General features: G+C 50.4%; 2 protein-coding genes across 2 annotated transcripts in view; both read right to left on the bottom strand.

Moving 5' to 3' along the window:
- NUDCD3 (NudC domain containing 3) overlaps nucleotides 1-29,197 on the bottom strand; it is a 32,571-nt gene extending 3,374 nt beyond the window's left edge. The window contains exons 1-4 of the mRNA XM_084274018.1: nucleotides 28,975-29,197; nucleotides 25,678-25,964; nucleotides 8,618-8,750; nucleotides 4,020-4,163 (exon numbers count right to left, since the gene is read on the bottom strand). Of these exons, the coding sequence (XP_084130144.1) occupies nucleotides 4,020-4,163; nucleotides 8,618-8,750; nucleotides 25,678-25,964; nucleotides 28,975-29,172 (762 nt within the window). The 5' untranslated portion in view covers nucleotides 29,173-29,197. The remainder of the gene's footprint in view (nucleotides 1-4,019; nucleotides 4,164-8,617; nucleotides 8,751-25,677; nucleotides 25,965-28,974) is intronic.
- Nucleotides 29,198-35,997: 6,800 nt separating this feature from the next.
- SLC23A2 (solute carrier family 23 member 2) lies at nucleotides 35,998-65,803 on the bottom strand (the record flags this gene model as incomplete). Its single annotated transcript, XM_084273834.1, has 15 exons — nucleotides 35,998-36,737; nucleotides 37,277-37,372; nucleotides 39,333-39,470; nucleotides 39,605-39,734; nucleotides 42,921-43,026; nucleotides 43,589-43,736; nucleotides 45,243-45,399; nucleotides 46,123-46,243; nucleotides 49,301-49,482; nucleotides 50,629-50,699; nucleotides 52,196-52,284; nucleotides 56,795-56,952; nucleotides 59,065-59,181; nucleotides 64,678-64,776; nucleotides 65,672-65,803. The coding sequence occupies 15 exons, from the start codon at nucleotides 65,801-65,803 to the stop codon at nucleotides 36,505-36,507; spliced, it is 1,977 nt and encodes a 658-aa protein (XP_084129960.1). The 3' UTR covers nucleotides 35,998-36,504.
- Between the last annotated feature and the right edge of the window lie 5,205 nt (nucleotides 65,804-71,008).

Genomic DNA, 71,008 nt, shown 5'->3' with positions numbered 1-71,008 from the left:
CTCTGCCTCAGGGAGCGCTCTGCAAACCCGAGGGGCTGCAGGGAGGGAGCAGGGCTGAGATTGGGCTGAGATTTCCACAAGGACAGATCTTGACCTGGTTACGCTGCTCGCTTCGAGACCAGACAAAAGCTCTGCCTGCCCTGGAGCCTCCTGTTCCAAGTCTCCCAGCTGACAGCTCAGCCCAACGTCCCAGAAACACCAACGGCCACTTGCCCCAGGCCAGGCTGAGTCCCTGCAGCGTGCCCAGGCGCTGGGGCAGACTCTGGCTCTGCTTCCCAGGCTGGTGGATCCCAATGGGCTGTGGGGAGATCCTCAGCCTGCAGCCTGCAAGCCCACTGGAGGCTTTTGGGGTAGGAAGAGCAAGGATGGCCTGAGGAGAGGGGAGCCTGCACGGGGACACCCTCTGTGTCCTCATGTTGCAGCGCTGATGTTCCCAAAGCCGTTGGTGGCCGAGACATGAGCTGTCAGCCCTGAGGAGAAGGGGCTGTTCCCACACCCACAGCCCTGTGTGAGGCTGGATCACAAGGAGTATCACTGCAGGCAGAGCTGGGCAGCACGCTGCAGCCAGGAGGGATCCTCTCCCACTGTACAAAGAGGGTGACAGGCATCACCAGCACGGACACAGCATCACAGAGACGGCATCACGTCACCGATCCACACCCTGCTGGGAAGGTCACAGCCCTCTGGTGCTGGTGCTGGGCTTCTGTCATAGCATGAGGTTTCTTCCCTGATCCTAAATACCTGCTCAGAGCTGGAGAGATGCTGCAGAGGGGTATAAGTAGGTCTTGGAAAAACAACTTCTTGCCACCTGCTCTTCCTCAACAGCTGTCGCCCCAAAAGCCAGAGGGAGATGTTTAGGGGGGCACGGAGCAGGCAGCTGGTGAAGCTCCAGCAGCACAGTGGGGTGCATAGTCTGTGGTGGGAGGGCACCACAGATTATGATTAATTTGGCCTCACAGCTCAGGAGATGACAAACCCAAGGCTGTAAGAGCGGTTCAAGGCAGGACTTGGGTGACAAAAGCTGGAATGTGGTTAAAAAATGCTGGAGAGGAGGAGAAAAAGAGAGGGAATGGGGTGGGGTGGGGTAGGGGGTGGGGGAAAAAATCCTCAACAACGAAAATAATCCCAAAACGTGTTGTGCACAACACCCAGAGGAGCTGTCTAAAAACAGCTCGTGCAAAGTTATTTTAATCTCACTTTTGACAAGTGAGCGGGTGTGACGGGGAAGGGAGAGCACAGGGATTATTCCCAGGGCTTTGGCACGGTGCCACATCCAGGGACACGAGCCTGGGACACTGCCCTGAGCTGGTGGAGGTGTGGACAGAGCACCCTGCTTTGAAATGACCCCCATGGGGTTTGTGCTGTTGTACAAACCACCAGCGTGGCAAGGAACAGGATGGGAAAGGTGGTGCTGAGCCCAGGAGAACCCCCCAGAGCGGGAAGGGGGATAAAGGGATAAGACCCCCCCCCAACAGGATGGGGAATGTGGAGCTGGAAGGGATTCTAAGGGAAATTAACCTTCTGTGGGTGGGAGCTGGGGGAGGAGGGGGGGTTAGTGAGGGTCTGTGATGGCTGAGCCAAAGGGAGCTGGGCAGGGGTGAAGCTGAGGATGTGGAAGTTGGCTGGGATGGCAGCCCGGGAGTGCAGGGATCTCCATGATCCTGATGGATCCTGTCAGAGCACAACAGGGCTCAACAGCCCCTCCACAGAGCCAGGGAGTGCAGGGATCTCCATGATCCTGATGGATCCTGCCAGAGCACAACGGGGCTCAACAGCCCCTCCACAGAGCCAGGGAGTGCAGGGATCTCCATGATCCTGATGGATCCTGCCAGAACACAACAGGGCTCAACAGCCCCTCCACAGAGCCAGGGAGTGCAGGGATCTCCATGATCCTGATGGATCCTGCCAGAACACAACAGGGCTCAACAGCCCCTCCACAGAGCCAGGGCTCTGAGACCCAGCAGAAGAGGTGTCACCTCCTGGGCATACGGATGGATCCTGCACTCCCAGGCCAGGAAAAGAGGTGTCAGCAGAGGTTTCCCTCCAGAGAGAACCATGAGGTGCCTGGGTAGTGACCAGTGGAGCAGTTTAACTGCTGGGTGTCTCCTGATGAACGAACTGGGAGAAGCTGCAAACAGCTCCTGGTTACTGTGCGCAGGGAAGAAGGAGCAGCTCTGGGCTGAGAGTTCCTCACTCTGCTCCAGTTACCCCCCAGCTCTTGGAGCAGGATTTCATCCCACCCTCGGTGTGTCAGCAGCCAGCTGGAGATCCCAGCAACCCCCCCACCCACCCTAATTCGGGGCAAGACCCAGCTCTAGGGTTGGGGGTGACGGGGCCGCTCCCCACGCTGCCTGCAGCCGCTCCAGAAGGCCCCAAGTCTCGCTCCACCCGCGCAATCCTTCCCCTCCTCCTTGGGTGCATCCCCTGCTGATCCCGGGAACACCCACCAGGGACTCCCATCCCTGTGGAGAAGCCACCAGTTGGGCCACCTCCTCTTGAAGGGGGTTACTCCTTCCTGAGGTTGTTTCTCTCCCCAGATCAGCTTTTAGGAACGTTTAAGACGTGCAGGTGAACGATGTCACCGCCTCCTTTGTCACATCCTTTCCATGGAGAAGCTCCTCTCTCTCTGGCAGGGACCTCACCCTTCTGGCAGCAGGTCCATCACCTGGGGTAGGTCCATACGGATCCACAGCAGCCAGGCAGTGCCTGAACAGGCTCCCCACACACTGCCCTGCTTCTGGCAGCACATTCCCACTCCATTTCCCACTGCAGGGGCTTGGCTTTTGGTGCCCCTTTGCTGCCACCCCTGTGACCTGGACAGAAGCCCACTCCCTGCTGTGCAGGGATGCTGCTGCCTGCACAGGTCAGGAACCACCAAGCTGAGCCAGGCAGCCAGCATCCCCTCCTGGGGCTCACACCAGCCCCAAGCCCTCCTGAACCACATCTGGGAAAGGCTTCAGGTGGAAAAGGAGAGGTCAAAGGTGGCCACAGGTGGCAAACCCCCACTCCCAGCACAATCCTGGCCCCAGTATACGCACATGAGTTTGGCAACTGTTTGAACCTTCAAGATGCCAGGCTGACAGGGAGCAACACAACTCCAGGGACAGTGTCAGCTGAGGACACAGCCCCGGGGCAGCACAACTCCCACCCCCAGCCCAGACATCTGGAGCACAGCAGAAAGGAGCCACAAGGCTGGGAACCCACTGGTATGGCTCTGCCAGGCAGCAGCACCCCCCTAAACCACCTCAGCAGGGAGGATTTGCAGTGCTGGGGTGGCAGGCACACAGCAAGCCATGGGGCCTGCTGAAGTCCCAGGGAGAAATTACCCACAGCAACGGCTCCAAACAGGACAGATAAGGAACACGAGGCAGGACAGGGATGAGTGGCAGGGAACAGGCATCTGCCAGCACCCTGGGGTAGGATGGGGGCCAGGTGAGTCAGGGGGTAAAGCCAGCAAGGAGGGTGCACAGCACCAGCACCGTGGCACAGCGTCACGGCCTCTCCCAGCTGGCAGACCCCACGTGCTGGGATCAGGGGGTAGCGACCACCTCTACACAACAGGCGTGCTCACACCACTGCCAGCTGGAGCTTGGGGTCCTCCTCACCCACCCTGAGGGACACATTGCTCTGGCAGCACCCCACTGCTGCTCATCCAGAGGGGCAGCTCGGGAGATGGAGGCACAGCATGGCACAGCATGGCATGGCATGGCACAGCATGGCATGGCACGGTGTGGCACAGCATGGCATGGTGTGGCACAGCATGGCACAGCATGGCACGGCATGGCACGGTGTGGCACAGCATGGCATGGCACAGCATGGCACAGCATGGCATGGCATGGCACAGCATGGCATGGCATGGCACGGTGTGGCACAGCATGGCACACAGGCCAGGCAGCAAGAGCTGGACAGTAGGTGGGCACAGCCAGACACAGACTTCCAGCTGCTCTGGTTGCCCAGGTGAAGCCCCACAGAGCTGCAAACCGAGGTGTGGAGGAATGGCTGGCGTGGGTCACCCTTACCAAAATGCACTTCCCTGGCTCCAGGCTCCAGAGGGAACTCTCTGTGTTGATCTTGTGGGTGAGTTTCCCTTCCATGAGGACGCGCTGGCTGCTCCCCTCCAGCACCGCCACACGGATCGCGCCGCTGCTGATATCCACAGACACCTGGAAACACAGAGAGATAGAAGATAATCAGGAAGGTTCCTGCTTGCCCTTTTGCTGTGCTAGTTGGGGCGTGGGGTCAAGAGCACTCGCTGGGGATGAGAGAGAGAGAAGAGCTTTCAGACCTGCCTATAGCAGGAGGGTGGGAATCCCGCTGTCAGCTCAGAGCAAACCGCAACAGCTCAGAGGAGAGAGGAAACCCTTCCAGGGCCTGGCACATGGAGCCCTAGAAGGATCTGAGGAAGCTGATTCTGCCACCATGACTGCCCCGTGCCTCAGTTTCCCCACAGAGAGAACCAGTGATGCTACAGACCTCCTCCATACAGGGCTCAAAGGTTGGACGCCCACTCGCTGTGACTGAGCTGTTAGGAGCACAGTGGGTGCCTGGCTGTCACCGTGATGAGCTGGGCAGGCAGCGTGTCTTCCCGGGGGCTGAGCGCTTCCCTACTGAGTGGGAGAATTCAGGGATGTCTACACTGGGAAGGGCTGCAGTGGCCTGGGCTGCACCACACTGAAAGCACGCTCCTTGGCTCTGCTTCTGCACCCCAGCCAGTGCTGGGCTCAGCCCAGGCCTCCTGTTGAGCGTGCGAGGCAGGGCTGCGCGCGGGAGGGACGCTGCGGCACGGCTCGCTCCCCTTCTCCCCACTCTGAGGGGACAAGGTGGCTCCATCCCCAGGAATGGGGCCAGCTCCTGCCTGCAGCAGCCATATGGGGAGCCCTGCTCCGACCTGCCGAGGAGGTGACATGGCTCTCCCCAGGGAGACAGGGGCAGACTGCACGGCACGCTGTACCCTCAGTCTCCGGAGAGACCATATGCTCGCTCTCCCTTCCCCTTCAGCCCTGAGCTGCCTCTGGGAAGAGAGCCCAAGCCAGGCCAGGGGACCAGGGAGGACCTGTCTGGGAAGGGGCAGGTTTGTAGCCCCCCATCTCTGGCCTGAGAGGAGGAGACTGCGGTGAGATTTGCCTGCATTCTCTCCCAGAGTTCCCCCAGATCTTCCTCCCGCTCTGCAGATCTCATTTGAAATGTTATTACATTATCCATTACCTAGGAGATTTCCAGCAGCTCACTAGCTCCACGCAGGCAAGGCACAGGCAGAGCTGCTCCAGCCGGGGAGGGCACCACGCAGCATCCAACTATTGCTGCCCACACAAAGCCCCAAGCCTGCTGTGGGTGGCAGGGAGCTGCCAGGGCTCTCACCAGAGCAGGGGTGGCCTGGCACACATGGCACAGGGTGACCCCAGGACCGAGCTCCAATCCCCATGGCTGGGAGCAGGGCTGTGGCCGCAGGGGACTGGGGAAGGGACACAAGCTTCGCTCTGTCAGATGGGAGAGGACATCTGGCTTTCAGCTGGCACGTGGCTGCAGGCAGCCTCTGGGAAAGCAGCTCCTCCCAGATGGGAAACATCTCCGGAGTGGCTGCAGCATGGAGCAGCTTCCTCCAGCCCAGGGCCGAGGTGTGGGGCTACAGCTCTGCTCTCTGCCACCACCCACCACCCTGGTACCTGGGTGCAAGGGTGGTGTTGGTGATGCCGGGCTCTCAGCGTGGCACAGGGCCTGTACAGAAAGGGGAAGAAGGCAACATGACCCCCAAGTTCCCTTCTGGAGGAGGAAGGGGTTGCTTTGGGGTGTGGAGGGCCAGGGAGGCTGGATACAGAATCCCTGGGATCCACAGGGACCGGAGCAATCCAATGTGAGAGGGGTTTGATTCCAAGGTGGCTGCACAGGACAGCTGGTGGGACAGAGGGACATCTCTGAGGTGGCTCTGGAGCAAGTAGGGCGTTAGGGGAGGGAGTGAAGAAACCCAAATGGAGGAAGAGATCCAAACTGGGCAGCCTTAACCCAGCCACTTCGCTGGGCAGCCAGTGCAGGCAGCGATGGCAACACCCACATCTACCTGCAGCCAGCAAGAGTGGCTCGGTGGCAGCAGTGATGGGGGACAGGAGCAAAGCACTCACTGCTGGAGAGCCCAGAGACCCCCAGAGAGCCTGGACCCCCCAGAAAGCCCAGACCCCCCATGCGTGGAGAGGAATGTCCGGGAGGACTCCCACATGCCCGTGGTGGTGCCTGGCGAGCGTGGGGTTTGGCACACGTGGGCAGTGGCTCCTTCTCAGATGCCCCAGTGGAAAACTGCCCCTGCTCAGCATCCCCACTGAGGGAGGGAGGGTGGCTGTGCTCTCTGAGGGGCTGCCCTTCCTCCCCCCACCCCCTGACCCATCCGGCTGTGCTGCGCTCAGGGCACACACAGCCGCGGGGCACGGACAGCCCACACCAGACCCCAAGGGCAATCCTGTGGGGAACAGGCTGTTCCAGCAGCGCAGCCATGAGCAGGGGACACCCTGGATGCTCTGAGGCTGCCTGTCCCACACCATGCACTCCCCTCTGCCCCTTCTAAAAGACACCCAAGCTTCCCCAGTGCTCGTGAGGAGCCGCAGCTCCCGGCTCTCAGCTTTCCACCGCAGCAATCCCTGCGCACACCGCACGCCCACTCCCGCCCCCGCAAATCAAACAGGCAAACACAAACCCAGGGAGGGATCTGGCTCGTCTGCTCCAAGCCAGGCAAAGAGAGAGGCTCCTTCTCATTATCTCTATTTAAGTGCTGGGGAAGTGCTCGGATCCACAGGCCCCTGTTGCGCCTCTAAGTAGATCAAGAGAGGTGGAGACCGCAGAGGAAGAGGCTCCCACCTACCCCATTGCCCATTCCTGCTCCGTGGACATTTTTTGGGAGCTCCATACAAGGAAACCTTAAGCTCACTGGAGTGAAAATGTGCCATAGCAACAGCCTGAATCCAAAAAAGTGTCATAAGGAAGATTTTTGAGCAGCATTAGAGCCGGGCGCGCGCTGAGCCCGGGGACCAAACGGGGGAGATTTTTAATCTTGCCTTGGCAGGCAGGAGCCAAAAACCTGATAATTTAAAGAAAGAAAAAAAAAAGATGAAGCTGTGTGGTGAGAGCAGAGGAATGCTTCTCTGCTGCAGGGACCCATCAACAACGTGCCTGAAGCCCATCGAGCTTTAAACCGGCTCTGAACCATCCTTGCTTTGGCCTCAGCACATCTACTTCCAGTCCCCTGAGGCTGGAGGAGATGTGAGGAACCACAGCTGCCAAGAGAAGCCCCAGAAGGGATGTAAGGACCAAACACCAGGAGAGGCCTCGTGAGGATAAGGAAAATATCCAACATCTGAACAATAAGTGATTGCCCTGAGAGGGCAGCACAGGCAGAGACTGGGGCCAGGGCAGGCAGAGCCAGGGCCCCAGCAACAGCAAGAGAAGGGGCCACCCCGATGATCACCCCCACTGATAGAGAAGAGGGGCTCTCCCACAGTCTCCAGGAGAGCTCCTCCCAGCACGGCTGGGTGGCAAAGGATGAGGTAGAGAAAGCCTGATGGTTGGTTGGTTGGCTTTTCTGGCAAGGCCACAACTTCCCTGGCACACAGGGCACTTCCCAGGGCAGGAAGAGGCATCGTGACCACAGTCTGGTGCAGAGGGGATGGAACATCCGTCTGGATGTCCCCGAATCCTTCCAAGAAACAGCCTGGGTTTGTTTGAGACACCCACTGGGAGAGATGCATCTCCCAGTGTCCCTGCTGTCCCCGTGGCAGCCGTTTGCTCCCTCACCCCTCTGGCCCAGGTTGCTGCTGGCAGTGAGGCTCCTTTGGCATGCTGAGGAGCTGTGTAGGCTGGAGCCGGTGAACAAACCCAAGCGTGCTCGTTTCAGCCGCCCTGGAACGGGAGGTGGGGGAGCACAGAGCTCCCAAATGGAAAAATACAGCAGCAGCCCTGGGGAAGGCAGCGCTCAGGGAAGACAGGAGAGTTGGAACTTGTGGGTCTGACTGACCCCAGCCCTGGGCATGCCTCTCTCCAGTCACTGGCTGGGAGGAAACTGGATCGCAGGGAAACCGATCCTGATCGCTCACGGCCCCAAGCAGATGAGGGAAGCCCCTGCCTGAGACCTTCCTACCCACACAGCCAGCCTGGGAGAGGGTCAGGCTGCTCAGTGAGTCCCAGCTCCCTTCTGCTCTGAGCAGGACAAAGGCTGCACCTGCTCCAGTTCCCCAGAGCCAGAGGAGCTGTTCCAGCAGCTCCCACTGGCAGGCGAAAGGCAGGAGGAGACACCCCAAGCCAGAGGGAGCGCCCAGGGAGGGAGTGTCCGTCCCAGCCAGGCTCAGGAACCCATGTGCAAGTTTGCAGGCTGTGGGAAACAAGAGAAAATGCACACCAAGTGCCATGTGGTGCCAGGGAACCTCACTGGGGCCAAAGCAGGAGCCCTCTGAGGGACAGCAGGAACGTGGCCAGGCTGGGAGCAGCAATCCCCACCAGAAAAAGGGCACAACTGCTTCCCGCTCCCCTTCAGTAGGAAGGATGAGGAGCCTTCCTGCTCCAAGCACGGCTTCCCAGAAGAGCTGGACTCCCCTGGGAAAGGGAAATGCCAACAGACACCCCATTAGCACCACCTCACCTGTTTGCCTTTCACGATGTGCTTGGGCACGGGCACTTTAATCTCCAGGTCGCTGTAGTCTTGGGACCAGGCGTAATTCTCTCTCACGGCTCCGTTGTAGCTGTCGGGGTTGGTCTGGAACTGCTCCTGTTTCCTGGGGGGAAAGAAAGGGGAGACATGCTCAGTGTCAGCCAGATGGGAGCTTGGAGATGGCAGGGTAGGAGAAGCAGAGGGCAGAGCCTCTGCTCGGCCATCCTGTGGCATCCCCAATGCCCCAGGCTGATGCTCAGCCTCTGCCTTGCTGCTGGTCCTGTCTGGGAAGGGAGAAGGTTCAGGCTGGCAGTCCCAGGGCATGGAGAGACCCCGGCCACCCTGCCCACTGCAGGACCCTGGCACAGCTCCCCCTGCCCAGTGTGCTGCAACAGAAGCCAGGCTGCTAATGGGACAACTGGTGAGACTCGTGGTAATTTGGCTGCCCAAAAGGTGCAGAGCTGGGTCCTTCCTGGCTTGAAGCACCTTCCCAGCTAACTCTGCTCAAGCACTGAGCTCCTCATGTCCCCCCAGCCTTGTGTCCATCCCTGCTGCACCCATTGCACCCACTGCACCCAAGAGCAAGGCACACTGGCACATGGCATGGAAAGACAGCTGGGTGCTGGGCTCCCAGCTGCAGTGTGCTTGGGGAAACAACCACTGCCATGAGCAGGGCAGCAGCTGGCAGCAAGGTGATGGAGCTGTGGAGTAGAACACCTCAAGAGCCAGCCCAGCACCGCACTGGAAAGGTGCAACTGGGCAAGTGGATCCTGAGCAACGCCCCGAGCCAAAGCACAGCCCCTTCCAGCTGTGGGAATCCCAAGAGAAGGGCGGGGAGGAGTTGTGAGGGTAGGATGGGGTTTATCAGATCCATAAGCAACGATCAATACAGCGTTTCCAGCTGCCAAAGGAGATCTCCATCACACCCCATGCCCCTTGAAACTGCTGGCAGGATCTATCCCACTGAAACCTCCCGGAGAGGAGGGCAAGAAAAACCTCTTCTAAAGATAGCTGTGGTGCTAACAAAAGGCAGAGTTATTTTAAAATGTTTTGATACGCACCTAGTCCTCAATCTGGAGCTGTATAAACACAGGGCTGCAGGGACTTACATAAGGGGGGGGCCAGTGATGAGCGGCCCGGGGGGCAGCCAGCCCCAGGGGAGGGGTTGGGGGGGGGGGCTGTGCCTCCCCACACACCCCCACACCCAGAGCCCCTCACCAGCATGGGGCGGGGGTGGCTTCCAGCAGCACAGCGCCCTGAGGATTATGTAAGATCCATGGATTCTAATTAAATTAGGCTCTAAGGCGGTCGGAGGGCGCTGTGGAAGGGGGCTGTGTGTACAGACACACACCCTGCTTTGGGGGTTCATCACAGGGTGTTACCCACCCCCAGCACAGCCACCTGCACCCCCAGGGATGGCTTCGACCCCGGGGTGGCACCGCGGACAAGGCAGCGGCCGTGGGGTCCCCACCTCAGGCTGGTGATTTTGGGGGGACCACACCACTTCTTTTTGGGGCATCTTTGGCCTTGCCTGGCGGTCGCCCATTGGGTGCCCATTGCCATGGAAACGGGGTTGGCATGGCAGCGCCGAACCGGCGCTGGCGCGGGTTGGCTCCAGCTGTCGGTTTCCCAACCGCCCCCGGATTGTAGGAGTCAAACAGGCTGGAGGGCGAGAGGGGGGAACTGTGCGGGTGACCAGGGGGGTCTGCAGGGTCCTGCTCTCACCCTGTGGGGTGCAAACATCCCTGAGCATCATCCTGTGTCCCCCCCAGGCCCTCACCCAGAGCCCACCCAGCGCTGGCACCCAGCACAGCTGTCCCACAGCCCATCGGGCACGCCGACGGGGTTTCTCTCCCTGGGATGGATCCATGTGCTGCCCGGGCCAGGCTGGCTGGCTGAGTGTGGGTACACAGATCCAGGAGGCTCCCACCCTCCAACCCCAACTCCCCCAGGCTGGGGCAAGCACACAGACGGCTGGAGGGTGATCCAGGGCACTAACACAACCCGGCTTTACAATCTGCTGTGGGTTTTTCCCTCCTAAATGAGCGTTTCCTTCTCACCACCGCGGAGCTAAGCTGCGAGGCACTGCTCACCCTGCTCCTCCCAAACCCCCCAGCCAGGCACTGGAGGGATGGAGAGCTGGGAATTGCCATCCCAAGTGTCACCAGCTCCCTGAGAGTGAGCAAAGAACCAGGCAACAACCAGGAGATGGCTGTTTGCTTCCAGGCTCTTCCTCCCCTGGCTTTTCCTGGGAGAAGCTCAAAGGTGGAGGCAGCAAGCCCACACTCAGGCCAAGGCTCAGCAGGGCAGATGCAGAGCCTCAGAGACGTGGGGAAACCCACCAATGCACAGCCACAGCATGGATAAATACCATCCTGCCACCAGAGCCACCAGCTCTGTCCTTGATGTGTCTCCTCTTCCTCAGGAGGGAAGTTCTGGGGCTGAGCAGACCCCAGCCAGGCGCATCCAGGACGCTGAACCCCCCCGTGACAGCTCGCTGAGCATGACTTCAGAGCGCCTTCAAGGCAGCCCTGGGAGACATCACTGTTAACTGGGTTACCCTCACAGGGAAACTGAGGCAGGACTCGCTCTGCAATGACTCATGTCAGACTCCTCTCTGCACAGCACCACTACTGAACAGCGAAAGCAGTTTGCCAGCCCTGGCTGTGCCCCGTGGGAGGGCTCTGTCCTCGCTCCCCCCATGCTGTAACTAGAGCAGTGCTCCAGGTGATGGAGGGATGTCTCACGGTCTGCCTCACACACAGCTTACTGGGGTGAGCCCTGCCCCACTGCCTCATCCTCACAGCCCTCCTGGGCTGCCAAAACATCCCCCTGCTCAGTGGGGACCTGCTGCCCCTGTGCCTATGCTCGCCCCAGGGTTGTGTGGCCTCGCACCATCGCTTCTCCACTCCTCCCAACAGCCTGCCCCAACCCCCAGCCCTTCCCACCAGTCGCCACCAGTGCTCTCTGCTCCAGCTCTGCTCCCAACCTTCAAAATCTTTGGATGTGAAGCTAATAAAGCGACTTTGTGCCCCAGAACAGGGTCACAGGGTGAACTCACAAGGGGTCTTGGTAAATTCCCCTGCGAGTTTAATTGCTGGGTCTTGAGCAAAGGAGAATTCAGGGCGGTGAACGCAGGGCCTCAGCCTTGTTAGGCACCTCTGACAAATGGCTTGACAGCTCTACCATCTCCTGGAGCAACTCTTCCTTTCCTGGAGGTTTTCCAGCCAGATCTTTGCCTGGTCCAACTGTGCTTAGCACACTGCACGCTGGCAGCACTCAAGAAATTGGACCCAAGCTCCTTGGTTGGGAAGCAGCTTCCTTTCCTGCCTGCAGGAGACAGCCCCAGCTCGCCGCACGCCGGAGGGGCCTCTCCCAGCCAGAGCCGTCTCCTCGCGGCGCTCCAATGGCACCAGAAGAGAGTTTCCCACACAAACACCACCAGCAGGAGACATCCCCATCCCTGGAGCCATCAGGTGAAGCTGGAGGCTGGATGATGGGAAGCAGGGTGCAGGTTGGCTGGCAATCCTCCCCGCAGCCAGGCAGCTCCCGGTGCGACGGGTCAGCTCGCCGGGGTGCCGGGCTGGGTCAGGTGGTGACAGGGCTGAGGAGAGGGAGGGTGAAGACGGATTTCAACCCCAAGGGTTTGGCACTGCGTTGCACTTGGCTGCCGGGTGGTGGGGATGGTGTGGGTGGGTCTGTGTGTTCTGTCTTGTTCTATTTTTGCTCGCAATGTGTCATTTTGGGGGAGGTGAAACCTTTAACAATGCACCGGCAAGAAGCTGCCGATCTGTTTTCCGCTCCCAGCAGTGTCACTGGGAGCAGAGCTGCTCCCCTCAGCCAGGGTCAGAGCCCCCCCATGGCAGCAAAGAGGAGGCCAGGACCTGAAGGGAGGTGGTGGTGGCACCGTGAGGCAGAGCTGGCCCCGGCGTACAGGCTGGATGCTGGATGATGTTGAAGGGTGAAGCTTCACGCTGGGTTCCAGACACAGATTTCTGGGCATTCCTTTTCCCAGGGTGTCCAGCTGGTCAGGTTGGTGGTGCAGCAGGAGGTGAGCAGTGCAGGGACAGCGACAGAGCCTGCCTCTGCTCCATGGACACTTGGCTCAGCACATCTCCATCCTCAGAGGGTAACAGCTCAAGCACCAGCTCAGTTAAAGCAGCGCTGGACACGAGCAGAAACCAAATGCTGAAGGATTTGGGGTGATGTTTTACAGGATGGGAAGTAGGGCAGCTCACCAAGTTCCTCTTTAACGAGGATTTTTGGTGCAAGAAGGAAAAAGTTGAGTCTGTCAGCCCCATGAGGGGCTGTGGGGGGAGTGCCAAGCATCAAGAAAAGGAGTTACCAGGGGCCTAATCCCAATGGACACCATCCTTCTTCAGGACAAGAAGAAAAGCAAATAACAAAACCCCAAAAGCCCACAGATTTTCCAAACTACTTAAGGAAACTGATCCTCTCAGCCTGAAGCATCTCAGCCCCCCAGTGCAGGATCCCCCCCCTCCTGGGCAGTGCAGGATACCTGGGCTTTGCAGAGTCAGGCTTGCTGGGTGGCTCAGCGCCTGCACCTCGCCGGGAGGGCTGGTACAGCGGGTACCTTCCAGTCACTTGGCATTCATGGGCAGTTTCCTCAGGGGCTGCTGTTTGCTCTTAGTCAAGGTGAATTATTTAGGCAGCTTTAAGGAAAACGTGTCAAGGCGGTTAAGTGATGCAGCTGTGGAGGCGGGTGGAGAAGAGAAACAACCTCCACACAGCTGAAGCTGGTCAAGGCTGAAGAATCACAGAATCACAGGGGTTGGAAGGGACCTCCAGAGCTCATCAGGTCCAACCCCCTGCCAAAGCAGCTCTCTAGGACAGGTCACACAGGTTGGTGTCCAGATGGGGCTGGAATCTCTCCAGAGAAGGAGACTCCACACCCCCTGGGCAGCCTGTCCCAGGGCTCCCTCACTGTGTGAAAGTTCTTCCACATGTTGGTGTGGAACTCCCTGTGCTCCAACTTGCAGCCATTGCCCCTTGTCCTGTCCCCACAGACACTGAAAAGGGGCTGCCCATGTTCCCTGCATCCCATCCTTCAGATATTGATAAACATTAATAAGGTCCCCCCTTAGTCTTCTCTTCTCAAGGCTGAACAGCCCCAGCTCACTCAGCCTTTCCTCACAGGGGAGATGCTCCAGGCCCTTCATCATCTTTGTAGCCCTCCTCACATCATGAGGATGATGTGGGGAGGAAGCTGGGCTGGCACAGCAAAGGAACCCATCCTGCCTCTGCAGAAACAGAGATGGAGCGCTGCACCCTTCTGTAGAGCCACTCCCAGAGGAGGTATCTGTTAAAGCCCCACGCTCCCTGTGCCCTGACATCAGGACCCACAAGCACACCCCAACCACAAAAGGAAGCTCTCCCCTCCTGTGGGAGAAAACAGAGGGGAATGGTGCTCTGTGGAGTCACCCTGCCAGCGAAGAGCAGAGAAAACCCACCCTGACTCTGTGTTTTAACCACTGTCAGCGGCCCCGTGCGATGCACGAAACCTTCCTCAAGCTCCAGAGGGTGCCAAGAATGGAAAGATCTCATTAAGAAATAATGAAGTTCCAAGTAAGTAGGAAAAGAGAAAATCAGGCACAACACACGTCCGTGGGCCTAACCCAAATAAGCAAGCAGGGCCTTCCAGGGAGAGGCACTGCACCCCCCCAGCCCAGGCAGCATTCACTGCAAGGATCAGATGCTGGGATGAAGGCTGCTGCTCCCTGACAGCAGCCTAGAGCCAGTGGCGTCCATCAAGATAATTAATCCCACGTCCCTGGGACTGAGATGACTCCAGGCAGCGCTGGCACACACAGGAGGAGAAGCTGCTGCTGACATGCAAGTGCCTGGGGCGGGCTGCGTGCTGCAAGGCACCCAGCAAGGCACCCAGCACCCCAGCGAGCCTGCAGCCAAGGGCTTCTCCCCTCTCACCTGCTCAGAAACACCTGCCCCAGGGTGGGTTCCTCCGAGCCAGACCCCTCTGTGGCAGTCCCCAGACATGCAGTGGAAGGGCCCTGCCTCCCACATCCCATGGCCCTGAGGTCTCTGCCTTGCCCAAGGCAGTGGAGTGCAGATTGTCCTGTAGCTTGTGACCAGGATTGCCTGGCTCACAGCATCTCACTGGGCTGTCTGGAAAGCAGGGAGGATGTAGAGGAGGAGGAGGAGGTGGAGGAGGGGAGTGTTGGCTCTCTGTCCCCCTGAAGCCACCCCAAGATGCTCAGCTCTGCACGCTGGGAACCAGCGTGGTGTCAGCAGCCACCGTCCTGCTCCAGCAATGACCCCATCACCCACCCCAGGCTCCTTCTCCTCTCAGACCTCTGGCAGCCTCCAGGTCCTCCCACAATCACAAATCCCTTCTCTCTCCTGGGGAAGCACCCTGGACCAGCCCACCCCATCAAAGCATCCAGCTTTCCCAGTGCTAACGGGGCTGCAGGCAGCCCAGGGTGTGGAAATCCCCGTGGATGAGGGCTGGCTGAGCTGGGCAGGGCAGCAGAGCTCTCTCTGCATCACCACATAACAGCCACGCTCACCCAACAGCACCAACACACACACTGGAATACAGATTCCATCCCTCCCAGCCTGCCAGCACAGCCAGATGAAAACCCAGAGCCAGGTCTGTGCAGCCTCTGTCAAGCCCCAGCTCGAGCTGGACTGCAGCCAGGGGGGGGGAAAAGCCACCACTTTCCTGAGGAGATGAATACTAAGAGGGTCAAATGTCTCTCCTGCTCCTTGGGGTGCCAGCACCCATGCTGGAGCAGCTGAGAAGCAGGTGGAGAAGGCAAATGTTTAGCCTCTTTGGAAAGCTGTATTTCCAAAGCTGCAGGGATTACGTGTGTGGAAAATACCAGGTTTGTGCTCCTTCTGCAAGCAAGTGTGAAGGAGCCTCCCCCCCAGCCTCCAGATTTAACACCTTTTGGCATCAAAACATCAGGACTGTGGTGCTTGTGTCTCTCCTGGCTTTGCCCAGGAAGCAACAAGGCAGGAGGAGCTCTGGGGCAGGAGGAGCACTGGGGCAGGAGGAGCACTGGGGCAGGAGGAGCACTGGGGAAGGAGGAACACTGAGGCAGGAGGAGCACTGGGGCAGGAGGAACACTGGGGCAGGAGGAGCACTGGGCCAGGAGGAGCACTGGGCCAGGAGGAGCACTGGGGCAGGAGGAACACTGGGACAGGAGGAGCACTGGGGCAGGAGGAACACTGGGGCAGGAGGAGCACTGGGGCAGGAGGAACACTGGGGCAGGAGGAGCACTGGGGCAGGAGGAGCACTGGGGCAGGAGGAACACTGGGGCAGGAGGAGCACTGGGCCAGGAGGAGCACTGGGCCAGGAGGAGCACTGGGGCAGGAGGAACACTGGGGCAGGAGGAGCATTGGGGCAGGAGGAACACTGGGGCAGGAGGAGCACTGGGGCAGGAGGAACACTGGGGCAGGAGGAGCACTGGGGCAGGAGGAGCACTGGGGCAGGAGGAACACTGGGGCAGGAGGAGCACTGGGACAGGAGGAGCACTGGGGCAGGAGGAGCACTGGGACAGGAGGAGCACTGGGGCAGGAGGAGCACTGGGGCAGGAGGAACACTGGGGCAGGAGGAGCACTGGGCCAGGAGGAGCACTGGGACAGGAGGAGCACTGGGGCAGGAGGAATACTAGGGCAGGAGGAACACTGGGGCAGGAGGAGCACTTGCTGTGGGCTCTCAGTGCCTTCACCCAGTGTTTCCTGAAGGCTCCCTTTGTACACAGCACTTCAGTTAATCAGGTCTCAGGCAAAGCATTGAGCCAGCTGAACACCAACCCCTTCCCTCTGACAGCTCCATTCACACCCACAGTCAACCAGATTCCAACCCACTCCCATCCTTCCCAGTGCTCTCCAGCTCTTGAGCTCCAGCCCTGAGGGCAGCAGTGAAGGGGTGCAGGTCCCAGGGTTCTCCTGACCCCTTGGGGTTTCCTCCAGCCCAGCTGTGTTTGGGCTGCTGGGGGAGAACACCACTAATCCAGTTTCAGAAGCTCTCCTTCACCCCTCAGGTGGACAGGAGTTCATCAGCAGGTCCCCAGCTGCCCTCTACCTTGGCCTCAGGGCTCCCAAACATACTCCTCCAAGGCTCCAAGCTGGTTCTGCTCTCAAAAAGGCAGCTGAAAAATGAAAGCCAACACCTTTCCCCCAACTCAGGCACACCCTGGCCCAGCCATGCAGCCCAGGCTCCAGCCTGTGGCGCCCACCATTAGCTCTGCAGGTCTCCTCACCTTTGGGAAGCCTCACATCTCCAACTCACCACCCAGATGGGACCAACAACCAAAACCAGAGTGCATCAAGACCCATTCCCCTGTATCACTGTGTATCATCGAGCACAGATGCTGTGGGGAGCAGAGGCCAAGCCCCCCTGCACAAGGATGCCCTCACTGCCTGGCCCAGCAGCCCATCCATGAACCCGCTGGAGTCCCACCAGTCCCACCACCCAGGACCAAGTCCTTCAACCAGGTGAGATTCTTGCTCTCTTCCAAGCCCGTGCTCCTCAGCAGAGCTTTTAGCCTTCCCTTTCAGCTCCAGAGTTTATTTACAGAGCTGTTTGGACACAGCCAGCTTACTGACATTAGGAGAGTTGAAATGCCACCGCCAGCTCGCAGGAGAGCTTCAGAGTGTTGTCACCAGAGAGAGAGGTTCTACTACTGCTGGGATATTTAGGTCAAGGACAGCAGGACATGGCACCATTTGGAGAAGTCCCCTGGGATCTTTATTGTTTGCACAGAGCTTATACAACCTGGGGTTTCACAGGTCTCCTCCAAGAGACCGACGTGCAGCCAGAGCGAGCTGGATTCCATTACAGCCCCCTTGGAAAAAGGGGATAAGGCCAAGGAAATTCAATCACAGTATCACAGAATCCCAGCCTGGGCTGGGTTGGAACGGACCCCAAAGATCACAGAGCTCCAACCCCCCTGCCACAGGCAGGGACACCAACCTCCAGGCCTGGAGCTACACAAGGTTGCCCAGGGCCCCAGCCAACCTGGCCTTGAACACCCACAGGGATGGGGCACCCACCCCCTCTCTGGGCAGCCTGTTCCAGCCCCTCACCACTCTCTCTGCAAAGAACTTCCCCCTAATATCTCATCTCACCCTTCCCTCCTCCAGCTTCACTCCATCCCCCTTGTCCTGCCAGTCTCTGCCCTTTAACAAGCTGATTCCCCTCCTGTTTCTCTGCTCCCTTCAGGGACTGGGAGGCTGCAATGAGGTCCCCCCACAGCCTTCTCTTCTCCAGGCTGACCCAGCCCAGCTCCCTCAGCCTCTCTCCATAGGGGAGCTGCTCCAGCCCTCTGAGCATCTCCGTGGCTCCTCTGACCCCTCTCCAACAGCCCCACATCTCTCTTGTGTTGGGCCCCAGCTCTGGACACAGGACTCCAGCTGGGGAGGGCAGAGCAGAGAGGGACAATCCCCTCCCTGTCCCTGCTGCCACCCCTCTGCTGATGGAGCCCAGGATCCCATCACCCTTTGGAGCTGCAAGAGCCACTGCTGGCTCAGGGGAAGTTTCTCATCTACCAGAACCCCCAAGTCCTCCTCAGGGGGATCAAACTGTGGGAGAAGGTGGCCTCTCAGACCACCAACACGACCTGATTCCATCTCTCTCCCAACAGCACCACCAGAGCCCTGCCAGACTCACATGCTTGAGGTAGTTTTCCACCTCAGGTGGCTCCTTTTGGTGAACAAGGCAGCATTAACCCAAGCAAACAGCTCTTGCTTTATTTAAATAAGAATCAGGCACACGTTGTCCCTCGGCCTCCAGCCCTGGGATTTTTCTGCTTGTTAAGAGAAAAAAAAAAAATTTATAGGTTTTAATTTAGTTATTTTTGGTCCAGGGACCTAATTTTGGAGCTCGGTGCCTTGGTAGGGCAACCAAAGCCCTAAGCGATGGAGTGTGTGACAGGGGACCTGGCACACCACTGCTGATCTCAGCAGCCCCACTGGAGGAGCCTGATTCCCCCAGAAAGCACTGGAAAAAAAGAATGAACCCCCCACTGATCCCTCTTCTGCTGAGAAAGGGTCGGTCCAGCCCTGAGCTGCACCAGGCAGGGCTGGGAGGAACGACTCATCCTTGGCTCAAGCATTCCAGGCCTCTGAAAAAGACACTTCCCAAGCAGTTCCCAGCACTATGGCAGAAGGCTGATGTATTAAAATAACTCTCCCAGCAGGAAGCTGCTGCCTCTCCTGTCACAAGAAGACAGAGACTCTGCTTGGCAGGGTGGACTTGAGCTCAAGTCTGCTCTGCCCTCCCCAGCTGGAGTCCTGTGGCCAGAGCTGGGGCCCAACACAAGGAAGATGTGGGGCTGTTGGAGAGGGGTCAGAGGAGCCATGGGGATGCTCAGAGGGCTGGAGCAGCTCCCCTATGGAGAGAGGCTGAGGGAGCTGGGCTGGGTCAGCCTGGAGAAGAGAAGGCTGTGGGGGGACCTCATTGCAGCCTTCCAGTGCCTGAAGGGAGCAGAGGAACAGGAGGGGAATCAGCTTGTTAAAGGGCAGAGACTGGCAGGACAAGGGGGATGGAGTGAAGCTGAAGGAGGGAAGGGTTAGATTAGATATTGGGGGGAAGCTCTTTGCAGAGAGAGTGGTGAGGGGCTGGAACAGGCTGCCCAGAGAGGGGGTGGGTGCCCCATCCCTGGGGGTGTTCAAGGCCAGGTTGGCTGGGGCCCTGGGCAACCTTGTGTAGCTCCAGGCCTGGAGGTTGGTGTCCCTGCCTGTGGCAGGGGGTTGGAGCTCTGTGATCCTTGGGGTCCCTCCCAACCCAGCCCATTCTATGATTCTATGATTCTATGATAAAGAGAAGTTTCCCTGCTTCCCCCAGCAAAACCTGGACACCACACTCCCAGAACTGAAATGTGACAGTGTCCCCAGTCCAGCACTGCAGCTGCTGAGCACCAAACAGCCTCTGTGTTACACACCAAGCTGAGGACATGCTGCCTTTCCCCTCCTGGGCTCCTTGGAGGAGGGAGGTCTGGCCAGTGTGGAGCTCTGGGGAGATAAGGCTTTCATGAAGCTCATGTTCCCAGCTGGCATGGGCTGCAGGTCCCAGCTGGGAAGCTGGCTGCCAGCACTGGAAAGTGCTGGGAGGGGAGGAAAAGGGTTTCAGCAATGCCTGTTGACTGGGGGTGGGGAGTGTGTGGGTGGAAGAAGGTTTCTTGGCCTCACTGGGGCAGCCCCAGGAGCAAAGAAATGGGGTAGAAAGTGGAGGACCCTGATGAGTTCACAGGCACACAGAACATGAGGAAGGCCCTTGTCACCCCAGCACCAGCAAGGAACAGCAGAGGATTGTGTGTAGGACCAGGAGGAGCACAAGGATGCTCAAGTGAGAAGCAACCAAGCAAATGAGGGCACATCAGCCCAAAAAGCAGGCTGAAGCAAGGAGAGGAGGCGATGGGACAACCCCAGGCAGGGAGGAGAAGGGTGATGGGAAAGCACTTGGTGTCTCTCCACCTGCACAGAGGGCTTCAAAAGCCACCCACAGCAGCTGCAGGATGCTGCTGTGGAGACCCCACAGGCAATGAGGGATGGGATTCAGAGACAAAAGGGGGGAAAATCCACCAAGAAACAGGAAAGCCCAAACATCAGAGAGCTGCTGAGCTGCAGTTTGCTGATGGGGGGTGGGGGGAAGCATGAAGGAAGTGTCCCTGCACACTCATTCTGTTCTTCTCCTCTTCCCCCAGTGTCTGTGCTGCTGGAGACAGGATCTGGGGCCAGATGGAGCTGGGCTGTCCCAGCTCAGGCTGCTCTCTGCAGGGCTGGCTGGCTCCTGCTCCTGAGGGGCCCTGGGGAACTCCCCACGGGCAGCCCCTCTGCACAGCTCACACACAGGGACAGGAACCAGGACAGCCCCTCCTGTAATATGGACCAGGATCAGCTCCATCTCTCCAGGGCAGGCTGGAAGAACAGCAGGGACCCTGTGTTGAGCTCACTGGGAAATCCAGTAGGGACATGAAGGAAGGAAACCAGTTTAACTGGCTTCTGGTCAGAGCAGGAGCATCCCTGAGCTCCACTCCCTTCCCCTGCCTGTTCTCCTGGAAAAGGCTTGAGAGGAGAAAACTCCACTCCCTGCCTGTTCTCCTGGAAAAGGCTTGAGAGGAGAAAACTTGGGATAAAGCTGCCCCAGAGTTGAACAAAACCAGCCTCAGAGCCAGCAGCATGCAGCAGTACCTCTCCTCCACAGCCCTGCTCCTCTGCTGAGGGTGACCAGCAGTGAAATTCCCCTCCCAGGCACCCTGAGGAGAAGGAAGCCAGGCCAGGAAGCCCATCCTGCAAGCCCATCCTCACAACCACACCACCACCAAACATCCATCTGGGCTTCCAGCAAAGCCAAGCCGTTGCTAAGTCGAATTAGACTCACACAGGAGCCTCATGGAAATTTCCCAGAGCGCTGCTGTGTCATCTCCAGGACGTTCCCCAGCCTGCCCCTCAAAGGGTTAACCCCAAGGCCAGGCTTGAGGAATGGAAGCAGCAGCTCCTGGGAGAGAGCTGGAGCCTCAGAGGAGTCAGCTCACCAGGTGAACACATCTCAGTTCAATTCTGTGCTGCCTCTGGCTGGGGACAGAGAGCTGGAGAGCACACCAGTGGTTTTTGTAGGTCAGTGCCAAGCCTCTCCACCCACCCCTGGGGACAGCAGCACAGCCAGCCCCGAGCCAGAGCTCACCTGGACAGGCTGGCCAGGGTGAGAGATGGGGTGCAGGGTCATTCCCAACCCTGGCATGGCCAGGGAGCCTCTTCAGAGGACCCACAAAGTCTCTTCCAAGGCCTGAGCAGGGTGGCAGTGGAGCTGCAAGCAGCCCCTTGCTCACCACAGCCCCCAGCTCACCACAGCCCCCTGCTCACCACAGCCCCCTGCTCACCACAGCCCCCTGCTCACCAGTCCCCTGCTCACCACAGCCCCCTGCTCACCACAGCCCCCTGCTCACCACAGCCCCCTGCTCACCACAGCCCCTTCCTCACCACAGCCCCCTGCTCACCAGTCCCCTGCTCACCATAGTCCCTGTTCACCACAGCCCCCTGCTCACCACAGCCCCTGCTCACCAGCCCCCAGCTCACCACAGCCCCCTGCTCACCACAGCCCCCTGCTCACCACAGCCCCCTGCTCACCACAGCCCCCTGCTCACCACAGCCCCTTCCTCACCACAGCCCCCTCTTCTTCCCTCTCCATGCTGAAGGAGATGAACAGTTGGGCCATGGAGGCCCCAGGGTTTCCATCTGCTCTAGCAGTCACCATGCCAGGTCCCCTGGGCAGCAGCCACGAACCTTCCTCAGGGATGAGGTGCCTCACATCCTCCTCAGCCCACCCAGTGCTCCCCAGTGCCTCACTGGTCCAGTTTCAACCCCAGCAAGGCCACCCAGCTGTGTGGGTGTGATGGCTCCACACCAGCCTCTGCCAGCCCAAGTGCTGGCACTACAGGGGCAGCAGCACAGAGGGACCAGCAGCTCCCCCAGCTCCCCAGGCTGGAGTCATGGCAGAGGAACCATCAGCTGTCTGTCCTACAGAGGCTTTTCCAGGAGACCCCCTTGGCCTGACAAGCTTCTCTTTCCAGTGGGCCACCCTCCTGAGATCCACGCTGGTCTCTGAGGGAGCACCCCAAACAGCCCAGTGCTGAGCACCTGGGAGAGATGCAAAGACTGGATGGAGAAGCAGACAAAGGTGAGGTGTTCACCATCACACAGAGGCTTCCAGAGCTGCTCCTCCCAACCTCCTGCCCACAGGCAGAGCAACCCCTGGAACAGCACACACGGGATGGGGAGGAGAGCTTCCCCCTGCCTGCAGGCAGAGGAGGAGCAGAGGGGAGCTGGGAAGCACAGGCCAGGCTGTGCAGTGCCACACGTGGGCTGCTGGGCTCTATTTTAAATGCTGTGTGGCAAATATATGCAGGATGGAATCCAAGCTGGGGGAAGGGGAGGGTGCTGGGTGGTGGAGGTGTTCAAAATTAGGAGCTGAGCTCAGGCAGGGATGGCTTCTGGGAGCAGATGGGGGAAAGAGCCAGAGCCTGCCTGAGATGTGTGGCTGCAAGGCCAGCCCCAGCCATGCACTGCTGGGAGGCACTGCCCCATGGAGGGGTGCAAAGGGGGGGCTCAGCCCCCTCTGCCCTCTCAGCAAGGTGGGCAGAGCATGAGAGCCATGGTGGCTAGGGAAGGGTGGCAAGGGTGCCCAGGGCAGCTGGGAGCCAGGCTGAGGAGCTGGCACAAAGGACACCTCCAGTCCAGCACCTCAGCACAGCACCTGACACATGGGTCACCCCAACAACACCCCAGCTCTCAGCTGGTTCACAGGGCAGCCACCCCAGCAAGGAAGAGCCACATCACCCACACTTCACAGGCAGTGAAGCCAAGGGATGCAGGGAGACTTAGGCAAGCCCTGGAGCCCTGCTGCCCTCCTCCTCTATGGTGGGCAAGCCTCTGCACCCACAAAGCCAGCTCAGCTCTGCTCTCCCCTTCCAGACTGACCCCAAAAAAAGCTGCTGCCCCCTCACTGCTGCACCAAGAGGCTCAGGAACAGCACCCCAGCACCAGCACACACCCAGCCAGGCTCTGATGAGAGCTGGCAGATCTGGGATGGTACCTGCCCTACATTCATGGAGCAGTCAGGTTGACAGAATGAGAGAGGTTTTATATAGATTTTGGTGGCAGTGGTTTTCTTTACCAGCAGTGGGGGGAGGTGAGGTTTTGGGGGGGGGGGAAAGGGAGATGGAAAACAGTTTCCTTTCAGCTCTTTTTCCTGCATTCTTGCTGCTGGAGTCACACATTATTCATGTGCCCTTCATAAGCAGGCTGGTGGCTCTGGGTTTTGCTCAGAAGGGGCTGTGCAGAATTAAGCAGCCGGGTAAATTATTAATAGTCTGTCGGAGGGGAGGGGGGATGTGTGTGTGTGTGTGCCCAGCACTGCCTGCTCCAGGTTCTTGTTGCTTTTCGGGGGGCTCCAGTGCCCCCCAGAGGCACCGAAACCAACTACAGCTCATTGACAGACCTGTTGGCTGCTCTGCCCTACTTGGGAGCCCGCAGACACCCTGTTCTTCTGGGCTGGAAAGGTGCTCCAGCACCTCACAGCCAGGCTGGGCAGGTACCAGGGGGTTCCCCAGAGCTCCACTGTGCTGGGGCCTTTGGGGCAGCCCCAGCAGGTGAAGGAAGGAAGAGGAATGGGAGGAAACCCACCCAGGCAGGGCAGAAGCACCTGCATTCAGCTGAAGGCACCTTCTTTTCACAGCCAGAGCAGGGGGAGAGCTGCCACACAGGGCTCTGTGCTCCATGCCAAGTCTGGAGGCTGCAAAACAGCCTCCCAGCATCTCAGGTCTGCCAGGGGCTGCTCTCCAGCAGGGCCAGGATGGGTGCTCAAGGGCTGGAGGATGAGAGGGCCAGGCTCAGCCTACCTGCAGCACAAACTCTTCCCCAAAGGACACATCCTATCCCCACACCAGTCCTCAGCTTCCTCCCTAATGCCTCCACTTCCCTTCCCACAGCCCTCAGGCCTGTTCCCAGGCAGCTGAGCACCAAACAGCTGCTGAGCCCCACAACAAACAGCCTGAGTCCTAATTTCTCCTGACAGAACACGGACTGTGGAGGGGCACGAGCAGCCAGAGCCCCAGCCAGCTCCAGCCTCTCCCTCTCCTTCCTGTTTAGGATAAAACCAGGCTGGAAAACCAACAGGGCAGAGCTGTGGCTGTGCAGCCCAGCCCCAGAGACCTGCCAGCTCTCACAGGGCTTTTTTTGGCTCCTTGATTTTGCAGTGGAAGAGGTGTCAGACTGCCAGTGCTGGGGACAGTCTCTCAGGACACAAGCAGCACAACGTGGCTTTTCAGGTGATTTCATTTTTGGCTTCTGGGTTATTTTTATCCATGGGGATGTGTGTCAGGTGGATTATCATGAGGCATTCTCTCTCCTTCACCCCACTGGATTGAGTTACTCACCAGGCACCCTGCCCCTTCCACCCAAGGGGCTGCCAAGCTCAGGACCCCTCTCTACTGCTGCCTGGAGCTGAGGCTCTGACCACACCACAGTCCCAACACCTGCAGTTCCACTGCCTCCAAGATTTTGGTCCTCAGACCTTCCCTTTCACACATCAAGGGGGTCAACAGCCCCCAAGCCTGGGCTCCAAAGCCTGCCAGCCCCTCAGGGGCATTGGCCACCCTGCTCCTTCCAGGACTCAGGGCTCTCCCAGCAGAGCCTGCTTCCCTCCAGTGACTCTCTCTCACCACTGATGTGTCTAAACCCAGCTCAGGACAGGGGCCACCAGCCCAAACCGTTCTCACCAGTGGGACAGCAGGGACTGGGAGAGCAGCAGCAAGTGGGACAGGGGGCAGGCACAGCCATCACGTGGGGCTCAGAGCAGGAGAGATGCCAGGGAAAGAAGGAGGAGCCTGATCACAGCGTCCCTCCCCGAGGCAAAGCACTGACTCAGGCAGCAGGGAGAGGCAGGAGAGTGAAGCTGGATGGTGTGTGGGGCCCTGAGCCAGGGCTGGGCAGCTCTGCCTCAGCCTGGGGCCTGGGCAAGGATGAGCAGCCCCACGCTCAGGTGAGTTGTTCATAAAGGCCACGCTGGCCCATGGAACTCAACTCCCACTGCCCAGCACTGAGACCCTGAAAGGACCTGGAAACAAGGACATCTTTGCCTGAGAGAGGCCCAGCCTGGCAGGGGGATGCAGAGGTGACAGCTCTTGGCAGCACTTGACTGATGTCAGGGCTGGGTCAGGGGCCTCTGGAGGTCCCTGAGCCCAGTTTTTGCTGTGTGTGTTTGATGCTGCACCAGGCCTCACTGCCTGCCCCTGTGGGTATCTGGACAAGCTCCTGCCAGGCTGCCTCACACCGAATTTCTGGGAGAAAAGGGTTACAGGGTGTTACAGGGTGTGCCAGGGTCTCTTGTTCCTGTGAGAGTCAGACAGAACCACCAGCCCAGCCATGCACGGACCGACCCAGCTCTGCAGGGCTGTGCACAGGGATGTGCCACCTTCCCTGCTCAGAGCAGAGACACCAAAGCACCCACAGCCCAAACCCCTGCCCTCCCACAGGGAAGGACCCCAAAGAAGGTGAGAGACCCTTACGTGGGCAGCTCTGCTGGCTGGGGCTCGGCCGGGGCAGCGGCTCCCGGGGGCTCTGCCGGCGCAGGGCTGGGGGTTGGGGCTGATTCCTGCCTGCCTGCTGCTCCCTCAGCATCTGGGGCTGGGACAACCTCTTCTGTTGTTTCCACTTCAACCTCCTGAGCTGCAGGACACAGCTTGACCCTCTCAGCAGCCTCCTCTTCCTCCTCCTTCTTCCTCAGCTTTGCCTCCAGCTCTCGGCGCCGCTTCTCATCATCCTGCCGGGCCATCCGCTCAAAGACTTTGAAAGCCTGGAAGGGAAAAGGAAAACCAGCAGGTAGCTGAGCTGCCCAGCTCTGCCCAAGAAGCCCAGAGGAGAAGGGGCATCACAGATTTGAAGCACTAATTACCACCTTTCCCTGGCTGGACACCACGTGCCCCCCACTCCCTACACCCAGTCGGTTCAATCTCCAGCGCCCGGAGCCTCGTCACACGTGTGGCTCAGCCTGATTTCCCCAGAGCTGGCTTAGAGAATCATGGAAAACCCTTTGCTGTTGGGAAAAGGGATGGTTATTCCAAGGGAAACCAATGAGTTCCAATTCCTGGCCAGGCAGGAGCTTTGAGGGAGCTCCTCCAGCCTCCCCTCACCCTGCGTTCCAGCACTCAAGAGGCTGTTGGGAAGCCCGAAGCTCAGAGCAAACTCCTGAGGTGCAAATGGGATGAAGCCCAGGAAAAGCTGGAGTTCAGCCCAGCTGGTGCTGCCTGAGCCCACAGGGACCTGAAGCTCTCTTAGCCCAGCCCAGAGAAGGAGCAGTGCAACCTCATGTGGGGTTTGAAGCCAGAAACAACTAATCCAGGCCCAAAACACTGCCCTTGCCCAGTGAAAAGCCATCACCCCTCACCCCCAGAGGTGTGGCAGGTGAGGGGGTCTCTGCCCAAGCCCAGAGGCAGCAGGAGCTGTGTAACCCTCACCCTGTGGTGTGCTTCTAGCTGTGCCCATCCAGCAGCTGTACACTCTCTTCTCCCCCTCAGTGGGATGGGGGAGAATCAGAAAGAAAAAGCTAAAACCCATGGGTGAAAGGTGCAGTTTAATAGGAGAGAAAAAGGAATGACAACAGGGCATAGAAAGGATGTACAGCACGATTTCCCACCACCAGGAACCCAAGCTCAGCTGGTTCCTGAGCTGCCCCCTCTCTGGTTACATTCAGAGTGTGACACAGAACACGCCTCTGGGTAGCTGGGCTCAGCTGGTTTGGGCTGTGCCCCCTCCCAGCTTCTTGAGCGCCCCCTGTGCCTTCCCCTCGGCGGGGCAGGATGAGGAGATGGGAAGTTCTGCAGCGCTTTGGCAGCCCCCAAAAACCTCCGTGTGACACTGACAGTGGCTCTTTCTCACCTACATCCCCAACCCAGCGCCACGGCAGCTGGTGGGCAGCAAGGGAACTGCAGCCTCCAGCCTGCCCGCCCTGCTTTCGGTTGGGATAAAGCTGGGGGGCAGCCAAGGGAGGACCAAGCCTGCTCCTTGGAGGATCAGCTGCTGGGGAGGAGCTCTGTGGAGAAGGACCTGGGGGTGCTGGTGGGTGACAGGGTGGCCATGAGCCAGCAGTGTGCCCTGAGGGCTGAGAGAGACAAGGGGATCCTGGGGGCATCAGGAGGAGTGTGGGCAGCAGGTCACAGGAGGGGATCCTCCCCCTCTGCTCTGCCCTGCTCAGGCCCCACCTGGAGTGTTGTGGCCAGTGCTGGGCTCCCTGGGATCAAACAGACAGGGATCTCCTGGAGAGAGTCCAGAGGAGGGACAGGGAGATGCTGAAGGGCCTGGAGCATCTCCCCTGTGAGGAAAGGCTGAGTGAGCTGGGGCTGTTCAGCCTGGAGAGAAGAAGACTAAGGGGGGACCTGATTAATGTTTATCAATATCTGAAGGATGGGATGCAGGGGAAATGGGCAGCCCCTTTTCAGTGTCTGTGGGGACAGGACAAGGGGCAATGGCTGCAAGTTGGAGCACAGGGAGTTCCACAGCAACATGGGGAAGAACTTTTCCCCAGTGAGGGTGAGGGAGCCCTGGGACAGGCTGCCCAGGGGGTGTGGAGTCTCCTTCTCTGGAGAGATTCCAGCCCTGTCTGGACACCGACCTGTGTGCCCTGTCCCAGGGACCCTGCTTGGGCAGGGGGTTGGACCCCATGGGCTCTGGGGGTCCCTTCCAACCCCTGTGAGTCTGACTCTGTGACACAGCTCCATAGGGACTCCTGCCAGCTCCTGGGACAGGAGCCCTGTGGTCATGGTGTGTGTTTCTGCCCCTCCCCCTGGGCTTCCTCCCCACGTGGGACCAGCCTGCAGGACGAGCACAGAGGACACCAGGCATCACCCTGGCTCTGTTTGCCTTGGCCATCGCCCTGAGGCCCTCTGAAGCCAGGGTGCCTGTCACTGGCTCCTCCCCAGCCAAAGCCTGAGCTCAAGTCAGCCCCACACAGCTCCTGCAGAGCGACACCTCGAAGCCACATCCCTCTCCTGGAAGGAACAAATCCCTTCCAACCTGCCCCCCATCCCTCCCTTCTCTCTGGGGCCCAGGGCACAGCACTGTGCCCCCCTCCCTGGGCCCTGGCCTGGAACAGCCCCTGAGGGGAACACCAGGCAGGTCTCCCTGCCCCACTGCAGAGTGGCTCTGGCTCTGCACTCTCCACTCTGCAGTCCAAGGCATCCCTGGGCTCCCCAGCGTGCTCAACCCTGGGGCACAGAGGGTGTTGAGGATCCCCTCGTGCCATGGGGCACTGCAGGGACAGGCAGTGACCTGCCAGCCTGGCCAGCTGGGTCTGTAGAGGGGACCTCACCCATGAGAACAGACAAACCCCCCTCAAAACCCAGCCTCACCCCTACTTTTTATGAGCTTGTTTCCTAATGACAGCCCCGAGCCAGAGACCCGCAGCCCAGCCCAGCCTGGGAACAGCAGGTCGGGGCTTTGCTCGTCTCTCACCCGCGATCCATGAGCCCGGTGCCGGCTGCGAGCGCCCGCTGAGCACCCCCCAGCTCCCCACCCGGCTCCCGGGGCCCCCCCCGCCTGCCTTCGGCCGCCCTTCAGGCTCCCGCGGCAGCTTCCCAGGGCCGAGCTCCGGGCGGGGTCGCGGCGGCTCTTCCCCCGTCCGCCCCCGGGGCTCCTCATCCCCTCAGGCCCCTCAGGCCTCCTCCCCGCGCCGCCGGGCTGGCTCGGGTACCCGCGGGCCGCCCGTTCCCGGCTTCCCCCACCCACCCCAGCCCGACCCGGACCTCCGCGGGGGCCGAACGCGTCTCGGCGAGGCCCGGGCACGTCCCGCCGAGGGGCCCCGGCGGTACCTGGAGGGCCACGGCCTGCGCCGCGCCGGGCGGGAAGCCCAGCCGGTCCCCGGGCCGCAGCAGGAGGCGGTAGAAGTCGGTCTTGCGGTAGAGGAAGCCGAAGAGGACGCGCAGGAACTCCTCCACGTTCCCGACGTGCTGCAGGATGCCCAGCAGCGCCTGGTCGTACATGTCGGTGAGCGCGGCCGCGGCCTCCATGGCGGCTCCGGCCCCGCCGGCACCGAGACGCTGTCCGGCTACGCTTCCGCTTCCGGTCCGGTTGGAGTTCCCGTCCCCCACCTCAGCCCGCCCGGAACCGGTCCCGCGCCGCAACGTTCCGGCCGCCCCGACGCATCTCACCCGCCCGGCCCCGCTCCGGGACTGGGACCTGCCCCACACGGTGGGGGTGCCCCCGGCTCAGGCTGCCCGGGCAGGGGGAGGACGGGGGGCAGCTTCTTCCGCCAGGATGCGGGGTGCTCCTGCACCCCCCCCCCCTCTCCCTTCAGCAGTGCCACCCAGTGTCCCACCCAGCTCAGGGCTCCCAGCATCACTCAGCCTGTTCTGACCCCAGTTCAACCCCCACCTTTCGAGGGCTTATGGTACCTCTATCAATCTCCCATCCCAAATATTTCCACACTGGCTCCTTTAGGATCTTCCCTGGAGCAGTCTGTAAGCCCTTGCTCCTCAAATGCTCTGGTAACTCACCAGTGGCACCCCCAGGGCTCAGTCCTGGGTCCAGTCTTGTTCAACATCTTTATCAATGACCTGGGTGAAGGGATTCAATGCTCCCTCAGTGAGTTTGCAGATGACACTGAGCTGGGAAGAAGTGTTGATCTGCCTGAGGGTGGGGAGGCTCTTCAGAGGGATCTGAACAGGCTGGACCCATGGGCTGAGACCAACAGGATGAGGTTTAACATGGCAAAGGGCAGAGTCCTGCCCATGGGACAGAACAACCCCCTGCAGCTCTACAGGCTGGGGGAGACTGGCTGGAGAGCTGTCAGGAGAGAAGGACCTGGGGGTGTTGGGTGACTGCAACTGAACATGAGCCAGATGTGCCCAGGCAGCCAGGAAGGCCAATGGCATCCTGGCTTGTGTCAGAAATAGTGTGGCCAGTAGGTCTGGGGAGGGGATTGTGCCCCTGGACTGGGCACTGGGGAGGCTGCACCTTGAGTGCTGGGTCCAGTTCTGGGCTCCTCAGCATCAGAAGGACATTGAGGTCCTGGAGCGAGTGCAGAGAAGGGCAACCAGGCTGGGGAAGGGGCTGGAGGGCAAATCCTCTGAGGAGCAGCTGAGGGAGCTGGGGGTGAGCCGGTCTCTGGGGAGGGGGCAGGGGGCAGCATCCCGCCCCCCTCCTGCTTCCTCACCCTTTGCCCCCCGTCTTTCCCCAGCCCTGACCCTCTGGCCAGCCAGGCGACGGAGCTTGGGGGTCCCGACCCCCCGCGAGCCGCCGCTCTGGGGGCAGAGGAGGAGCTGCTGGTGACCAGGCTGGGCCTGCACTGCCTGAGCGGTGAGGGGGCTGCCGGGGGCTGGGGGGACCCAGCCGGCCGTCTGTCTGTCCGCACGGGGCTGGGGGGCTGGGAGGTGGGGGGGTGGTGTCAGACCAGTGGCCCAGGCAAGAGGGGGAAAGGTGGGGGCATCTTTTGGGTGTTTTCTGGCAGATTCATCCCAGTGGAGGTCAACCCCCCCCACCCCAAGGTCCCCAGGTAGTTACTGGGTGCAGCAGGGCCCGTCCCTAGGACAGGTTGGCCATGAGCAAGAAGCAGGCCTGGGGGGCCAAGAAGGCCAATGGGATCCTGGGAGGCATTAAAAGGACTGAGAGACATACCTGGCCTGAAACCTCCCCCTGTAGCCCACAAGCAGCCCCTCTGACCCTGGAGCTCAGGGCTTCCCTTGTCCAGGGATCACTCCTAATAGTTGCCTATGTACTTTAATAGGCTCTCCCTGCCTTCACATTCAACCATGCTCAGCATCCAGCAGTAGCTCCCAAACCAGAGCAGCCAGGACTGAAAGACCTTCCTGGCCTGAACCTCCTCATGGAGCCCACAGTCTCAGGGCTTTTCCTGGCTGAGGGAACCCTCCTAAGAGTGCCCCAGGTCATTTCCCAGCTCTGTGAGCCTGGAAATGACTAGGAATCACCTGCCCCTGTCCAGCAGCAGCTCCAGCAGCTTTGAGAGCAGACATCAGATGCACTTTCACCCTCTCTCAGTGCTCATTACTGTGGCTTTCTTTCATTTTTCTTCCCATGAGACTACATTTGTTTCTGGGCTGGTGGTGCTGAGCTACACTTCTGTTAATAGAGGGATGTGGGTGTCTTAATTACCCCTTAAAATCCAATAGTACCTCTCAAAGGCTGCCAGACATCTAAAAGGTGCTGTGCAGCCCCAGCCAGCCCTTCCCAGGTCCTAACTTGTTGTATCCCTTCCAAATAAATCAAGGAAATTTAACTTATCTTTGTGCTAGAAGCTATGGGCTGGGAGCTGGAAGGGTGGGGAAGGCAGTTGGGTGTTGGTTTTGGGTGGTACTCACTCCTAAGATGGGTCCTTCCCTCCATTCCTCATCAGGGGGGTGTTGCAAAGGAAGTGGAATTTCCACACTGCCAGGTTGCATCTATGCCTGTGTTTATTTATACTGAACAGCTTTAAAAATACAGAATAAAATAGCTTTATCTACTATTATTCACAACATCTGGTCCAAATATTACATTTTTAAATATTTGTTTAATGAAGCAATGTTAGAAAAAAATATGAAATTAAAAAACAAACCAAAACCAAAACCAAAAACACCCTCCAGAAAAGAATTACACATCTTGGAACAAAACAAAACAAAACAAACAGGAAAAAAACAAAAAACAACCCCCCAAAACCCTCTTGCTGTTTAACAACAAAATGTTTTACAGCCAATGTCAGTCAGAAAAAGTCATGGAAAGAAATGAATCTCTTTATCCCCACTGCCTAAGAACAGTCAATAGTTTGTCACGCCAAAGGTTGTTCTAAACAAGACAAAACACACTAATTTGGACTGGCAGCAAGATGATTTCCTTGGAAAGATGTAGTCAATGCCAGATAGTACACAAGGCAATTCTAAATATCTCTGATATCAATATGTAGGGATGATGATGCACAGTCACAGTCAAATTAGAACAAGACAGGTGTCGTTTGGATGGCTCTGAACACGGATCCCCAATACTTACAGCAGCCCAGCACTAAGCTGTCTATAGACTCATGGGCAGAAGCAAGACACTGGCAAACTTGTGGCCTCCTCCAATACTGCAATGACCCATCGTGGGTGTATAAAGGTGAGAGCATAGAGTACTTGTTGTCCCCACAGTCCCCAAGGCCATGTAGCCAGGAGAAATACTGGGAAACACACCCCAAGTGGGACATCTGCTGCAAAAAATCACTTGAAATTAATGAGTGATCCACTTTTTTCCCTCCCCCCACCCCTTAAAAAACCAAAACCAAACAAACAGAAAAAAAACAAGAGTTGCTTGTTGTTTATGAAGACCATGTAAATGAAACACTGTAGGTTGTGCTGGTCTGTCACACATGCATTTTCTACACTGCTATACAGATGAGGTTTTACATCGCATGGCTCACTCACCACCACTGGAGCTGGCTAGTTTACACCAGGTGTGCCTGGAGCACCACCTTTTATACCACAAACACCCTTCTCCAAGCCTTTTCTCCTCCCCTTGGGGATGCCAACGCTCTAAAGAAGTGGTCAGACTCACCGATGGGCTCTGTGGTATGAGGAGTAGTGAGGATTTCAGTCTGCAAGCGCCAAATTCTGCATCGGGAGGACCCAGATCTCAGTAGGGAGATGAACAATAAAGAAACCCTATAGATTCTTTGTGGGGTTTTTTTTTTGGTAGGAACATAAACATGGGTAAATAAAGTATACACAACTACTATAGATTCGTCAATGAAGAAATTCTACCATCACATGACATTGTCATGACAATCATATCACTCCCTCCCAGGACAACCAGGGTCATTTATCCTGAGTGGAAATGTTATTTTTTCTTAATATATGGAAATAAAATACTGCAATATTCATGTACAAACCAAGTTGCCATATTTAAAGTCAGTATTAAAAGGCATAAAGCAAATTCTGGGTTTAAAGTTTGAATATTCTCAGCGAGGCACCTGATGGAAGTTCCTCTGCCAACACACTCTAGTTATGACATTAATCATAGCTCTCAGCTAGGAAACCTAAATTTCTATAGGTATAATTTGCAAGTATTTGCTTTAGAAAACGTGTTTCAACATCTTAGCAAGAATTCTTAATTTAAACTAAGCCCCCCACCCCCCCACCCCTGCCCCAACCCAACAGAATAGCAATTATAAAAGCCCCAGGTTGGTTTGTTTGGCATACATTGATGCCACCTTAGATATGACAAAATGATAGTTCTACCATGAATATCTGCCCTTCTGCCTTAATGTTTGGTTGAAACCTCTCATCACCTCTTTCTCTCTCAGGTGTCACCTTCCCTGTGTGGTTGGGTTTTAGTTTAGCTGTTCAAAAGGCAGGCAGGGGACACAGACAGGAAAAACACAGTATTACATTTACAGTCAGATTTCTATACCCAGCCACCCTCACACATCAAAGCCAGGATGTGACCAGCAAACACAGAGTATTTAAATGCTTTTCCAAAGGGAAAAGTGAATCCTGGGCAGCGTGGCTGTGGCTCAGGCTGTGCACTGTTGCTCCCCCTGCAAGGTGTTTCACAACAGCCACTGAATGGCTGGGGTAGAAAAGCAGATGCAGAAGGATTTAAGGTCTTCAGGAGATCTGCTCTGCAAAACCCAGGCTTGTCTTTAACCATTTGGGTTTGTAATCAGACAGAGAGAGCTGTTACCCACCCCAATTTGGCTACAGAAGAGACTGTTAACTACAGCTATTTGTTTTAGTGTTACCAAGGTAAGTGGCTAGGAAAGCAAAGGTGCTGGCTAAACACTACTGGACTTCAGCCAGGCAACAGGACCCACAGTCACATAAAGAACTAAAGCCAACAGTTAAACAGAGTAATTGGACTTCACCCATTCGGATCATCTTCCCTATGCTGCCAGGAAGGGCTGGTGTTCTGCCCAGGGAGACAAAGAGTAACATCCTTGGAGTTCCTGCCCTGTGATGGGGCTGAGGAGCCTTGGCAGCTCTCAAGCCAAGGCCAGGCAGAGCACGCAGTACCCAAGGGCAGGGAAGGCAGATGCTGCCTCCCAGCGCCTCATCTCCTGACTGCGTGAGCACCCAGGGGATCAAAGAGTATTTGGGGGGAGAAGGTAGAAGATTGGGGCTGTGGGAGCCACTGGTGTGCTCCCTGCCCAGCGGCATCACAGGACCTGACCTTTACTGGGGGGGCTGGACCTGATGATCTCTTGGGGGTCCCTTCAGGTCGCTGAGTTTGTGATTTCAGTACCTCTGGGGCAATGCTGTTTTACATCAAAACCCCTCCCTTTCTCACCACTGATAAGATAACCAACTTTGGCATTTTACATCCCTACAACCACCATCCTTAGGTGGCTTGGGGTTTTTTTTCCTGTGATATATACCTCTGTATTTATGTTTTAACTCCCCCACATCTCCCACACATCTTTGGTTGCACATCAAGTTGGGAAATTTCAAAGCTTCATGCCACTGATCAGAGGTCTCTGCTCTGGATGTGGAACTCTTAACACCTCCCTACCTGAAGCAGAAAGCATTTCAGAGTGATAACAATGACTTTTGATTCACAGGCAAACTAACCTTGTCTACTACACAACAAAAACTCTTCCGACCAGCTTTCCCAGAAAGTCCAATTGACACCAAGACTGCAAACTACTGAAAGTTCCCTGAAGCAGGAACAAACACATGCTTTGTTATGGAAAAAAAAAAAAAAAGCAGTACAAAAAGTCTCTGGAAACAGCCATGGCATGCTGAGAACTCTATCAACGGAATCATTCCAACTCTACACTATTCAGTACTGATCCGTTAAGCTCTTTTCCTTGCCCTCCCCACCCCAACCCTTCCCATGCTTCAATAACCAAGAACAAATTCACCTGGAAGTAGACTCAGAGAAAACAGAGTTCCTGTGCTCCTGTCCAGTAGTCAAGCTTTGATAAATACATTAGTGAGTTACAGGAACTCCTGCTCTGGTTTTTCCAGGAGTACAGAATGCAAGCACCGTAGAGCATACTGGCCTTGAAATTACATTACACTACATTTCCCTGATGATCTCCACAGCTTAAAAATGCTTTTTGGGGCCACACTGAAGTCTAAAACTAACTTGCAATAGTTAAGAACATTAAACAGGAATAAAACTTTTAATTATGAATGCATGATGAGCATGAACACCCACATTACATCAGAGCTGAGACTATTCCAGGAAAAAAAAAAAAAAGAAAAGAAAAGGAAAAGAATTATCTGAATGGTGCCCTGACTGGACCCAATACCCGTTAAACCATCCAGGGGATGGGGACACCAAACGTAGTGTCTCTGCCGCTTGAGAGCAGTAGTGAGCTTTTGCAGAAGCCCCACCAAAAGAGAAGAGACAGAAGCGATGCACCATCAGGCTCTGGATATCCCTCTGAGGAAGCTTTTGCACAGATCCAAGCCAGCAGAACGCTAGAGGTCAGTGTGGGAAAGCTGCACGTTAATTGTTTAGAACTGCTCAAGTTAGCACTTTTTGTCCAGGAAATGTCTTTCTGGATACAGAAAGGCACTGTGAAAACTCTTACTGGGTCCTGCCTGGAAGCTGAGAGTTTCCCATTCTGTAAAACTCAAAGCTACACGTGTCCCCTTAAAGAGATCCTGTGCCTGGGCACTGTCAGGTGGTTAAATGCCAGGCAGGAAAGGCAAATGTTTAAAAGCTCAGCTGACATGAAACAGCAGTTCCTTCCACAGCACCCAGCTATCAGAAGCCAGTTGTAGTTTTCATCAGCAAAGTTACTACAGAAACCTTCTGTCTTAATACCAGACGTCTGACTGAAGCATCAGCAATTCAAGAAGTACTCTCACAACTTCCCACTACCTAAGCCTGGCTTCCAGGGGGCTGGAAATAGAGAAGGGGCAAATCTGTGAGTAGAAAACAATGTATATGGGATTTGACATGACTGGCAGTGAAGGTTTTTTCCTTCCTCCCCATCCTCACCTTCTCCCAGGAATCCCATTTTCTGGTGGAACAAACATTGCCAGCAATGAAGGCACCAAAAATGCCAGCATCAGTGACTCCAGGAACACAAGTAACATCTTCCAGTAGCACCTACATACTTCCAGAACCTGAGGCCCATTTAAAACAAACAGCCTGAGGTGCACAGTTGTGTCTCTTAACTTCTGAGAGCCCGAGGAGCATGTGCAGGTAAGTGTGTCCCAGAGACACTGGGTCTGGTGCCACCACCCACCACAGGAAAGCTCTTGAAAGCTCTTTTTCTTTTCTTTTCTTTTTTAAATCTGTCTCAGCTCTGGTTCCAGAATTTAAATGCAGATATACAAAACATATATTTTAATGCTTCTTAATCAGCAAGAAACTGCAAATACATCTTTGACTACAACTAGATAATATAATTTCAACTAAGGCTATACTGTAGCTTCTGAGTCTTCATCTGAACTCCTGCAGTTACTGCTTTTCCTGAAGCCTTTCCACGTGTAACCCATGAAGGTTGGGCTGATGGGCAGGAAGCTGAAACACCTGTATTTTTTAATGAAGTTCATGCCAAAAGGCAAATCATAGGTTTCCATGCCATCCAGTGACTTGCTTCCTTTACCGACCCCTTTCTTCCACTTCCGTATTCCTCTTTCTTCAGGGCTTCCTAGAGGTCAAAACAGAAGAGAAATTATAAGAAATAAGATATATATACACACCTGAGTGTGCTTATGCAAACACACATATATAGTAGAGGTTATGAGAAGAGAGAAACCCCCCCAAGCCTCAGACACTGCGTTCAGCAAAGCACTGGAAGATCTTCTAGACTCAGAGAGGCAGGAGGAGAGGAAAAAACAATTTACTGGAAATAGTTATTACCAGTTTCCTTTTGTAATTGGAAGCTGAGGGAAATTTTTGCTCTCAAATGAACAGAAGCATGTTTGGAGCTTAAAAGATTTCTGCTGTGTCTTTGAAAGAAGAGTTTTCTGGTTTGATTTTAGCAGCTGTTTTCTATGTTTAATAGGATGGAGATGTTACCCCCCCCCCAAAATTCCAAGTGTTCAAGGAAACTGAGGCACGCAGGTGTGATGCAGCCTGCTCTAAGTGTTAAAGAAGTCCACAGCAAAAGAAGTGGTCTCTTCTTTTCCCACCTCCTGCCTCCATAAACTGCTGTGCTATCATAAAACAACAAGTTGACATGCTGACCTGGAATGGTATTATCCAAAATAAACGCAACGCAGCCACCCACAAACATGGCAGTGGTGAGGAGGACGTTTAAGACTTGATCAATGCCTGCTATTCCTACAAGGACAGGGAAAAAAAACCATGGAGAATTTGAATTTTTATCATGCACATATATATCTTATGGACTAGCACATGGGTCAGCTGGGAAAACCTGCTCATGAGTTCACCAAGGAACCTGCTCAGCTAGGGCTCTTAAAACCACGTGGGAATAGGTGTAGAACTTTCAACTAACCTAATACACCATGGGGACCCATCCTTTCCCAAATCATACCTCCATGAGCTTTCACTTGCTTATAAAAATGTAATAAGCTTTTACTTTTTAAAAGGACAAGACTTCCTAGCACCAAGAACACTGCATTAATACCTCATCACCCGACACTGCTTGAACGGTCTACTTTTCTGCACAACTGAAAGTAGGTTAATATGCTCTTAAATCTGGTTTTGAAGTGATAAAGAGTTTTAGTTAATCTCTTCTTTTTAAAAAAGTACTAAAAAATCCAGTCAAGTGATCCTGTAGAGAGTCTTCCCTTGATGACACACACTGCTGTCATGGCCACTGTCAAGAAGACAGTCCTCAAGGACAAAGGCTCCTCTGTGAATTCACCCAAATGGTAATTGAACTAACAGTCTGAAGCTGAGATCATTTAAATTCACATTCAGCACACCCACCACAGTGCCAAAACCTTTCAAACCCCCAAAGCACATTGCTAGCCTCCAAGCTGCCTTGGTGTCGGGGGAGGCAGCGGGTCTGCCAGCAAGGTGGCTCTGATGGCAGAAGGGATGGACCTTGACAACATTCCTGCATTCCCTTGAGAGAGAGAAATCACTTTGTGACAAGCTCACAGACCAGGGTGAGGATGAAGATGGGGTGCAGACTGCCCAAGAAGGCAGCAGAGAAAGATGACCAATGGAACAGTGTTATGTGTTGTTTGGTTGATATTATAATAAAGAGTCTGTGCTGTTGCAATAAAGGGTCTGGAGCATTCTAAAGCACACTGGTCACTGAGTGGTGTGTTGTGTCTGTCTCTACAATGACACCTTGGTATCTCCATTGTTCTTTCTAGGGGCATTTACAACTCAGATTCACCTTTCTAGTCTCTTTTCCAGTCCAACCAGCAATCACCTCCTTCCATTGCTCTACAATTGTATCCTGAGGAAGCAGGACAACTCCAGATGTATCCCACTGAAACATTCAATTCAGGGCTCAAGATCCAAATTCACCTCTGCACACACCTGCCTTGGTATCTACAGCTTTTATTGCCTCCATAATACTTCGATTTTTTAACCTTATTTACCTTTCACCTGTCTTTGTCCTGGTATGTACTTTGCATAGAATCATAGAATTGTAGGGGTTGGAAGGGACCTCAAGAGATCATCGGGTCCAACCCCCTGCCAAAGCAGCTCCCTAGGACACATCACTCAGATAGGTGTCCAGATGGGTCTTGAATCTCTCCAGAGAAGGAGACTCCACCACCTCCCTGGGCAGCCTGTCCCAGGGCTCTGTCACCCTCACTGGGGAAAAGTTCTTCCGCATGTTGGTGTGGAACTTCCTGTGCTCCAACTTGCGGCCATTGCCCCTTGTCCTATCCCCACAGACCACTGAAAAGGGGCTGGCTGATTCCCCCTGTATCCCCTGCTTCAGATAATTATAAACTTTAATTAGGTCCCCCCCTTAGTCTTCTCTTCTCAAGGCTGAAGAGTCCCAGCTTACTCAGCCTATCCTCATAGGGGAGATGTTCCAGGCCCCTAATCATATTCGTGGCCCTTCTTTGGACTCTCTCCAGGAGATCCCTGTCCTTTTTAAACCAAGGAGCCCAGAACTGGACACAACACTCCAGGTGGGGCCTGACCAGGGCAGAGTAGAGGGGGAGGATCACCTCCTTTGACTTGCTGGCTATACTCCTCTGGATGCACCCCAGGATCCCATTGTCTCTCTTAGCCACCAGGGCACACTGCTGGCTCATAGGAGTGTAAAGTGGAAGTACTGCTGTGTATAAAAGAGCAGAACCCCACGTACCTGTGACGAGTGGGTTCTGTTTGAGATAGCTTGGGAGGACAAGGCCAAAGAAAATGGAAAATCCAAGTACAAACAGGTTCCGAGAAGAATTCAAATCGATGAACTGGAGGTTGGACAGACCCACAGCTGTAATCATCCCTGAGGACAAACAGAACCAGTCTCAGCTTTTATATAGTCTTTTTCTTCAAAAAAAATAGCAACAAACACAGCACTGGAGTGAAAAATAGAGACACCCACACAGTACAGAGAGGAGAGAAGAAAACATACGTTACCAAAGAGAGTGCAGAAGAGGGCACCGAGCACGGGGTCAGGCAGCGACGCGAAGAGCGCGCTGAACTTGCCAACCATCCCAAGCAAGAGCATGAAGGCTGCTCCATACTGAATGACCCTGCGACTTCCAACCTGCAGGAGGAACAAAAAGGAAAGGGCATTGGGAAAAGGCTGCCCTTAGTCCAACTTGACACCTTGTCTTTTGCAGCTCAAGCTTCTTTTCAAGCCTCTGGGTGTGTTTCTGGTAGTGTTAGAACAGGGCACTGGAGGGCTCAGCTGTCACATGGCTGCACTCAGATTCCAACATAACAATGTTCATGAAAATAAAACCAAAGGGAAAGTCATCTTAAAAACCATCTGCAACTGCTACAGCCACAGTAACCATGAAATGCAGCACAGTGCCAGAACAAGGAGATGGCAAACAGATTAACTGCAGTGCAAATGGGTAAAGGAAATAAACCCCATGTGTAGCTGCCCTTTTACAAAGAACACGTGTGCCAGTCACCTACCACATGGTTCCCCTGAAGGAGATGTAAGCCTGATCAACTGACTTGGTATTTATTGGCTTTGTAACATCCCTCCTTGAGTTCAGAACTGAATTCATAGTCAACAGAATCGTTTTGGTTGGAAAAGACCTTTAAGATCAAGTTCAAACCCACCACTAAACATGTCACTAAGCACCACATCCACATGTTTTTAAAGCCCTCTGGGGACAGCGACTCCACTGCTGCCCTGGGCAGCCTGTTCCAGTGCCTGACAACTCTTTAGGTGAATAAACTCTTCCTTTTGGTGAATAAACTGTTCCTGATCTCCAACTTACCACCCCCACACTTGTTCTCCTGTATGTGCCACATGATGGCACTCATGATTATCTGCCCCACAACCCTCCCCAGCTCTGAGGTCAGACTGACAGGTCTGTTGTTCCCCTGATCCTCCTTTTGACCCTTCTTGTAAACAGGCCTCACACTGGCCAACCCTCCAGTCAGCTGGGACTTCCTCAGTTAGGCAGAACTGCTGAGAAATGATGGATAAACTCACCCCATATGCAAATCAAGGCTGGCTAACACTGTGAAAACAACTTCCTGTTCTTATTTTAAGCGTTCAAACTTCATGGCAGCATTTCTCTGACATAATGTTACAGCAGGAGCTGACAAACCTCAGTGTTTGATATTTTAATGGTATAATATTTGCCTAAGAGGTACACCAAAGCCAAAGCAAAAACCTGTGACGCTGGTAAGATGGTTTCTATGAAACCCCTTTGGAGGTCTCTTGTTACAGAGTATTAAGCTTGAAAGAGAAGTTGATATTAAATTGTTAGTCATGTTTAACTGAGCTAAATGAGGGGGGAAAAAAAAGATACAGCAGGCATGTTTTGGGTAAAAATGACTTCTGTTCCCCATACACTTCACTGTTTAACTGTCAGGTGAGGTGTGTTCACCCATGAGCAGAAGCTAGACCAGTAATTTAGGGTGTTCACTGGAACAACAGAGGTTTGCTTGTACTTTTCTCTACTTTTTATAGAGATCTTAGGACTACCAGTATCTGTCTAAAATTATCCTCCTGCATCAAACTGGCAGATTATCTGAAAAAAAAAAATGGGGATGTTGGTGACATTTACTTGTGCAAAGCAAATGCCCAAGGCAAACAAATTAAGCTCCTTTTGAAAGTTCCTGAAAGCATCCTGGTCAGTATTTGGCTCAAGGTACATATTTATTCCCAGGCTCTTTATGGGATTATTTTGGAGTGCATGATATGGTCCCGAGGAGCTTACTGGAGCAACCATTTCCTCATCAACATTATGGCATAAGCTGTCTATACATTTGCTCCAACTAATCAGATTTAATTAACTCTCCTCTCATCAAATGAAATCCACTCACAGACTTGCTCAAAGACTTTCCAGTTGAAGCCCCAAATTTAAATTCTAAGCATAATCATGTCCTGATTTCAAGGGAGGTAAATGCCCTTTCCAATGTTGCACTGGTATAACGGGGTCACCAGAACTCAGTCTTTATGAGCACTGAAGATTTCCTCTCCCAAATAAACAGCAGAGGATCTACATGCAAAAAAGATCTATTTTGATATAAATTGAAGTTGAATACCTATTAGGATTTTAGGAAGGAGTACAGCCATCCAGCTGTGCCATTCTGCGTTAGGCAGAGAGAATATTCTCTCTTCCATCACATGCTCTGAACACACCTAACTGTACTGAACTCTGTTCTCTGTAGCAGCTGCCAGTTTAACATTCATTTTTCACTGTCCCAAAGCAAGTGTACACTCATTTGTGGGGTCTGTTAATAAAAAAAGTGTTGTTCATTCATATCAACTCCTATGAAGTAACAACAGAGAGGAAGCAGAACAGAATAAACCTTTCTTTATCAATTTTTCTAAACAAGTTTGTGGCTTTTTTTCCCCCCCTCCCCTAGGAAATTTCCATCAGCAACTGAATTGAAGACTCCTACAGACAGCAGATGGTGCTATTAGTATTTATATTCCACCCTAAAACCAAACAGAAACATCCTTTGTGCAGGAAAAAAAAATGGCTGAAGATAAATTCATCTCTATTGGATTAAGTCAGAGGGATGAGTTATTCTAAGTGGGGCACATACATTTTCTGTCTGGTAGATTTATAGCTTCCAAGTGAAGTATACCACAAGATGTAGGCATTTATAACATAAATGACTCTTCCTCATTTTCCTGTATTTCTTAACAAGGTTAAATTAACAATACCAAGCAAATCTATCTGCAGCCCAAGGTCTCCCAGGTCAGCCAGGTGTTAGAGCACACATCCAGTTCCACACGTGAACAAAGGAATTCCTCAAGTGCTTATATATTTTGCTGAGTAACACTCCAATAAATGTGTAATCCCCTATGCACACTCAGTGCTTTAAAAACCTATCATGATGGAAGCATTTCCAGCACATTTAGCTTTGATGATACCTTGACTGCAGCTCCTGTTCTAGCTGAGTCAGCGTAATGTCCTTGTACAGACATAGATAAGACTCAAGGACCTCAAGTTGCATTTCATTGTGTTCAAGCCTGGTATTAAAAATAGTTGGTTCTCTGCTGGTGCCTTCAGAGCCCAGACATCAATTTCTATACAATTTTTCTGGGTTATCTAGAGCACTCTGCCATTAGCCAATGGCTAGTACAGCCAAGTTCTGAGAATTCAGAATGCTGTGTGAAGTCTGTCTGCACACAGTACTAAGTAGTGTGGTTTCCTGGAAGAGGATTGTGCTGTGAAACATGAAAATGGCATGAGGCATCCACCAGAGGAGATAAAATGCTCAAGTCTCTGAGTCATCAAGGTAAAGCACGTACCTTCGTGATGCCCAAGACACCGATGTTAGGGCTGGAAGATGTGGATCCATTCCCTGTCCCAAATACTCCATCCAGAACACAGGAGAGCCCCTCAATAAAAATTCCTCTGTAAATCACAAACAGAAAATCCCCTCAAACATCAATTAGCACAGAGTCACTTCAGAGGGTGCTTTATGACTGTATGCCTCTTGAGGCATCTGTCCCACATGAATGGTTATAATTCATGCTTCAAACTCCAGTACACTTGGAAAACCAATCTGAGGTCTGTTTTCCATGTCTAAGATACCCACGTTCTTAAACTGAGGAAATTACAAAATAATTCAAGTCAAACTTAGAGCTCCTCTTGATTCTAAAATTGCATTTCAAGTGAATTTGACAAGCTATCCCTGATTCCAGAACCAAATCTGGGAATTGGAAACTGTACTATTAACTTCTACAGACTCCAGCAGGAATAGGACTTAAGTTTCCAACACTAAACTTGCAACAAAATAATTCAGCACAACAGTTGCATCTTGTATTTCAGCTCCTTGGCCCTGGTGCTCGACCAAAATGTAACACTGAATCTCAGAGCACATTCCTGTCTTATCCCAAGGGGGAAAAAAAAAGTAAGGAAAAAAGAAAAGTAGCTTTAAATACTGAAAAAAAAAATATCCTTTTTTTTTACAGACCTGTTTATTGCATGGATAGGTGGAGGAGGAGCACAAGACAACCTGGCACAGGCATAGTAATCTCCTATTGATTCAATAATGCTAGCGACAACCGCGCTAAGCATCCCGATTACTCCAGCGGCTGAAATCGTTGGCAGTCCCCACTGAACTGTGAAGAAAAGAAAACTGAAATCTCTCATGCCACAGAAAACAATTTAGATATCAAAACACACAGCAATTTATTCATCTTTAATGGAATCAAACTCCCTTCACAGTAACACAGCCTGGCAAGCTCAAGTTAGATGAAAGGAGCAGAGGAAAAACCGCCTCACCGACTGCTTTGATCATGCTTGGAAAAAACCCAAAACCCCCTAAACCCCACCAAAAAAATGCCTCCTGTTCAGAAGGAATTCAAACTACTGCTTGAAAAAACAATTCTGATCAGTGAGGCAAATGCCACTTAATTATTACTGCTCTAAAAACTCAAGTCTTTGGTTACAAGTTTAGTCTACTGAAGGGAATGGCCAACGATCGTTGCACAAACACCTTCCAACTCCACATTTTTTGTAGAAGAGAAAAGATTAATTTAAGCCTAGTAAAAAAGTTTGGCACGTTTTCCACAGCAATTGTCTCCATGCTTTTCTCTCCTGGAGATAGATGAGCCCCTCACAACAAAAGGAAGTTTAAATCACACAAATGTGAATGGACAAGGCTTCATAGATAGGAAAAGGCTACTTGGGGTAGAGACGTTCTCTTCTTTCCCAAAAGCTCCTATTACGCATCATGCAAGAACTGCTTTAGAAGTGGTTTCTCCTAAGAACTCATCAGAACCAAAGGATATTGAGAACTGCACCAAAGCTGCCTCATGTCAGTGGTGTTCTTAACTATTTCTATTCTTCCATGCCAGTAGAATATTACTCTATTATTAGCCCATTAATTTCTGAGCAGCAGTTCACAAGGGTGAACGAGTTTTGCAACTCCATCCCATGCCACAAGAAACAGCCTTTAACAGCTTTAAACTTAGAAGTGGCCAGCAAAAGAGCACAAACATCATGCAAAGCATTTCGTGTTCTCTTGTAAATGCTGTTGTGCCCTTTGATAAACATTGATTGGCATCCTCTGACTTGCCATCAGCCTGATCCCAACACTGCTTCTGGAAGTCAGGGCTTTTCTGGGTAGTTGTGATGTTGGGCTAAGTCAAGAACTGGTGTGTTTGGGGTAGGGAAGTGGATGAAGCTGGAAAAAACTCTACACACTACTGATTCCTCAGACAAGAAGAATGAATGACCTCAGTAGCTCTACAGGAGTCATGAGAATCCATCTCTGTTACTGCAGCTGACCACGGTCTGACCAATACAGATAAATCAACCATTCCCTGAAAATCCATGTTTTATACACTGCCATGCTATGGTACTAGAAGTGAGGAATTAACTAGATAAACCCTGCAAGTGCCTTCTACAAACTCAAGTTTCAGAGTTTCTTGGGTGAAACCTTAAGGTATCCAATTAAAGAGAAAAACAAGAAAAAAAACCCCCATCCATCTGCACCTATGACACATACTGAGGAAAACCAGTGCATATACTGAGGAAAAACCCAGCCACACTTCTGAAAGCAACAGAAAGGCTGCTCACAGGCATGTTATTAGAAAATGAGCCCTTAAACCTGACATACTTACAAGGATAAGGAACCTTGAACCAGGGAGCTACCAGCAGCACCCCTCGTCGGGCGTCTGTGCGAGCATAGAAGCCGTACTTGGAGCTGTCGGGGGGAAAGACGTCTGTGACAGTGAAGATGAAGCAGAGCAACCAGGACACCAGGATTGCTAAAATAATCTGGGAGAGGGGAAAAGAAAGAGAAAAAGCTGCTGAATATTGCCAGTGCTGGTTGATTTTAATCAACAGCAAATAGTTCCTGCAAAGAATATCTATTGCACACAGCTGAGTGGGATCTTAAGTGATATTTTAAGTCTAAATAAGCAGTAAATCCTGTAAGAGATCTGTTAGGTGTTTCCCCACAGCCCCTAACAAAGGTGTTGTTACAAAAGCTTTAGAATTAGCCTCTTCTCTCCCCTAACGAATGGGAAAGCCTCCAAATGGGCACTTAAACAAAACAGTGAATTAGTCTCAACTTTACCAGAGAAATAAAAAGAAGTCTTTCACATGGGGAATGGAGGATTGCTTTCAAAAAGCTGGAAGATAATGATCTTGCCACATCATTTTGGAAGGCTCAGCTCAGGCTTTCACTGCACATGCATAAGCACACCTTCTTCTCCATCCCCTTCCCTCCCCTCCCTGATCTTCATCAATTTGATGACTCTTCATCAGATATGGATACCAGAACAGGATATGGCAAGACTATGAAACTACTTCCTGTGGCAAATGAGCCATTTAGTTAAGTTTCCCACGAGTCCATTTAAGCTTTTCTCTCACCTTTGTGATCTCTTGTATTATTATTTTTTAAAAAGGTAAAATCAAAACCAAGAAAAAAACCCTCCAAGTTAGGTTTGAATTGGTTGGGTTTTTTTTGCCAGCTGATGAAAAGGTTCAACTACTTACAGGGAACATCTTGAAAAGCTGCAGCCTGTATGCTGTCCATCCTTTCTTGGATTTGTAAATGGGTAAGGGAAATTTGACATTTCTGGCATACTGAGAAAACAATAATACTAGGAAAATAGTCCTGAGGAAAAAAAAAAAGAGAAGGGTGGGACAAGAGAGACACATCATTAGCAGCAGTATGTTAGAATCCTTCTCAGCATAAACCTGTTCAGACTCTTCAGACAGAAAATCATAGAATCATAGCCTGGTCTGGGCTGGAAGGGACCCCAAGGGTCACAGAGCTCCAACCTCCCTGCCACAGGCAGGGACACCAACCTCCAGGCCTGGAGCTACACAACGTTGCCCAGGGCCCCAGCCAACCTGGCCTTGAACATCCCCAGGGATGGGGCACCCACCCCCTCTCTGGGCAGCCTGTTCCAGCCCCTCACCACTCTCTCTGCAAAGAACTTCCCCCCAGTACCTAATCTCCCCCTTCCCTCCTTCAGCTTCACTCCATCCCCCTTGTCCTGCCAGTCTCTGCCCCTTAACAAGCTGATTCCCCTCCTGTTCCTCTGCTCCCTTCAGGGACTGGGAGGCTGCAATGAGGTCCCCCCACAGCCTTCTCTTCTCCAGGCTGACCCAGCCCAGCTCCCTCAGCCTCTCTCCATAGGGGAGCTGCTCCAGCCCTCTGATCATCTCCGTGGCTCCTCTGACCCCTCTCCAACAGCCCCACATCTTCCTTGTGTTGGGCCCCAGCTCTGGACACAGGACTCCAGCTGGGGAGGGCAGAGCAGAGAGGGACAATCCCCTCCCTGTCCCTGCTGCCACCCCTCTGCTGATGGAGCCCAGGATCCCATCGCCCTTCTGAGCTGCAAGAGCCACTGCTGGCTCAGGGGAAGTTTCTCATCCATTAGAACCCCCAGGTCCTTCTCAGCAGAGCTGCTCTCCAGGAGCTCTTCTCCCAGTCTGTGTATGTGTCTGGGCTCACCAGTAGCCCAGTTTATTACAGGTTTTAGATGCCTCATCATGCATTCCTGCCCCTCCATCAAAAGTGATGGCTGTACAAGTCAAAAATTAATTCAACTCTACAGCTGAAGTCAGTATCCACTGCAATGACAAAAAGCCAGGGCAGGTTACTCGATTCTGAAGTAGCCCAAACCAGTTCTCCTACAAAAAGGCTACACAGAGAGCTCAAGCTGTCCAAAGCAGCAAAGCTTTTCTGAAACTTTAGATTGTTTTTATCAGCTGACTTAAAATGAAGAAGAAAAAAAAAAAGCTGATTTTAAGCTCTTCCCTCCCTGTTCTGCCCAGGATCGGTTTCAGTCTGTAAGAAACAAAACAGAGCTGGTTTTATTCTCCCTCAATCTCCAGGAACAGAGCGCTCTGCACAAGAGAAGTATCATTCACAGGCTCTACCCCCAACTTGAATCGAGTGACAGCGGCACCTTTCCCAGGCATTCAGGAAACATTTTGGCATCCCTCCCATTATGGAAAGATGGGCTCTGCTTTGAGAGGCTGTCCAGCAACCCTGAGGAGAGGTGGCCCTGAATTATGATTTATTTTGTACAGAGTTGTACATAATAGAATAATATTATCTTACCATTATGTTTGCTACATAGCAGGGGGACTTACTGCCATTCCTTGAAGTATTTCCAAACCTTTAAATGCCCACAGAAACAGACAGAGAGGCAAAGACCAATTCCAGAATAATTTCCCTTTTTACACATCACTCTGTGGTGTGTTTTACAGATTAAATTATTCCACTTTGGCACCCACAAAACAAGCCAGGTCAGAGAACTGTTTGGGAAGCCAGAAGTCTTGCCACAGCTCTTACATGGGCATTGTCCTGCTGTGCTAGACAGCAATACAGTGGTTTTATCTCTTCAGACAGTCAAGACAATTTCAAGTGCCACATCTCTGAGAGATGAAGTAACTTCTGAATGGCTCTAGATGGCCAGGGAGTTATTTTCAACAATCCAGCACAGTTTTGCCTGGCATAAGCCAGAAATACTTATTGATTGGGCAATATTTAAATCCTATTCCTAAATTGATTCTTTTTTTGCCCCATCTGCAAAATGTCAACTTTAATTACATGTTTCCATGTCCAATTTGCTAAAGGTCTGCTTGATTGATTGAACATTAGTCCAAACTTACACAGGATTTGTTTTACAGAGAAGTGAAACGTTCCTTTGGGTCAGCTGCTAAACATAATAGAATTACAAAACTTTTCATGCTGCTAACAGCTGAGATAGAAGAGAATTAAACAGCCCTTTTAATCATAAGCTGCACTTACAGAATAGTTGACATGTTCAAAGTACTGTGCAAACAGATTAGTCAGATCAGAACCTGATCTCATCAAATCATTCCTTCCGCTTTCCAGAGCCTGTGCTAAGTTAGGTGCTCTATGCTGAGCAGAACAACTGCTTCAGCCCATTTCTTTTTCCCTAAAAGGGGGGTTCTGTCCTTATTTCCATGGTCAGCCACAGCATCTCGCAGGAACTCCATGTCTTCACCTTATTCCCTTTCACACCACCGATCTCAATCCAATTCCCCTGGCATCTATACCTATGGAATCACACACATCAAGCCCTAAAATTTACTCAGAAAGCCTTTTTGGCTACTCAACAGCAATCTGCTTGTGCCTCATGGATGGCATGCATGGAAACACACACGTGCCCTGTCATCACAGACATTTCTCTTGGCTATAGATAGGCAAACCAGTAATAATGACAAACAGACCACTACTACCAGTGGTATCTGTTCACTTTTGCAGTGAGTAAGAAACATACCCAATAAGGAGCATAAAAACAGAAGTCCAAATGGTTCACTTGTGTCTCTCCAGTGTTTTGCTAAATCATCTTTCCTACAGCACTGAATGACCCCCAGCCAATGGCTCCTGGACCAACTACTCTCCCACAAAATGCTCCGCTCTCCAGAGCTCACCTTCCGCTGGTCCTTTCCTTCCTTTCCTTCCTCCTCTTCTTGAGTTGCTGCTGTCCTCATTCCAAACTGCCAGCTGACCCTACCCAGACCCTCTCCCATTCCTGCACGTGGTACTTCTCCATGCTGGGAGCACTGCTACGCTTACCTTTGGCAACCAAGCAAACTCTGGCTTCTCCCTGGCACCCCAAGATTCCTGGCATGATAACTTACCAACTGGGACCTTAGGCCTAAGCCAAGAACTCCAGGGAGTACTTACAGCATAGCGATACCCCAGTGTTTGCCTGCTCTTTCTCCAGCAGCTTGGAAACCGGAGAGGCCGATGAGAGCAACAGTTGGCGTGATGGTCAGAGGTCCAATGTATCGCAGCAGGGCGCCGGGAAGGCCGAGTAAACCGATCACCACTTCTATCAAGGAGGACATGATAATAGCACCTTGGATCTGAACACACAAGAATGGGAAAGAGATACTTTGGTTAAATCTTAAAAGCAAACCCAAATAATTTCTTTTCTGCTCTGGATTACAAACTGCAGTTAAAAGAATTCAGTGACACAGAAGAACTCAGCAATTTTTTTTGTCATAAAACAGCTCATTATGTTTAAGTGACTTATTGCTTAAGCATAACACTTATGGTTTTCTCCACAAAACTATTACACAACAGACCAGTGGGCCAGTCTGGTAGCTGTGTGGATAGCACATCACACTGTCAGACAGGAGACCTGGGTTCCAGGCTAACCTTTAAAGCTCTCAGATCGAACCGGCAAGGGTTGGTGGCGCCACGGAGGTGATGCTCCTAGCTCCTAGGGGCAGAGTGTGTGCTGCATTGTTCACAAGTGCTCCTTAGAAGCTGGTATAGAGCAGCGTTGTGGTCTCAGGAGACTGTCAGCCCTCTTGGCTGCAGGGCTCTTGGCAGGATGTAGCTATGGTTTGAACATGGGGAAGAGAGAGGGGTTGTTTTTAATTAAGAAAAAGTTTGCAGCCCAAAGCAACGGGATGGGAGATAAATTCCATGACACACGCCTTAATTTGGACTACACTATCTACCACTCTAGTGTGATGCCTGGGCACAACCCTCATCCTGGGCTCTGCAGAGCATGACGAAGTTCAGACTGCAGTGCTGCGAGTGGAGAAGGAGTTCGATAATACTTCAGCAAGTCTCTCAAGAGAAATCAACATCTTATTGGAATAAGTCTCCAACTTAGGACACCTAGAGATGAACCAGATTTGCTAACTGCATATTTACCTTCCACAGGACAGCCTACTGAACAGAGTGACAGCAGGCAAGCGGCCTGGGAGCAGTAGAACTGCTACCAGTGAGTACAAATCACAACTCGCTCGTGCATTTTACTGCACATCTTTTGGTAGGTTGTAACTAACTGTATTTGCTGTCCAGCAATGGAACAAGCTGAAAAGATGGAAAACTTCCATGAAATGTGTAAAAAGAAGTATTCAAATGAAAGAAAAAAAAAAAAAATCACAGTGAAAGAAGAAATTACCAACTTAAAAGATGAGAACACACAGATGGTCAAGGTGAGAAACTTAACTGGAATTGGACAGATCAACAGCTAAAGGCTACTCCTACATTACCTCTCGTATTCTGGGATACCAGATGTGCTCAGTGTGAAGCAGTTCTGTGGTTCCATTTGTAACTGTTATATCTTACAAAAAAGAAGAGAAAAAAAAACACACAGGTATTTATTCCTCAGCCACTTTGCCATCATTTAATACAAAATAAATCTCTCCTGCAGCTGTTGTCTGACAAATGAACCTTCATTTACACACACTAAAAGTTCTGCAAATCAAGTAACAACATGTTTATGTTCCCCCAAGAGCTAACCACTAATTTCCCTCACTGTACTGAAGTGGAAAAAATTCAGAACTTTCAGAATGAAAGGTCAATTAGGGATTCTTCTCCCACTCCAATAAATGGATGAATGGAGAATTACTCAACTGCACACTAGGAATCAAGTACTCCAACGTTCGTTATGCACCAATTTAGGTCAGTCACTGCATGAGGAACTGACCCGTGGCAACAACCCCATCTGACACCTTCTGGAGGTTAAATGGTTCAAGAGCAAGATGCAGCAGAAGCTCTTTTTGAAAACCTGAAGTAGTGGGAAAAATTGCCAAGCCATCAAAGGTTATCAGACAGGATTTTCTTTCGATGAGGTGTGGATCAGGATATCAGAAATACCCCACACAGCTCTACTAGAGCACACCACAACTTCCTGTACCTCTTGGGCACTGAGACCCATGTACTACTTCCCAGTAACTAAATCTAGGAAAAAGAGCTAAAACTTTTCCCAGAGAGAAATTGTGAAAGCTCAAAGCTAAGGCTGCTATAGAAAAAACATCAAAAAAAACTCATTAGAAGGTAAGTGAATAAAAAAAAAAAGAAGTGTAAACACATAAATAATAGAAATATAAGTTATTAGAGAATCAAAAGGACCCCCTGGGAAGAACTTTAGTTAGAAGCAAAAGGCCTGTGCCTCTGTACTGCTGCCTTGCACTTCCCACAGCCTTATTACTGAATAATCAGAGCCCATGAAAAAGAAAACTGCCAGAACTCTTTCCACTTCAGTTTTCTAACCCCAGCTAAAGCAAAAGCCCCCTAACTCAACCAGTTCTACAGCACATTTTCCATGCAAATAACTTCAAAACCTTTCAGAATGAAGAAGTTAGAGAAAAAGTTAAAGTGAACATCCAAATACTGTCAAAACTTGCTCTGCAAAACCTGTCAGGTACAAGTTATACAGGTAAAAACTCTGGTCTTGAGGCGATGCTGAATGTTACTCAAACTTACTGCTACTCCATTGAAAAGGGCTCAGCTGGACTCACTATTCCAAAAACCAGAAACACTGATAGTCTTGCCTTTCTCTACACTGTTAAACTAATTGGTTTACACTACTGCTAAAATGTCTTTGGTCAACATGTTTTATATTAAAAACACCCACCCACCAACAGAATTCCACATGGGCATTTTTAGGGATCTTTTTCCAGGGCACAGACCTTTAACACTGTAAAAGGAGAGAACTCTTCACATTCCCTCCTCATTACTTCCACTTATTTCCCTCTCAGAAAGTCTGGCAGTTGCACTATATGCAATATGAGTCACCTTGTCACTCAAACTTCAACAAGCATAAATGACAATTACCTGTATTATTACATTTCCACTTCTCCAGGGAGAGTATTGCTCTAGCAGGTGCTAAGAATGCAAAAGCACTCGCTTGGAACAAGGGTAACCTGGAGGAAAGGGAAAGAAGAGATGTTGACATTTCTCAGTGTTACAGTGCTGGCAGTTAGGTGGTTACTCATCCTCAAAGTCATCCTTTACTAGAGGTTATTAAAAGTGTAAACTCTGAGAATTTTGTATTAAAAAGAACAAACATAGAAATATTAAGCCTTCCCAAACCAAAGCCCTCACAGGAGACATGCCATGCATCAAGTTATTAATACACCACCTCTAACAGACTATTCCTGGATACCTGCACACAGGTACCAGACATTGACTGATGGTTTTGACTCAGCAGTGCAACAAGGATACAGATGCACGTTCTGATGTACAGCCCAGACTGCTGAACATGCAGCTTTTACCATCCCACCACATTAAAACAGCTCTTTGACAGTGCAGTACACAGTCTGCATACCCACCACCTTCCCTCTGCATGACTTCCAGTACAGTCATTTATACATTCACCTTTAAGTGTATGAGTAAATAACTATTAGGTTGATAAAGGCTGATTAGATGTTCCAGGTGGCTACCAACAATAAATACAAACGCTACAAGAATGTCAAGATGACATTCTTAGCATTGGTGTTTATCCTTCCCAAAAGGTTTAAGCTCTGAAGAGCATCTACCAACACTAACTACTTATTTATTGAACCCACCACAGCTTGCATAAGGTTACAGGTATTCAGCTTAAACACAGAGAGGATGTACTTTGAACTATTCTGTAAATATCCCCATTAATGGATTGTAATAAGATTCTCCTCAACAGCAGATCTCAAACTGCAACACGTGGAACACTTCAGTGCTCACGTGGCTGTAGTTACCACACTGTGTTTATGGCTGTTTTACAGCTGCACTGAAGTGCCTTGATGCCAGTGCAAACACCAGTAAAGGAAAAAAGAATCTGTAGCAGATTGAAATAGAGAGCAGAAAAGGCACAAAGGAGGCAAAAAAAATATGCAGGGGGAAAAAAAATCCTGTACATACTTAGTATAAAAGAGCAAACTAGAAGCCTATCTCTAACGGTGGTTTGGAAGTTCACAGGCAGAAGTTAGCACAGCTGAACTACCACTGGAAGGGACTTTGGGCCATAAGTAATCTAAAAAGCTGACCCACCTACTGCAAAAGCTGAAAACTGCATTCAGAAGTCGAACTTCATAAAACACACGAGTCCCCTGAGCACGCCTGACCCGCGTGTAACTCCCTTCTGAGGTTCTTCAAGCCCAAACCAGAGCTTTACCTTTGGTGGAGGAACGGTGGGTAGCTAGGAGTGAATGATTCACCTTATTTGTCAAGGTTCATTAAGCAAACCCAACAAGCTGATGCCCATGGCAAAACATGCAATACCTGTAACAAGCTGTTACTTCTCCATCCCACCTACGCAGCACTCTGTCCCCTCTAATGATTTTGTAAGTATGCATTGCAAAAACATTCTCCAGGGATGAAGTCAGCAGGACTGAGACTTGGGTGCAGACTGGGAGCTTTGGACCACACAAAATACTCTGCATATATATAGTGTGAGAAGGTCTTAGCATGTCTCACTCAGCTCAGCCTTTGTATGAGACAGTTAACCTGGGATATTTGCCAAAAGGGCCAGTAGATTCTAAATATTGTGGGCTTGGCTGGTTGATTTTTTTTTCCCTAAGCAGATAAAAGAGGTATTTTCTTTTCTTTCCTAAAACATTACTCAATCAGTCAACCAAGATCAGTCTCTTCCTGAAGAGACAGCTGCAGTTGGGAACATGACTTGTGAAACACCTTCCCCATTCTTAGGCCAAGCATTCACTACTTTACCACCAGCTTTTGAAAGGGTTATCATTTTTATTTCAGGTCTAAATGATGAAGTTGCTCAATTTTGGCACCAGCTCTTGTGGAGAAAAGAGCTTTTTACACATTTGAAGTCATCTGGAAATATCTTCATTATCTTAACGTTTCACACAGATGTCAGGCTTAGACACTGCAGCGATGGGCACAGCAGCAAACCTGAATTGTTTAGGTATATTAAAGCTGTATTTGATTGTCTCAGTCATAACTAATTACTCCAAATCCTTGCCAAATCTTTTGGCTTATTACTTAATCTAAATAAATGGCTTGAATTCCTAAAATTAGCATGGGTAACAAGTTGACCACGACTCCACCTCGTAATTGAGCAAAATTCATCTTGAAGGACCTCTAAACCATGGAATTTGACCTTTTGAAACCATAGTGGCTTTTATTTGCTGAAATACTTTGCAGTTAACAGACTTGCCAATAAATACTTTGAAATTCTCACTCAGACAACATCACTGCTATATCCCATCCCCACCCTTACATAAAGCCAGGGTCATGTGTTAAATTGTTATGAAACATTCAACTGGAGAAATTTTCTCCTTTAGATACATGTTCACTTATTTTAAGACACAACTGGCTCTTCAGTGTATAAACACAAACTTCACAGTGCAAGTGGAAGGCACTGAAAAGGCAAAAAACACCCAAACCCAACAAAAAACCCAACCACTGTGGAGGGCAGAGGTGGGATTGCACAGAGGAACAAGAGCATTTCAAAATGATGGGACCACACTGGTTTCTGCAGGAACCCAAAATCACTATATAGTACATATTCTGGAACCCAAAATCACTATATAGTAAGTAATAAAGAGCCCAAGATTAGTTAGGAGAAAACAAAAAACACCCAATAAGCCAAAACTTGACAAACAAGTTTTGTGAAGAGATGTAAGTCTCAGGAAGCTTTTTCTGATAAATTTGAGGCAGAAGAAGATACTTGGAAGAAACCCAGGGAAAACAAACTCCCCTTTGAGTTCATCTCCATCCACAGAGAGAATGAGAACCACTTAGATGATTTAGCTTCTTAGAGAATCAGAAGATTTTAAACTTTGGACAACCTATGGAGGGGACACTCAAAGTTGAGTAGTAAAAGACCTAATCTTCCCAGTTGCTGCCTAGGTGAACAATCCCTCAAGATGAGGGGGGGGATGACAGGGGAAATAACTCCCCTTAAAAGAGTGGTTCAAAACACCAAAGGGCATAGCTCTGCTCCTCTGCCTCCTCTGAGATGAAATACTAGAGAATTTATGATTACAGCAAAGGCAAGTTACCCTAGGAGCACAAAGAGCCAACCAGGCAGAAAAGGAGACTGTTAACTGCAGGTAGTCTTAACTGAAAGAAAATATATTGGGGAAAGTAAGTTTTCCTCCTCCTTTCACTATGTGGTTTTGTCATCAGAGTGAACTTTTCTTACAAAACAGCAGAGCAATTCTGTAAGTTGAGTAAGACATGATAAAAAAAATAAAGGGAAGGGTTTTATCAAAGGAAAAAACCCAAAAAAGCTAAGTAAAGCTAACTAAAATAAGAACCAAAGATTACATTGGAAAGCCTGCACTTTGTAGGTGAAAATCTGATCTACAACTGCAAGTTGTAGATCTACCACAGGCTTGTCTTCTGCACCCTACTGAGAGAACCTTTCCACCCAGAGATTCCATTTCTTAGATAAATTTTTAAAAATTCAGGAGGTGTTTGTCCCTTTTCTGTTGGAATGCAAGAGTTCAGCTCACATTGTTAAATTGAACTGAGTGACCCAATCATCCCAGCAGTCATAACAAGGGAATACTCTTAAAATACACATTTTTCTTCTGGTTTTACTTAGCACTCTTAAGTTACTCAAGAAGATGCAGAAAGAACTCTGCAGGTTTTTGTTACTCCTGGTTCTCACAAGAGAGTCAGTAAAAGTTTAAGTAAATATGTCAAACATCTCCCTGCAGCAATTACTGTCAAACACACACACACATTTAAAAAAAATATTAACTTCATGGTAATAAAATTTACAACTTCCTGTTCTTACCAACACCAGGGTTTTACAAGTACTTGGTAACACCTGAGTTGGTCTCTTGCATCCTCTAAGGAGAACAGACCAAAGGAGAGGTACAGGTATGTACACACATGTGTTTCTTCCCAACTCAAGGAAGGATCAAAACCTGCAACTTGGAACAACTAACAAACAAACACAAATATTTGTTTGGACAGGAAGGTACCAGAGACAGCCAGTTCAAATGTTACCCTCAGTTTCTCCCCACTCCTATAAATTGACAAGTATTTTACAGGAACAAGTACACAATTTGCTGTAGGACAACCTAAATACTAACTGGAATATGGTATCATTCATGAGACTAATAAAATCTGTCAAAATGAGTTACTTTTTACCAAGGAGTATGACTTTTTCTTATCCACTAGAAACACTTCTACCTTCTCTGTCCATAAGGTTTTCCCTCCTCCTTCCCTCTCCCTGCCCCTGCTGTGTTTTCTTACCCTTGGAATGCCTCCTCTGCTTTCAGATCCACCTTATTTTGGGAGCAGCTTTCCAAAACAACTTTCCCTAACCGCCCTGTATTTGACCTGTTATCTTGTGTTTCGTGTTTATCCTTTGAAAATAAGACGACCTCTTGGATTTCAGGCAGCATCCTGGAAATCACAACAGATATCTAATCTTATCACCATCTCACCAATTAAGAAACAAGTGTCAAATCTCACCTGCACCCAAAAGTTGTTTGTAACAATGTAGTGATGCCCACACAGAAGAAAATGGTCCCAATCAACTGGCTGGTAGCCCACTGGTCAAACCCAACACACATGGCATCTGCTAGCAAAAAGGGCACTGCTATAGTTCCACTGAAACATGTTAAGTAATGCTGTGAAGAGAAAAAGGATTCATTAATATTACAACCAATATTAAGAAATAAATCACTTTATGACCATCTGTTTGCTGGCACTAGCTATTTTGGCTTTTGAATCATCCAGCAAAACTCTCCCTTGCTCCTCCTAAGCATTTTTTCATGTATTTTCCTTCCATGTGAAGCTCCCACAAGCCTGTTCCTAATGATGGCTATTTCTGTAAGATAAACTAGGTTATTTACATAGCTACTGTTCTTGATGAGGAGGTATCTAGGTAACTGTGCTGGAAACAGCTTCCAACTCAGAAAAGCAGAGAAATAACTCCATTCACCTTCAACCATGTGAAAAACCATTAGTTACAAATGAACTCAGAGCACATACAAACTAGGCTGCAAATAAGCTATGGAGTACTAGAAGCTGGGTACTCATTAATTCTTTTTTAATCCAAATACATTAAGCAAGCAAACAAACAAGAGTCTCCATATTCCACAGTGCAAGTAAAAATATAATCCCACCAGAACTGCCTGTCCTTGAGGAAAGGCAGAAATAAAAAGGATGCTTTGGAATGGATCTCAACATTACAAATATCCACAAACTCTCAGCATTCCTGTGGGACAGATATTATCACCACTTGAGAAAGAAAGGAGATGAAACAAGCTGTTCTGTTTCACACAAGTGAGTGGCTGAGCTGGTTGTAGGGTCCAGCTCACCTCTGTAGTCCTGCTCATGGCAGAAAGCACACGCTGAACTCCAAGGGGTGTGGAATTTCCCTGCCCAACTTACTGCCAACCCTCCAGGTCCAGCATGCTGCTCCCAAGCTTGCAGAATTGAAATGGAGACAGTAGCAGTTTTAATAATGAAGATTTCAGCACTAAAACTTTATCTCTCTCCATCTTTAATTCCAGAGGTGCCAGATGTCACCTCGTGAAGCTTACTGCTCACTTATTTACTAACAGCAGCGTAGGAGGTGTGGGGTGATGACTGGAGGTAACAGTAATATAAAAGTTAAACCCTGTTATGAAAGGCTCAACATTTACAGAACATCCCAGGGTGATAAGCAGCTGAGATGCCAGGCACCCACTCTGCCAGAAAGATCCTAAACATCCTCCTTTGGAATAAGTTCTGAGGCATTCCTGAAGGTGAATAATGTCAGGGGAGCTCGATGCATTGATCCTGAGACACAGAGGATGGAGCGAAGTGCAGATGCCACTGCCACACTGGAACTTGAGGGTTAAGATGGAACTGAGAAGTTGCATCCCTGCTGTCCCTGGCCCACAACATGCTGTCCTTTTGTTGAATTATAATAGCAGCATAATACCAAACCCCACCTCCATCAATTTTGTTGATCTGTACATGAGGTGAGAGAATTTCACACCAATCCCAATAAAGGTGTATGACTGGAGTCCCTCAGGCTCCACCCTAAAGATAAAAAATGACATAAAAAGAGCCCAAAATCTGAGATATATCAGGGAAGACTCCACTGTGCCAGGGAAGACACCCTTGCTCCTCACCCTGATCCCTGGAACCAGTCGACGGGCTGAGCTTCTCTTCCCCCCATCGGGACACCTTTGGGTAAGGTCTGAACACTTGGTCACACCAAGTGCCTCCCTGGCAAACTCAGGAACCTCTACAGAGTTACTGTAGGTCTTTTAACACGTTGGTAGTTCAGACCTTTAGTATTTACTCATGTTTTGCAGACAGTGAATTTATCCAAAGATAATCTGTGTGTCTGTCACTAGAATAAAATCCTCTTTCAGTGGAGCCTGTGGTGTTCGTGCTCATGGAACACAACCCATCTCCTTTGAGGTGGCCGTGGTAGGTCCAGGAATGTGACTGGGTTGATGGAGGATTTTGTTATTTGTGAACCCCAATCATGACAGTTCAGTGCAGGGAACATGACTGAGCTGGTAATGACTAATTGGGCATATTGGGTTACCCTTAAACACAGCAGGAGGCTAAATATTGAAGTGAATCTCAACACACATTAAACTTTGTAATCAACTTCAGAAGAAACTATCTTAACTCTGTTCTTCCCACACTCCCACATTTGAAGAATGCAATGAGCTACACAGAAAATGCCAGACAAACTTTAAAGTCACAGGGCAAAACATTATTGTTTTGGAACATACCTGTAGCCCCAGAAATATGCAGAGATACCAAGGAGGAACGTCTTCAATAGTGTAAATCATGTCAGTTCTCTGTGCATCTAAACTGCCACTGCTGTCCAGGGTCTCTGCCAAAGAGCTCTGTTTGGATAGGGAGGGTAGAAGAGTTGGGAAGGACACAAAAAACCACAGTAGGTTATCATCACATATGAATAAATTGAATATGGCCATTCCCAAGCACTCCAAGGCTCCTGTAGTACCCCCAGAGCAATGCTGATGTTAGCTTTGCAAAGCCTTTTACCTCTGACAACAAGCTCATCTGCTGTAGCTACTGAACTTGTCTCAACCACATTGACTTCTAAGCCATTCCTGGCTTATTTATACCCACACCATCGTTTGCTTTTGCTTATGATACAAGTGATGTGGCAGCCAGAAGGTGCCCAAAAAAGGCTATTTCAAAGCAGAATGGCTATCCTTGCATAAGAGACCAAAATCATCACAGGCAAGGAAGCTCCTCGTTATGGTAACTGTTCCCCCACTTGATTCTTACTCAGTTTCAGTCTTTGCTAACCTTTTTTTAGCCTCAAGATTTATTATTTTTGCTTCCACCCCACGTTCAAGCAGTCAAGAAAAATGCTACTCATTATAACCAAGTATAAACCATGGTCAATTTGTATTAGTCATGGGGACTTCCTCCAAACCAACAGGAACTGAAGTGAGACCACATCCTGGGCTACCACTTGCCCTGATTTGCAGGGAGCTAACAGACAACTGACCACATGTCTACAGAATCCCTGCAGATTTTCCAGTGAAACATTCCCATTTCATTTCTTCTTTACAACGAAGTGGAATCGTTTCATTCAAATTCTCTGGTTTTGAAATTCCTGAGAACAAACCCACAATGCTCCAAGAGCCCAACTACCAACAACAAAAGCAGGAGGAAGTATCAGATTTTATCATTTCAGCTCAACTACCCAAAAAATACCTTATATAACTAGTGTTCTGACCTAATCCACACTAGAACATAACAAACTCATGTGAAGTAGCCTTATACAAAGACTAGGAACTTTGCCAGACTCGTGATTTCACCTCAAATGGTGTTTAGTTCTTTAAATTTTTATTTTTTTTTTTTTAAATCACAACATGTCCATGGTTTTAGCTTGTGTAATCACAACCCATTTAGCTTATCATCATCTACAAGGTCAGGGAAGCCAAACTGACTCATGGTACTTCCCTCTTACCCTTGATTTCTGTTGGGAAAGCAACTGCTAGTGGGTTAATTCAAATTCAGGGAGTGTGAATGACCACACTGCTATGGAAAGGCTGAGGGTATTACATGGAAAAGCAAAATAGAGAAACACTGATTTCAGAAAACTCCTTTAAACAACACTAAGCACAAAGCAATCTGCTCACCAGGAGCAGCTTCAGTAAGGTGCACATCCTAAACAGAGGGAAAAGGCAAATATAGATGAAGTGTGTGTACAATTACCTCCCCTTAAGTTCCCTGCACCCCATGCTCCATCTGAGAACTCTGCTCCCCAGTGATACTGCCCGTTTCTTCAACATTCTGACTAAGAGCTCCTCACACACAGAGAGGCAGAGATCACAAAGGAAGAGTAAGAATGGTTACAACATCTGCCCAGGAGGCAGGAACAGGGAGACATCAGGAGAAACTGTTTGTTTCATGAATCACATCAGCACTGGCTTGTTGAGGCCATCTAAGTAGCAGCAGAAGTTCAGGAGAATGAACTGTGGATAGTTCCCCACCTGACTGCAGTGAGAAAAGACAAAACACCTACCACTCTGCACAGAGCAACCTGCATCATTCCTTCCAAAGAAGAGCAGAAATGGGATTTTCAAAGCTTTTTATGTTCCCCTGCAGGAAATCAGGTTGTTTAAAAATCCAGGAAGCGATTTGAGAAGACTGAGTGCACTGTTTTGACCCCTGCCTTTCTGAAAACCCATCTTTTGGCCTCTTTTCTACCTTAACTTTGCTAGACCAATATCCAGTAGTTACCTAGTTGTTCCACTTAGCATCAAACTCTAATTTTTCCTCTCAGGTCTGATGAGTCTGCATCAAGTACATTACTTTTTCACTTGCTATTACCTTATATAATATCACCTGAAATACCACATTATATCATGGTCCCCCTCATTTTTGGGCAGAAAAAAATCAGCAACTATGACCTGTTTGCAGCAGGAAGACCATGGCATGTGCAGCTAGTGTATCAGTCCTTTCAGAGCTTTTCTGCTGGGATTGCCTTGATGCCTACACTTGTTTGCAAAGAACAAAAAACATCAGCAGGCACCAAGGCCCAGAACAAGTCAACTCATCCATGGCATGGAGAAAACTCTTTTGGCACACACTGATAACTGCTAACCTCTCCTTTAGAAGGCTGAATTTATAGGTTGAACTTGAGGGCACAATTTTTGCAGCAACATCTGTCCTATCAAGCAAAGTGGCTGGATCAAAAAGCCAAAATATCCAGGCTATTCCTCATTCCTTCCCAAAAGTGAGCCCTTTTCTGCTTTGGAAGGAGCAGCTTTCACACCTCAATCACACCTTTAGCAGATAATGGCTAAAGAGAAATGACATAAAGGAGACACAAGACTAAACAAGGAGGAATTTGAGAGGTAGGGTGAGGCTTGGCTATCCTGTTGATAAATCACTGGGGAGCCACTGGCCCTTTCATATCCCGAGCGTGTGTCTGCTGGTTTAACACACTGACTCTGTGCTGGTGCTTGCCAAGTTCACCATGGCATGCTGCAGGGAGCTGCTGGGAACAAGCTGCACCTTTCTGAGTAAGATAACCATCAGAGGCTCATTCTTTTAATTGGCCAAAGGTGGCAGAACACAAAGATTTTAAAAGCACCAAATAATTATAAACAGGGGGGAGGATGAGACAGAGATAAAGGGGGAGCCAAAATGTTGGTGAAAAAACTCAACACAAACCAACAAAGCCATTCCACAATCCAGAGAAGGAAACTCCAACTTATTTTAAGTGAAAAGCAAGATGAAGGCTCTATTAACAAGTACTAGTGCAAAGGACCAGAAGAAAACTGATTAACTTTGGGGAATAAGACCTTTAGGTAAATACCAGCTGACACATTCACATTAATTCTACTAAGCAATAATCACCAGAGTTGCAGCAATGCAGTTATTTTTCATCTGAGCTAATAGTTTATTGTTTCAGCTTGCAGACAATGCAAGCACTGGGCATCCTCCAGCAATTAAGTACAATTCAGTCCCCTTTGTTAAAGGCTTTTCATTCAAAGTCTTTTGGTTGCTTTTTTTGGTGAGTGATCTCTCAAGGAGAATGGAAAGCCAAGAGCAAACAGGCTTCATGCACACACTTATTTTAAGTGAAAAGCTGGAGGTTTGCCTAGATTACCAGAAATGCTATCTTAATTCATGAGGCTGTTAATTGCTACAGCCCCTCCTTTCACTGTAAGCCACAGCAAAGCTTTAACTCAAGCAGATTTGGTTGACTAAAAGCTCATGGTCTCTTTAAGGTGAATTATTACCCATCACCAAGCTGAGTGGTGTGGTTGACACAACAGAAGGAAAGGAGCCATACAGAGGGATCTTGACAGGAGGAAAGTTGGCCTGGGTGAACCCAATGAGGTTCAACACTGCAGAGTGTCAGGTGTTGCACTTGGGCCAGAGGAATCCCAGACATAGATACAGGCTGGGAGAAGAGCTCCTGGGGAGCAGCCCTGAGGAGAAGGACCTGGGGGTTCTGGTGGTGAGAAACTCCCCATGAGCCAGCAGTGGCTCTGGCAGCTGGGAAGGGTGATGGGATCCTGGGCTCCATCAGCAGAGGGGTGGCAGCAGGGACAGGGAGGGGATTGTCCCTCTCTGCTCTGCCCTCCCCAGCTGGAGTCCTGTGTCCAGAGCTGGGGCCCAACACAAGGAAGATGTGGGGCTGTTGGAGAGGGGTCAGAGGAGCCACGGAGATGCTCAGAGGGCTGGAGCAGCTCCCCTATGGAGAGAGGCTGAGGGAGCTGGGCTGGGTCAGCCTGGAGAAGAGAAGGCTGTGGGGGGACCTCATTGCAGCCTTCCAGTGCCTGAAGGGAGTAGAGGAACAGGAGGGGAATCAGCTTGTTACAGGCAGAGACTGGCAGGACAAGGGGGATGGAGTGAAGCTGGAGGAGGGAAAGTTTAGATTAGATATTAGGGGGAAGTTTTTTTACGGAGAGAGTGGTGAGGGGCTGGAACAGGCTGCCCAGAGAGGGGGTGGGTGTCTCATCCCTGGGGGTGTTCAAGGCCAGGTTGGCTGGGGCAACCTTGTGTAGCTCCAGGGCTGGAGGTTGGTGTCCCTGCCTGTGGCAGGGGGGTTGGAGCTCTGTGATCTTTGGGGTCCCTTCCAACCCAGACCAGTCTGGGATTCTATGATTTACAGTTCTGATGAAGTGGAAGGGAGGAAAATGTACATTTGGTAAAACAGGCTGTGAAGACATGCTTTAATGTCTGGAGATCACTAATCTGAGTTGCACAATTTCATCCCAACACCTTTTGCTCAAGGCAAATTTTATCAGATTGTCCCTTCCCACACTAGTCTGAGCATGCTCCCAAAATCAGACACATGCAGTCACCAACATCTGTCTGTTCCAGTATCAGCACTATCATGATAGCAGATGTATCTGAGACACACAGACGGGTTATCTGCCAGAGACAGAGGATACAGAGGCACAGTGTGGCATTCCTAACGTTCTTCTAAAACCTAGCTCTAGCAGACTTCTGTCTGAATCCCTGGTGAGGGTACATCATAAACTTGAAATTCAGAAGTGAATTTTGATGTCTGAGTTAGAAAAACTTAACTACAGCCTTTGACATCATCCTCGACTCCACAGAAGCTACAGCCTCAAAGAAGTGAGTATCATGTCACTCTTTGCTTGGAACCAAGAGAGTTGTGGTCTGACATTTGAAAAATTTGGTCAAATTGAGGCTTTTTGGCAGATTAGGCTGAACAACAAAGTCAATTAGATATAAACACATCTGAAAAAGATGATGTTCAGCTTTAATCCTCTTCCTTATTTTAAAATAAAAGCTCATATAGATCATTGTTATCCAAAGGAAAAATGTTCAAGGGTTTTTATGAATGACTCATTTGGTCTCTTGACCAAAATTTGGTCTCTTGAATGACAAAAATTCATTCATAAAGCCATCAATAATAATAAGTGACCCTCTACTTGGAAAAGGGACTAGAAAAAATTTATGAAGTTGGAAGAAATTAAGGGAAAGGGTGGGAAAGAACCCACTTTTGAAGGTGCTCACCACCACAAGTTTGCTTGACTAAATGCAGAAAAAGTTAAGGATGAAAGAAAACAACCTGACCAGGGAAACCATGCAAAAGGACCATGGAAATGAAATCAAGAAACTGCATATTATGAATTTTGGTGCCAGGTCAAAGTGCATTAACTGCTTCTAACATCTGCTGAATCATTCCCTGTGCTCTGCAATCAGAATGTGTGACCGGAAAAGTCACGAGGACAGAACTGCCCCAAGCCCCATGTGAATCTGCAAGTCAGCATGTTTGATTAGAGAAAGAAAGTCTCTCAGCCAAGTGAAAGTAGTGCAGACAAACAGCAGAACTTGTTTTTTAAGTTCTAACCTAAGAGAAGACTGCTACATACCTTCTCTGCTATGCCATTTTCTGTAGTATAGATGGCCATCAACTCTGTGTCTTCTGTATCCTGGTCACCGCTCGATGTTGCTCCACCATTTATCACAACCTTCAAAATACAACCAAAAAAGAGGAACACAAGGTCTTAAAATAAATGTTTTTTTCTCTGTAATCATACCTCAGGGGATTTGGTTTTGTCCTTTGGTACTTGACATCTGCCTTTGACACTTTGTCAGTAAACATTATAAGTATGGCAAGCAATCATTCCTGTAACAGCATGGCTGGGGATATATGGAAACTTGGGAGAAATCACCTACAGAAAGGCATCCTCAGAGCCTGGATGGTGTCAACTGAGGGTGGAGAGGAACCTCCACCCACTTGGAAGAGTTCCTAAGAGGCAGACGTGCACCAGAATGATGGAACTGAAAATTTAAGTTAATGGCTTCAAGCTGACAGAGGGCAGGGTTAGGTTAGAGGTGAGGAAGGAATTCTTTACTCTGAGGATGGGGAGGCCCTGGCACAGGGTGCCCAGAGAGGCTGGGGGAGCCCCAGGATCCCTGGAGGTGTTCAAGGCCAGGTTGGACGGGGCTTTGGGCAGGCTGGGCTAGTGAGGGTGTCCCTGCCTATAGTCAGGGGGTTGGAACTACATGATCTCTGAGGTCCCTTCCAACCCAAAGCACTCTGATTCTATGACACACAAGCACTTGCCCTCTATTCTCAGTCAAGCAACTCAGGACATACTGGGAGCTGGTGCACTCTGCAGCAGGACAGTTAATTGTTCTCATCACAAACTGCCTGGGGAATTGCACATCCTGCAAACAGCACCAGAGCCCTGAAATAACTCTAGACAACACAACTGACCGTGTTTACATATAAACAGGAACAAGTGCAGAAGAGGTTCCTCTACTTGTGTAAATAAAGGTTTTGTCTGACAGAACAAAGGATTAATTCACCCATTCATGCTGAGCTTGACTGTGTAGGTGTTACCTGCAGGTGTTACTTACAGGCAGAGTGAAGAAGGTGGGATGTTTAGATTCATCCTCATATTTGCCTTCTGTTGAGCCCCCTGCCTCCACTGACTTGGAAGTGGTGTTCTTGCCAATCCCCATGGTTTCCAGGACGTCAAGGACTTGCATACAGTACCCCAAGGGGTTCTTCTGGGATCACAGGCCAAGATCTAAGGACGATTTTGATTTAAACAGCAGCACCTCCAGGAATCACACAAGCGTTCAGTAATCCAGCTGGGACATTAGGGTTGCTTTTTTAAGTATCATTAGCATCAATGGCACCTAGAATTGAAGAGAAATTCATTTTTTCTTGATTAGCTCAGCTGTATGTACAAACACACATGTTCCACAGCCTTCCCTCCCTTTCACACTCATGACTCACCAGCTTTTATCATTCCAGTTTTATTTGATAAGGAGCAGATTATCATTTAAAGATAAAGCAGGTGATGTTTTAAATCCTTTCGGTATGGGAATCTTTGTTCTTCTCTCTTGGTCTTCAATTAGTAGTAGTATATTTAAACTTTGGTTTTGTTTCAACTTCACAGTCATTTCCATAGTACTTTTTGGGAACAAAGTCCACCCATACTCCAGCAGAACTATCCCAGTCACTCCAGGGATGTTCAAAGTAGCTGCCTGATGATGCTGAAGCAACTGCTTCAGGATAAAACCCTGCATTTTGATTAGTATCACTGCTGTTCTGGCACAGGAACAGGAAAGACTGTACAGCTTCCCAGTTCTCTTTTGTTTTCTTGGATATGCCACTTCAGTCTAGTTTTCCCACATTTGCTCCTTACATTAGAGCTGCCAACCTACAGCCCTCCTCACTTTTCCCATTTCCAAGACTAAAGTAATGTGAATTATCAGATCTGAACCTAAAGTTTCCAACAGGACCACAGCAAATTCTGCAGCAAACAAAGTTTTGCAACCTGTGGTTACTGAGCTTCAAAATAGAAAGTGCAGCTGCAGAGGGCTGTGGATGGAACAAGCTCAGCTACAGATGAAAGTACATGATAGAACCTAAGAAAAAAATAAAAAAAAAATCACATCAAGTGCCATTTTCCACACAACCATGAACACACTCGAGCTGTAAAACCCACTGCAAAGTGATGTTTTAAAAAATGCAAGTTAATGGCATTTTCAACTTCCTTGCTAGAGGTGGAAACACAGCTAAGGGACACTCAAACACACACACTTACATATCTATTAGAAAGCAAAAAAAAGTATGGTCTGGGTTTTTTTTTCTTAAGCCTCCCTTCCAAAATGCTGCTCAGGGAAATGCCAGAAGCTCCAACATCAACTGTAACTGCAGTAATAATAACACTTGACAAAGACCCCTCTGCTAGGGGCAATTTAGGACTGTTTGAAAAATTACTAAGTGCTAATATTTTAGAACCTCTTAATAGCTGTTAATTGCCCATTTGCTGGAAAATTCTGGTTACTTGAGGTGGAAGAGATATTAATCTTTCAAAGCAATGGAACTTTGCAAGAGAGAAAAATATACACATAAGGAAGAAATACTACCAGGGCACTGAGATACTCCTAATTAAATCTGAATTGACTGGAAAGCAGTGTCTTCAAAGAAGTTTTAATTAAGACTTGTTTCTTAAAGTAAATATTAAGATAGCATAATTAGGAATTTCTCACTTGAACTTAGGACTGAAGAAGTCTAGTTCAAGTACTGACCATCATGTGGTTCTGAAAGAAAAAATAGGGGCATTCCTGTTTTTACAGTAACCACAGACTTTCCCCTTCAAAAGCAACTTTTAATTAGTTTGCCTGCTCCTGAGGTGCACAGGAGATAATGCCTCCTCAAATCTCTATGGGACTGTTCATCTCAAAGCTTCTAATGTAGGTCTGAGAGGTGACTGCAACAGGTTAGAGAGGTATTAGTGGAGGGTTTGGGGGCCGTGAGGGTGGCTGGGGTGGGGTGGCTGTTTTGAAGGGGTTTTGTTTGTTTTTGTTGTAGAGGCAAGAGGGATTTTTTTTCAAGCCCACAAGAAAAAAAAAGAAAAGAACTGGCCTTTTTCTGTCACTGTAGACAGTCTATTCTCCAAGAACATCAGTGATGGAGACAGGGGTAGTTTAGTCTGGCAGCTTTGTCACCTCAGACTGGAAAGGAAAAGGGAAAGGGCAGAATTACACCTCCCTAACAATGCAGCCATGCCAAGAGAACACCAGTTTAAGAGTTACACCCATGGGAAACCCACCCTTCTGGAGGTCTGGTTTAAGGTACTCTGGCACAGTAAGCTGCTTAGTTAGCATTAACTAGCATCTCCACTGATGCAAAAAAGAAAAGAGTGTTTAATCCTATTTCACTTTGCACTGCAAACCAGTAAGGCTGCTTGCTATCTTCTCAAAGAAGATGTGGTCACAGCCCAGGGATTGTTCTGGAGACTGAGAGCACTCAAATAAGCTGTGCCTTGTGCTAACTGAACCACAACAGCTAGAAGGAGCACAGCATTTGGATGAGGGCTCCCAGGTGATGAGGCCAAATTAACAGGCAAAGCCAGCCTCATCTGCTGCTTTTCCTATAGAGGGAGTGTGTGTGTGTGTGTACAGCAAGGAAAACAAGAACAAATTTCCAAACTCCTCTTCCTTCTACTCAGTAATTAAGCTTGCACTTAATGGCACAGGGGATAATCAGGTATTTCCAGCAAACTTTTATTCTGCAATCAGAAGTGTCAAAGTGAAACAGAAATCTTTAACCAGCAGCAGAAGATCAGGTTATCTGAAAGATACCATTCTGCTTTATCTGAGCTCTTATCCCACCAACTGAGCATAGCTAAACAAGATGACTCAGGCATGTTATAGCTCTCCCTAACAAATCTAACTGATCAGAATCTGAAAAGTCATGTAAAAAGAGATAAAATTCATTCACCATCAGCTTGGTACTCACAGTACAGTGAATTATCTACCGCTGTGGATCAAACAGAAAAGCTGGAAGTGATATTTCCACCAGGACACTGATTAACATTCACCTCTCTCTATACCAAATTATCTTACTGCTCATACATGATTAACCCAGGAAAGCCAAAAGCTGCCATGGGTTTACAATGCTTTAGATAAGATTAGTATCAATACAAATAGCCTACTGCAGGGGATAGTCCAGGTGCAAGTTCATGGGAGGAAAACCCTTCTAGCTGGGGAAAAGGCCACTCTGCATCTTTGGCATGATCACTTTTCCTCTGCCACATAAATCTTCCAGGTTTGGTACCGTGGGGACAGGACACAAAGCTATGGGATGTCTGGTTTGACACAACATGGGAGTTCTTAACATTCTGCATTTCCATTGCTGCTAATACCACTTTCTCTGTTTCACCAAGGGAGCTCCTGTTCTGCTGGAACAAGTGACAATGCATTTCAAAGTTCAGTGAAAGAAAGAGAGAGCTATAAAACCCATCAGGGATGGAGATAGACACTGCAAGACTGTCATTAAACATACTTCCCTTTTTCTTACTGCTGTTTCTGCCTGCAAGTCATTACTCTGGAACCTCTAGCACAAATAAAACATTCAGTGAAGTACAGAACAGTTTTTCTGGCAGAGAAACTTGCCCATGTATGAAGACAGCCACAGGAAAAGCTTGTATTTCACAAGGCACCAAATCGTATGCAAGTCTGCCTGAAAAAGAACTTGAGAACTCATTTCTTACTGGATTCAAGAGTTAACTTGGGCAGGACAGAAGATACAGATATACATTAATAGCTTATTAACATGAAAAAGAAAAATGGACCATGAACCCCAATAAAGGAGTAGGTGATAGTAATATATACATGCCTTTTCTCTTGCATGCATTGTTTTCTTTAAGAGCAGCATCATTTGATAGAGTTTCTGGCTAAACCACAATTTCCCTGCTTTTCCATATTACTCTGAGAATACCCAGTAACTACTGTAAAAGACAAATGAAATAATGTTTTTTAAAAGGTAAGTTGCTGTGATGGCATCTCTACAGTGCTGTTTGAGGGCCGTTAACACTTGAATCCAGAGCTTGGCAAAGCAAACACTGGGGAAAACAAAACCCATCTGACCTCCAGACTGCAACAGGACTGGCCCAACGGGTTGTTGGGGCTTTTCTGTTTGTTTGAGGTTTTTGTATTTTTAAACATCCATTAGAAGAGTCAACAATTGCTCAGGTGCTGTCAGACTGGCTGCCCCAGAACTGGGAAGCATGCTATATTCAGGATATACTGTTAATAAATGTCACTAATCACCCCACATTTGCATAAGCAGACCTAGGGGTTAACCCTTTGGAAGAAGCTTAGCCTGGACCTCAGGTCGTCCCCCCCCTCATCACCATAATGACTTTCAACTCTGAAAATGTCCTTTTTTTTTTCCCAAAGTGTACAAATCCCCCCAGGAGCATTAAGAGGGAAGCCGCTCTGTGAACTTCTTTATTTGCCAAACTTAACATTAAAAAGTGTCTAAAATCATTAATGTCTTTCTACATTCCAACTGGTTCTCAAGCTTCTATCAACTGAGCCAGGCCCACCATACAAAAATATTGGTCAAAATCCTTGAGACTTTCCATATCCATTTGTGCAGCTGCTTGGAGAGGGCAGGAGACAGGTAACCCAGCATAAAGCTGAGCACACAAACACAAGCAATGGGCAAAAAAGTTTGAACACAACTCAAGTGGCCCGATTTATTGCTCTGCATAATGGGGTGGGCAGCATCTTCAAACTGTTATCACACCTCCTAAAACCACAGTGAGAAACTGCTGAACAATCACAAATGTTTTACTGCTGTATAAAGTGGCAGAGCTGTCTGCAAAGACAAATGGAAACTGGCTGGTTGTGGTTTGCTCTATCGCTTTTCCCTCAAACTCTTTTAAGTTCTGCTGGAGGAGACAAGGAAACAGGTAAACCAGCTGGCAAAAAAGCTGAGAGGAGAATCCCAGGTGTGTTCCCTCTGATCTCTTAGTGTAGAAGTGTCAAACAGAATTAACCAGCTAATGAATACCCGTGGTCTTCTTCTCGACCATGGCAAATGAGGAACTGACCTATATTTGGTGGCTCTGCACTGCTGGGCAGGGGAAATACTTGTCAAGGAAGCCAAGCAGGCGTGGTTATAAAACAAGCTGGCCATGGAACAGCACATTCTTTAGAGTGTACTGATGGAAGAGCTTCCAGGAGCACTCATGTAAGGTATGCCACCTGGTAAGCACATGTTGCACTGCTTCGAGGAAGGAACGATGTCAGATCCAGCCCAGGACCTCCCTGGCTTTTACAGATGGCCAAAGAGCCAAGAGAGCTCAGTCTCCTTCATACACTAAGGAGGTGAGAATCAAATTAAGGTGACAGCTTCATTACAATTTTCAATTAGCTCTCAGATTCATG

Source organism: Gallinula chloropus (assembly GCF_964237585.1).
Source record: "Gallinula chloropus genome assembly, chromosome: 21".
NCBI lineage: Eukaryota > Metazoa > Chordata > Aves > Gruiformes > Rallidae > Gallinula > Gallinula chloropus.
The sequence above is the reverse complement of the archived record's forward strand: the minus strand, read 5'-3'. Positions and strand labels throughout refer to the sequence as shown.